The sequence below is a fragment of the Toxorhynchites rutilus genome, chromosome 2 (assembly GCF_029784135.1).
Source record: "Toxorhynchites rutilus septentrionalis strain SRP chromosome 2, ASM2978413v1, whole genome shotgun sequence".
In the NCBI taxonomy this organism is placed as follows: Eukaryota; Metazoa; Arthropoda; class Insecta; order Diptera; family Culicidae; genus Toxorhynchites; species Toxorhynchites rutilus.
In genome coordinates this window covers 15,860,237-15,932,325 of record NC_073745.1, presented here as the reverse complement: position 1 = coordinate 15,932,325, position 72,089 = coordinate 15,860,237, and the positions used below count along the sequence as shown (strand labels likewise).

The following is a 72,089-nucleotide window of genomic DNA, read 5'->3' as shown; positions in this document are numbered from 1 at the left end:
AAACAGTTGAATAACTGTGAAATGTTAAGCGTCTATCTAATCTAAACGCCCTAACTGCCTCGTTTTGATTGGTCCGATTTACGGTTTCCCTAACACAGACTTCATAACCACGCAGCCTTGAGGTAATCGGCATTGCAAATACATGAAAGTAGGGGGATTTTTGTTCTCACCGAGATGTGTTCCCTAACACAGACTTCAAAACCAAGCAGCATTGGAGAAATCGGCATTGCAAATACCTGAAAGTAGGGGGAGTTTTTGTTCCCACCGAAATGTGTTCCCTAACAGAGATTTCAAAAGCAAGGTGCCTGGGAAATCGGCACTGCAAACACAAGTTGGAGATATTTTTGTTCCGACTGAGATGTGTTTCCCTTGCACAGACTTCAAATCCATGGAGCGTGGGAAAATTGGAATTGCTAATTCATGTAAGTTGGGGGCATTTTTGTTCCGACTGAAAGTTGATTCCCTAACACAGACTTCAAAATCAAGGTGTCTGGGGAAATCGGCTTTGCAAATAAACGCAAATTGCGAATACTTTTGTACTCGCTTGCCTTTGTGCAGACTGGAATATAGTATATGAATATGATATATTTGCACCCGCATGTTTTTTTTGCTTTCCGGAAAGTGTTTCCCTAACACGGATTACACAACGTTTTGGCTCAGCTATTCAAGATTGCATTGAAGGATATGCCTGCGTGTCTTCTGCTATCTGAATTTCTACGCATATCATTGGAAGATTAGGCAAAATGTTGATAACCATTTGCTGCGAGAACGCCTATTGATTAAACAATATGCGCTCGAAGTACATGTCAAAATAGAAAATGAGTGCCTGAAGTTCATCAAATCAAGTAAATTCAGTATTCGAGAAGTACGTACACACGAGAGATACAAACTTCAGAGGGAAATGTAAAATACAATAATCGTTTGATAACTCTTCCGTTGACATATTTTATAAGTCCTAGGCATCATACAAACCGTAAAAGGGGAGTAATTTGATGTACTCGTAATGAAGAACATAATCTGTCACAATGTATGAATTGACCTTACACGACATTTGTTCAATATTTTTACTCACAATGCAAATATATTGAATTAAATTCAATTCGGGAATTATTTTATTCAATCAAAAATTTATTCAATACAAATAAATGATTACTAAACTAACTAACTAACTAAACTAAGATAGTCCCACGTCAAGCTTGCGTTTATGTCTAAGATATAACCCACCCATTTTTTAATGTAGAGCACGTTTGAGGCATCAGAGTCCGAAACAGAAAAAAAGTTCTATAACTCTTTCATTGTTAAATTTCAAACATATGCGTAGAAGGATTTTTTCATCAAATATGATCGTCTATCACATCCTGAGCGATTTTGAATAAATTATTTTTTTTCATGTGAGAAAGGTGTTTTCTGACTATAACACGTTGAGCCCCAAATTATTATTGTGCGCATTCTGTTCAGCTCGCAACAAGAGCGTTTGCACAATATCAGTGTCGGTCCCAGCTCCCAAAGGCACTTATTCTAAAAATAGAAAATAGAAATTCGACTACAAAGTAGTAAAATTTGTAAAACATTCGAAAACAAATCGTATTTATTTTTATTATCTTATTTTATAACTGTCAGTTCCAGTCAGTCAGCGCTTTCTTACCAAAAAGCTCGACGTTGGCCCCTAGGGACCGATGCGGGGCTCAACGTGTTAAAGGAATGAATCAAAAATTAAATTATCTTATATTCAAAAAAAGGAAAATATATTCATAAGAAACGAATAAAAACATTTACTCGATTATATACAGGATTCGATTGTATACAGTGAAAAGAAATCCGAGACTGTATATAATCGAGTCCGCGCTGTATTATTATCTGAGACGAGAGCTGTCAATAGAGGGGTTGATTCCGGGCCAATCATCTGTCAAGCTCGGACCAGCTGTTAATCGTTGAATTTCATAAATAAACATTTCCTAATGATTCTACAGAGTAAAAATAGTACTTAATTACAGATTACATTTTTTTATCCAATACATATATATTTTTATTAAGGCTCATATGGCGTCAGCCTGACGTGGCCGGGAGTTCAAAATTTCGACAATGTTTGTCTTACAACTATGTTAGTAATATGTAACCGATTACTCGCGGTTGGCTCGAGGTTAGTATTACAAGTGTTTTCATAATTGGGATGTTGAAGTTGAAGCTCTGTACGTGTGCCCGATACGGGGTACTTCCTATTGGGATGCAGCTGATCATTAATCAGCAACGCCCCCCTAGTCTGTACCCCATATCTAGCGTGGTGCGTCTTTCTCGACTCGAGGAATCCAGGATAGAATGGCGGCAGAATCATCAGCTCGTGTAGAGTTGCCATGAGCGGTACAATCCTCAGTTCTTGGTGAATGATCAGTGGGCTCACTTTACTTAATGTACTCTTTTCAGTGACAAAGAATTACAAAAAATGGGTTGGTGGATGTTATGACGAAGGACTAAACCCAAAATAAATTTGTAGCCCATTTTTTGACATCCTCATACATCACTTTAAATGAGCTTAAAAATAACAAAATGTATTATCCTTCTAAACTGGTACAGTATTTACTTAAGGGGGTAGTACACTATGAACATCATAAAAAGTATGTGTTTTTCGCGATTTTTTTCAACGAGAAAATAAATTACTATGATTAATCTGATATCACATTTTCATTAGGTATATATTACTTGACAAACAAAAAATAAATTGGTGTCAATTGGACTGTCTCCTGAATAGCTGCAACCGGTTTGTTGAACCCTTGCAGCCAAAACCTTGTAAACCGGTGGGAGTTTTACAAGTTTTTCTAGTGGACCGATTTCAACCAATGATTTTTTTACGTCATCTTGGATATATTTCCTGTCTTCGTACGTACGATTTTTTGGAAACACTGATTTTTGACGAAATGGCGACATTTTTTGTAAAAAAAAATGTGTTTTTGCCTCAAAAATCGAGACAAAAACATTCACTAAAATTTTATTTTTCAAAATATCAAAAAACCCTTCGTACGATGACAGGAAATTTAGTGGAGAATCTGGGAAAAACTATTTCAACAAAATCGGATGGACCGTTACGGAGGTAGCACTCCCACCAGTTTGCAAAACTTAGTTTCGACAAAAACGCGTTTCAATTTTGGATCCGTGCTCCTTACGCAGGGACTTAGATCTACTAATTTGCTTTTCACTTTTTGAACGGTGCATCGGACAAACCTGGGACAAAAACTACAGTAAAGTAGACATCCCAAAGAACATTTTAGGCCAGATTTTTTTTTAATTTTTTTCAAGTTTCCATAGTGTACACATCGTAGTTGAAACTATTAATATTTATTATGACCTAGTCCAACATATATCAAAACATATCCATGAAAATGACGGTTCGTGATTGAATTATAATTGCGATGCGTCAATCTCAAACCAATAGTTGTTACTAACTCGATTGACCTGCCGATGCTCCGTTCGCATAAATCAACGCGAATTAAATTGCACACTCAGTCGGTTCGGCAGTGTCACTAACATTGAGTAGATAATTGCATAAAATAAAAGCGCATGGCCTCACGTGGTGTCGATGCAACCGAGCGATAAAAACGTCTACCACAGTAAAAACGACACTTGGGTGACTTGGGACATGTGGATTGTTCTATTCCTGCAACCACACAACACAATCGTTCCGCGACAACGACAGAGACGATCGTGCGCAGAGATGTGCAATATAAATGACTCTTCTCAGATGCAGTTGTGTGAGCCGTCGCGACAAGTTGTCGTGGGCGGCATTTCCGTACACATCACTACCGCCGTCGCCAACTAGAAGAGGTTTTATATTATTTTGACTCGGTTCAATTTCTATGCAATGTAATTTCATGTAAAGACATCATGTTACATCATGTAACACCGTTTATTGCTTGATTGGATGATTGGTTGGCAGATGAAACAGTTTTGTGTCTTTGATTTTATAATTACTCATTGAAATGAACCACTATACTGCAAGCGACAAAATGGACAAAATCAGCTTTTTGATTGCTACGCATTCTTCACAAAGTAATAAGTATGCTGAAAAATATTTTTTCTTGTTCGAAAATATTCGAGCAATTTTCGTAGTTTCGTAGTTACATACAGCTTTCACACATCGTTCGAAAATAAACTATTACCAGTAGTTTGTGCCAATTCTATGTAGAGCCCAAACATGCTTTTCATGATAGAGTCCTATTACTTAGCGTTTTCTAATAGATGAATATAAGAAACCATTGGAACGCAACTATATGAGTTGTTATATTCTGTTCACAGCAACGAGATGATACGTAGAGAAGAAATCTTGCTTTTTTGTATTGTAATTACTTAAATTTCTGCATATGAAACTTCAATGCGATAATAAGAATAATCAGATTAGTAACGAAATCAAAATAATATTGATATAATAATATTTAAGAATATATAATTTTTTTCGTACCTAAACTTCCATAGACTCGCAACAAGCCCAGAGCACCTCTTCCAGACGTTCCATGAAATTTATTCCAAATTCACTTGTTCGACAACATGATACTGGTTGTTTAAATAAGAGATGAAACGGATATCCGGTAACTACCCGGTTATTAAATTAATATTAAATCATAACATTTATTCATAAACACTCTGACTTTTATTATAAATTTTGAACTGACTGATTACGCTTTGCTTCGTTCGCCAGGCCAGACTACTGCAAGGAGCTGAATGATAAACTCTAGCAAACCTTGTCAATTGGGGGTACTGCTTAGAGTTTAATAACCACCAAACGGAAGGAACGTGATTGGGATCGATTCGAAATGTTTTCGCATAACAGTCAATTTTGTTAACAATGGGATTTTTTCCAGAACGCGGCGCCCACTATCATTTTCGTTTGCCACTTCGTTGAAACAGTCCCAAAAGGTGCCGTGAGCTACTCGTGTAAGGTTCAATTCTCATTTGATTCGTTTAATTTGATTGGTGGTGAAGTAAGTGTATCCGCTCTCAGATCATCATACTTGAAGACAGTTCCAATAGTGTAATCTTGAATGCAAATAATTGATTAATGTTCTTTACTTATTTGAATCCGTAGTACTTACTCTTTTTCGACTAGTATTAAAATGATTTCGATGTATCCACTAAAATGTCATCATTGTAATTTTTTCTGTTATCCGGCCAAACTACTATCCGTTTCATCACCAGTTTAAATCCGTTCTCGAGGTAAACGTGTTGAACGGACATCAAGTCCGTTTTTATTTTTATTAATAGATAGATGAACAAATATAAGCGTCTTCCGAATGGAATTAATACGTTTTAATTCACAAAATCTCCTAGACCCTGTTTTTACCGATAATATTTATTAACTGGACAGATGAAATAGGAAATGTGCATGGTTATGCATTTAAGCAAAACAATAGAAGTGGGTTTTATCTGTTATATAACCCAAAGGTAAACGTAGGACTACCGCTAGCTAGGTAATCATTTCTTTGAAGTTGCATCCAAATCAATTCTCAATGAATGAATGAATAAATGAATGAATGATTTGAAAGATTGCTGAAAGTTTTTCTTCTCAGTGTGTGAGTGGATATGAGTATAAGTATGGAATTATTTCTACAGGGATACACATAAAATTAAACTCTTTTGAACTTGTTGATGGTCCTGGAAAGAACCGATGGCTCTGCTATTTTTTCTTGTTCTCGTGAGAACAATACACGAGATTTGATGACTCGATGACCACTAAGCAAAAGGTTGTGTATGTTCGAGTGTGTGAGGCAGCTGTCTTCTATGTCGAGCTCTTATCCACCGAAGCGGTAGTCTTTTTCGATGCTGACATTTTCTTGATTGCCTTCTTAGCGGTAGCACTTTTCTCTTCGGTGTACTCGTTTTCGTCCAGAATTTCTAACCAACATTATCGATGAAATAAAAGATATGACTTTTTTATCTTTATAGATAAAGGTGAACATAGTTCGACAATGTTGTAGTCCTAGTTATTTGATAAATCTTTGTAGAACAAAGTTTTTTCCTATCTCTTGGAATAACCGATATAGCTCCTTTTTTCAGAGTTGCGTTAGGGTCACCATGAAAAAAACTGTTTCTTTGCTCTAACTTTTATATTTCAAATTCTACATACAAATTGTTTTCGAATGACTTTAAGAGCTTACTTATACAAACATTTTGCGATGCATAACTTGTCAATATCTCAATTCTACTCAAAGTTATTTATTTCCAAAAAAATACGTTCTCTTCAATCGCTTGTCATTCTTTTTTGGGGCAAAAATAAAAAAAAATGTTGACGGCATTTGAAAGAAAATACTTCACTCTACATAATGTGGGCTTTCCAAAACTATTTTATTTTTCGTATTTGAGTAAACTAAAATTGAAATCATCAAATCAAAATTGAAAACTGAGTGAAACCTATTAAACCTATCAATAACTTTGAGTAGAATTGAGATATTGACAAGTTCTGCATCGCAAAATATTTGTATTAGTAAGCTCTTAAAATGTTCTGAAGACAGTTTGCATTTAAAATTTTAAATATAAAAGTTAGAGCAAAAAAAAAATGTTTTTTTCATGGTGACCCTAACGCAACTCTGAAAAAAGGAGCTATATCGGTTATTTCAAGAGATAGATAAAAACCTTATTCTAAAAAGTTTTCTTAAATATCTGGGGCTATAACATTGTCGAACTATGTTTACCTCTATCTATAAAGATAAGAAAGTTATATTTTTTATTTCATCGAAAATTTTGGTCACCCTATTTTTGACAACATTAAACTGAGCACATTGTCATATGCAACAAATTTGTCGAAGGCAGCTTTTGTCTAGAGAATAACTGTCGAGCTCTAAATGCTAATTTCCACTTCAATGCACCTCCTGGACCATTGTGCAATGGTACCATCTGAACGCAATCTGTATCGAATAATCATCGATACTCCGATTTACTTCGCTGAAGCCACCGTTCAGTCCGGCGGCTGAAAAGAAATCGGAGAGAAGAGCATAGTGCTTAGACGAGTGAGCGAGACTATTCTCCAGTCACTTCGTAATCATAACTAAATGGATTTCCTTCCTTCCTGGTTTGTATTAGAGAGGCTTCAAACATTGCAGTTCATCCGCATCTAAGGTTGAAAGTTATGGATTACTCCATAACAGCCCAGCTTAGCTCACCTCTATAAGTTATCTCAGGATCGGCTTCCGAGCTGCGGGGGACTCCCTGTACCGCGGACGACACTGTCGCAACCAAGAGAGCCAAAAGGGCTGGCTCGAAATGAAAAGATATGTAAAAGAACTGTTAATTGTTTTACAATCTACAAATTTTTTGACACGATTTTTCGTTGCGGCGCCGTTCGTTGACCGTTGGGGCCCTTCGATGACCACGTGGCTGTTGAGGGATATAGAGAGGAGGGACGTTGCACGTACCTTTCGTGAATCGAATTCCGATTCGGTAAGATTTCGGTTGTATGACATAAGTCGTTATCGCTGCAGTACTGAACTTGCGCGCGGGCGGGCATAGTGGCAAAGACGAGAAGGGAGATCTAACACGATCATTTGAGAGCGAATGAACAAGCCATTTCAAAACGTATTAAAGGCATGATCATGAATCACAAGCACGAGAAATGGGTTCCGTACGAGTTCAACGACCCCCAAGCGAAATAACTGACAAGGTCAAGTGGTTGGCGGCTATCGAGCGAACCATTGCCGCCGCTGCCGCCACTAATTTAACGTTGCGTTTTGAAGCCACCGCCATCATATTTTAGATCGGCGTAAGCATCTGTTTGCTATTTTTAAAGCTATCAGATAACATGCTTGTACGGGGGATATATTGTGAGTGCGATTGAATTGCCGATCAAGACGGACGACACTGACCTACTGCAAGTTACGGTTCACGCTAACGCGGCCTTCGTTAACATTACTGTTTTAAACAAGATTTCATACCACGTATTTCTTATCTGCGAATTTATTGTGTTGGTTTTGTGGTGTCCACTTTTATATTTCTGTGACTCAGTTTGATGATTTTCTCGGTACTTTTTTTATTAGAGTCGTTTAGCTGTGCTTCCCAACAGATGACGCTTCGACTTTCACGTTATTACACTCTTCTAATAATTTATAATTTATTCAACCAGCAGATTAACACAAAATGGATTTCCTGAAGCGATGCTTCATAAAACGGCCATCGCCGGAAGACTTGGCCGACGGGTTGGAGACAGCATCGGAATACACCGCCCGCTGGAACTCGATTCGAATCATTTACTACACGATGTTTCTGATGTCCCTTGGGTTCAGCATCATTCTGACCGGGGTTTGGCCTTATTTAGACAAGGTATGCCGAGTGTGAGTGTATTTTTCTATTGAAGCAACTTTGTAATATACTGTCCTATTTCTAGCTAGACCCTCACGCCGGGAAGGAGTTCATGGGCTGGATTGTCGGGGCCAATCCGGTGGGGCAGATGATCTTCAGTCCCTTGGTTGGCTGGTGGAGTAATAGACTGGGTTCCATTAGACTGCCGTTGCTGTGTTCGCTGGCACTGTTCTCGATTGCCAGTGGGATTTATTCCACTCTGGATGTGTTCAGTTCGCACCACAAGTATTGGATGTTGTACTCGCGCTTTCTGATCGGCGTGAGCTCTTCTAGTATTGCCGTTTGCCGGTCATATTTATCGGCTGCAACCAAGGTCAAGGAACGCACGGGGGCCGTTTCAATGGTCTCCTTAGCGCAGACCCTAGGGTTCATCGTGGGACCGGCTTTGCAAGGCATAGTCACTCCTCTGGGGGATCAGGGTTTCCCGTTGTTCAAGAACAAGTTGCATCTCAACATGTACACCGCTACTGGCTGGATAAACGTTATGATGGGAATTTTGAATTTTTGCTTATTTCTGCCGTTCATCTTCAAAGAGAAGCGAATCGCTGCTAGGGAAGCAATGATCAAGCAAGGAGTTGAATCGGAAAAGGAAACCTGGAAGACAACGAAGCCTGATTACGTATCTGCCTGGTCGCTGATTTTTGCGTTCTTCATTTTGGTGTTCAATTTCGTATTTTTGGAAACGTAATTTATCGAATTATTTCAATGAATTTTCATATGATCTAAGCTTTATGGTTTTAGGTTAGCAACTCCACTCACAATGGACATGTTCGCGTGGACCAAGGCCGAAGCCCTGTATTATATGGCTTGGGTAATGGCAGTGGGAGCAATTGTGGCTAGCGCCACATTCGTCATGATTGGACCGCTTTGCAAGAAATTCCCGGAGCACAGCGTTCTACTGTGGGGAGGTTTCTTCCTGATGGTTCTTGGACGGGCGGTGTACATACCGATGGACGACAAACCTCCAAAGTTAGCGATCCCGGATAACACAACAGCTTTGTTCGACACCTCCGGAGACACATACGTGTATGGATCGAATTTCACAGAAGTTATCTCGAACATGTCTCGAGAGGATTTGGAAACCGAAACTCAAATCAATACGCTGATGGAACCCGAACTGTTGGGGTGCCCACCATCGCAGGAGTGGTGCAAAACTACGAGAGGAATGACTATATCACAGTTTCTTCTCGGTTATGCCTTCACGGCCATCGGATATCCTATCGGGGTGACACTGATAACGACTATCTTTTCAAAGATCCTCGGACCAAGGCCACAGGGCACTTGGATGGGAATAATGACTGGGTCCGGCTGCCTTTCGCGAGCCATGGGACCGGTGTTTTTGTCAACGATTTACACCAAGCTGGGTCTGTATTGGACGTTTGGCTCTACGGCTCTGATGATGGCGGGCACGATGTTGTGGCTTTGGTTGGTTCGGTATGGGTGATATGGTAGGATTTAGTCCGAATTGAAAAATTACGATCGTTCATGTTTACAGGCATCGTTTAATCCCATCGGAATATGAAAACCCACTTGACGGTAGGGAATTGCAACCAATGGACAAGAAGAAAGATCATGGAATAGCAGATCCGGCAGAGGTGGAAAAGCTCAACAGCGAAGTAGCACAAATTAATGAGAAAGTTTCCGGTAGCTGACAGTATTTCAGGACAATTGCGTTGATAGTGTGAAATTTAAGACATTATTTAAGTAGAAGCGTTTTTCTTGTGTTTTTGTGTTTGAAACTCAAAAGCACTGAACCTAGCAATTTTTACAGTTGAACAATAAAATGTTACAAACTTGTTTATAAATGGTTTTAAGCAAGTTGGTGATCCCGATTCGGATCAAGTACCGTGAAGCTCCCTTATAGCAGCCAGTGCATAATTCCGCTCACTTGACATAAAATACTGTTTTTCTCACTAGCTATCTTATTTCTTCTGGTAAATTATATTTGTGTACACTCGCAAAACTATAACTCTTCAAAAAATTGGTAATCAAGTACTATTAGTTATGCTTAACTATATAAATTTAAGCCAACATCGTTCGTCGACCTGTCATTTGCTAAATTTGTTGTTTTCCCTAGCAAAGTGGCTAACAACATTGTGCACAGTTGTTATCAATACAAAGTGTAAACGACTGAAAATCTCCGGGAAGTAATAAAAACTGAGTGATACAGGTACATCTTTCCATTGCAAATTCGATCGGTTACTCCCAAAATAAACATGGCTGGAACAAGGACGGCAATATTTCTATTTGTTTTTCATTCCACCCAACATGAATAAAACAAACGCCGGACAGAAACGCAACGTTGATGCTATACCCGTACAAATCCAGGATGCCAAAAGAGATCTGGCAGAGATTGACCGAAAGCTGGACCGCAGCAAGAACAGAATCGGGTTGAAGATCCCGGATTGTTCCTGTTTCTCAAGGATGTTTTTATCCTTGACTTGATTTTCAGACCACTCAAAAGCTGTGGATAGAATGACGAACCTACAATTGACATTGATCAACGATTTACGGAGAAGTGGATTGTATCCGTTAGATTCTAATGCTGTTAATTACTCAGATCTTATTGGAAAACCCAGTAAAACATTTTCAACACAAGCCGTGTTGCCAATAAATAAATATTACTGATGTAATTCATTCGATTATTGATTTCGACTCATCTAACTTGTTTGCAACATACATCTCATATTTAAAACGATTTTTTACTTTAACAAATTGATTATTGGAATTAGGAACACCAATTAATGGAATTAGGGAAATTACGTTTTTGCCGGTTGGGATTAGGACCAAAAGATGCAAAATATTTTCCATCATTATGAGCAGTGATGGTAAAAAATCCCCATCCCCATCAGCAGGCGACACTCTTTCACTCGTCAATCTCCCACAGAGAGTATATTTTGAACGGTGAGCTACCAAGATCTCAAGAGAGCAGTATGAGCAGTAATTCGCTGATGCCTGTACTCTCCAGCGCAATGCTTCTACTATGCAAGCTTTATCGTGAGTGATTGCTAGCAACGATTAATCGCAGAGTACAGTAAACATTCACTAACTGGGCGAAAAGAGAAGACCACTTATCGACATTCGCGTTTTAACTGGTCCGGCATGTTAGACGTCAAATAAAATCGAGGGAAACTTCAATGAATTGTTTGATTCGCTTAGTTCCTGTAATTGGATAAATAAAAGGATTCCAATGGAAGTTTCGCATTGAGTGCGACAACAGGTATGACATATGATTTGAGAAAATTGTTTTTCTGTAGTTTAATCAATGTTTTTGTCGTGCGAAAATAATGTCAACTTTCATAACATTTAAAATTACATTCGAATGCCCCTCACAGCAAATCTTCCATTTGAATATGGCGTCGATTGTTTACGAAATTGTGCTTTTTAACTGGTCCAAGGACCAGTTAACGTTCGCCCAGTTAAATAGCAGACCAGTTAAACCAGGACCAGTTAGCGAACGATTACTGTATAAAGCCTGCGATGAGCACTTGTTCCGACAATGTACATCTCACGAACAACTGTGATCATAGGATGTTAGCCCTATGATTTTGAATTCTCCTTTTGCCTTGCCTCTGCTTTGACCGGAGTGAGTGTCGTGCAATAAACTTTGTTTGTTTCAGTTTTGTATTGCTCGTCTCTCGCCCCGCATTCAGTTTATCGGTGCAATTGAATATTTAAAAAAAATCATTCAAAAATGAATAAATCAAACGTTTCCGAAACAATCCGTCAAATTTTCATCGCACATCGAAACGGAGAGTTTCGATGTAACGCAGGTGAAGGCTGCGGTTACCACCCGAAATCTCTCATGATTTCGAACTGTGTGAGGCACGTGAGGGACCAGCATCCACTGAGGTATAATATCCTCAATTTGGGATAGAGGGTATCAGATGAAGAAATTGAGGCCATTTCAAAAAAGAAAAAGGCTAAGGTTGGGGCTGATGATTCGGCTTTAGTGCGAGTTTATCGCCAGAAGTTAGTTGGTGGGCTCATAAAGTTATGCACCGTGCATAATTGCCCTTTTTCCACCGTGGAGTGGGAAGGTTTACGTGACATTATTAATCCAATATTTCAAGTGCTGAAAATAACGGTCAATCGTCATAACATAGTGTCAATGATCAACAACACCAGTGACACTATAGTAAATATCATCAAGGCAGAAGTGAAAGGTCAACTGCTTTCTCTATAATTTGACTGTACATCAAAAATGAACAAAGCTGTCCTTGGAGTTAGCGTTCAATTTTATAAGCAGTTGAATCTGGTTAGTCGATCTCTAGGTAAGAAAACATTTGTTGAAAGTAGAAAATAACCTTATAAAATATATCAACTTTGAATAACTTAACATTGCTTGATAAAAGCCTGTCATTATTCATTCGAGTGTTAGGAGTATTGTTCCCGACAAACTATGAAAAGTATATTTGCATACAAATAGGGTTCCATACTTTTTTCTTTTTTTTTTAAACACTGACATTGATTGACATTGGAGCATTGACGACAACCATAAAATTAGTGATTTAGAATGATAATATGCAATAGAATAAGAGCAATTTTACGCCAAATCAGCCACTATATTCATGACTATTTAGTGAAAATAAATTTTAAAATACACTGTTGAATTTTTTTTTGAAAAGTGAATTTAATAAAAAAAAGTCACTGGAGGGTTGTATCCAAGACACGACCGCATAGTTGACGTAGGATTCCGCTAGGCTATCTGCTGCATGCTGATTTTGGATAAATTGTAAAACTCTTCGATAATGATTTGGGTCCGTTTTGTCTGGTTGTTAGGTACTGTTTGTTCACTCCACCAGTGTCCATAACCGAGTGATAATGATAAAAGGATGGTGATTAGTCATTAGATAGTGCGTATCACGTACCAAAGCCGCCCTCTGTATTCCTGGACGAGATGGCTCCTGTGTGATGTATGGATGAAATAAAGAAAAAAAAGCTCATCAATCATCATCGAACACAAGTTTTCTCACCAGAAAAAAGTGTTACTTTAGTATAGAGAAACTATATATGAAATGGAAAAGGTAATTTCATTTATAATTTTTTTCTGAGTGTTTATTCAACCCATTTCCTTTTTGCTTTAAACCCAACGGAACACTATGCTACATTCCTCAAGGCGAATTTCAATTGAGCTAACAGCACCCAATACGATATATAGAGCATATGTGAAATCACTTTTTCGAATACTCCTTCATTTTTCCAATTTTGCTCGTCGCATGAACTTTCCTTGGGAAAAAAAATCGTTCCATATTTCAAGTCATTTTAACACAATAGCTACCATTCATAATTTTACGCTTACAGTTCTGTTTCAAAATACATGATCGGTCATTGATATAAAATTTCACGAAGCAACCAACATAAAAGTTCCAAATTTTAATTTTATTTATATTCCATCTAGCATAAGTTCTATTCAGCTCATTGAAACATCATTCTTCAATCTACCCATCGGAAGATTCTTATTGGAACGAAAATAACAAAAAAAAAAACACTCGTTCATCGCTCCCAATTTATCCGCCAGCACGTATACAATCAGCAATGCCCACGATAGTTACAATGAGCACTATCAATTTGTGCGCGTCGTTAGTTAAACTATCGACCACGAGGGTATTTACATGCTGATTTCCCCCAGACACCTTGGATTTGAAATCTCTGTTAGGGAATACATGTCGGTGAGAATAAAAGCTCCCCCTACTTTCATGTATCTGCGATGCCGATTTCCCCCAGGCAGCTTGGTTTTGATGTCTCTGTTAGGGACCCGCCGCATGTGTCGTCAATTTCGACCTATCAGAAGTGGGTATTTCCGTTAGGATAGGGGTTGAGATTTTTCAATTGTTCGATAGTTAGTGTCATGACATATATTGTTTTAGTCAATGTAAAAAATTGTTATGGAGTGCCGAAATTGAATGACGCAAAAATCTCATCAATCCATCATAAAATGACTGAGCAATAAGCATTTGAAATTGGACAATTTTCACGGTGCGCTCGATTTTCGATTTTCAATTTGTACCCCAATATGTTCCCGAAAGACGTAATCCTACGTCAAAACTTGTGTTTCTCAAATGAAATTTTCAATACTTTGCGATTTTTTTAATACAAAATGTCTACATTGAATTTTTCTAACTAGAACTAACCATTTTCAAGATATAACGAGATTTATATATTTTTTATATTTATAAATAATGTTTGTGAAATTTGCATACTATGTCGGATCCTAGCTCGTAGTGGCCAGCAGCAGTATGCACTTTTTAATATTTAACGAACATTATTTTCATTATATTGAATTCATTCCTGTATATAATCGAGTCAAAAAATAAAAAAAGGGTGGGTTATATCTATTATATAACCGAAAGGTTGACGTGGGACTATCTTAGTTTAGCAATCACTTATTTGTATTGATTGAATTTTTGATTGAATGAAACAATTTCCAAATTCAATTGACTTCAATAGATTTGCTTTGTGAGTAAAAAGATGGGTGGGTAATGTCGGGGACATAACCGGAGTGACGTAGGACTATACAAAGGGGACAGCTTTTATTAAATATATATTTTGAATATATTTTTTTATTTTCTTCTCCTACGTGAATACCTACCTATCTACCTGAAAAATGGATTAGTTTACTGTTTACTCTTTATGAGTATGTTGATGGTTCTGAAAAGAACCTTTGCTGTTGTGTTTTTGTTATCACTCGATATTCCCATCTTGTTCGGTTAAACCTTCCTGTTTAGCTATTGCGTTTGCCACTCGCCACAGCTTTCACAGTTGGAAAATTTCTTCCCATCCAGCTTGTGACATGTTGTTCAGTAAATTACATTTGATACGACGTGCCGGAGAAACACTTTGCCACTCACTGAAACTAATTGTTGCCTTGATGAGCGCCGAACCGAAGCTGCTCTGTTCTTGATGCGGGTTTTCTGATTGTCGTGAGCAGCTTTGCAAGCCAACTCGAGCACTCCGACGGCCGAAACTCTATAATCCCTGTTAGGTATACTGGTGCTCCGGCATCAATCCGTTCGGCCTAGTTACCCTTGCGGAGCAATCAGTGAATGCGACCAACAGGGAACTGGAGACCTGCACGGTTCGAGTGAGACTTTGCCTTTCCCTTAACTTGTCCTCCTTTATTACGTCCACGATGCCGATGCCGTACAACCACACGGGTTTACGGTTTGAGAGAAAATAAGATATTTTTTGGGGTCCGCGTGTTTTATACTCTAGCGGTACACACTCACAGGATAGAGACAAATCGGCAGACTCAGCCAGAGGGGCGAGTCCAACGAGACGAACGAATGAGCGTTAAAAGGGAGCGATGGCAAAAAAATACATTCATTACGATTTGTTTGCTCGTTGGATTCACATGCAGGCTAAAAAGGGTCCTTTTCAGGATCACAAAATTATTTTCAATCTAAAGAGTTTATTGTTTTGTTATCACTCGATATCCCCATCTTGTTCGGCTAAACCTTCCTGTTTAGCGATTTGTTGCCACTCGCCACAGCCTTTACAGTTGGAAAATTTCTTACCATCCAGCTTTGTGAAATGTTGTACAGTAAATTACATTCAATGCGACGTGCCGAAGCGCCACTCAGTGTCGCATTGGAGGCGATTTTAATCGGTAATTGAACATTTGCGATGACAGTGGTACAGTGTCGACTTTCAATGTGGGGTCATAATTTGGATCTCTATGTTTGCAAAAATGTCCAACTAAATAAGTCGCATTACATGTCCGTCCAATTAGCTAAATGTCGAAATAATTGTAAATTACTGTACTTTCAATATGGAAACAATTTAAGAATTGGTGAAAATTGAATAATCAGGAAAGTCCCCAACTATCAATAAGCTCAGAACAACTGCCAAATTCACATATTCATCAGATCCTGGCAAACAAATTATGAAAAAATCAATTTGTGTTTTATTATTATTTTGGATAATGTTTTAGAAAGCATTGAACTGTATTTCCTAAACTCTTTTTTGGAAGGTATTAAACCTTCCCTGCGCCTTGTTTTATGGAATGCGCCTTGTTTTATGGAATGGTTCCAATTTAGAAAACTTTGTACTCGTGGTTTTGAAAAAAAAAAAACATTTCGAACGCCCTCGATGCCGCCTTGTTCTGGATTTGCCACCAAAGCAGTTTGTATAAAGAACAAACTTTTTTCTTCTGCTACCTGATGCCGTTTTGCGATTGCGTTTGCCACTCGCCACTCGCTGCAACTGCCTGTTGTCTTGATGTCCACCGAACCGAATGTGTTCTGTTCCGAATGCGGGGTTTCTTATCGTCGCGAGCAGCTTTGCCAGCTAACTCGATCACTTCGGCGGCCGAAACTATATAACGCCGGCTAGGTGGACTGGTGCACTGGTACTAACGCGCTCGGCCTAGCTACCCTCGCGGGGAACTCCAGATCAACACGGTTCGAGAGGGATTTTGCCTTTCCCTTCACTTTTCCTCCTTTACCATGTCCAGACATGGCTGCTTGGGTTGGTTTGTTGATGTGTTGTGATGCGAACCGATGTGGTGTACGGTTTGAATGAGAATGATCGTTACGGCAGCGGAGCGGGGATTTTTAAGCTGACTGGCTGGCTCGAGAATTACGCATGTGTGAGACTGCGACCAATGTTTCGTTCATTTTTTTCTTTTTCCTTTCCAATCGTGCTTCATTCTATTTCGCTGCTGCTCTGGTTGCCCGTTTGTGTCGGTACGATTTGAGGAGCACAAAATGGACCAATCAAAAATGGGCACATAGTGCATTTGGACAATGCTTGATATTTCACAATTATTCAATTATTTATCTCAAGAAAAATGAAATGTTACTCGTTATGATAGATGCGTAGATATATTTCCTATGAATTGATGCAAAAACCTTTGCGATCTATTGAGAAATGCTCGAGTTATAAGCGTTCCAAATCTTGCATTTTTTCCTACTTGTTCAGTGCCTAGATTTCCATTTCACCATTTTTTTGACGTAGGATTACGTCTTTCGGGAACATATTGAGGTACAAATTGAAAATCGAAAATCAAGCACATCGGGAAAATTGTCCAATTTCAAACGCTTATTGCTCAGTCATTTCATGATGGATTGATGAAATTATTGTGTCAATCGATTTCGGTACTCCATAACAATTTTTTATATTGAAGAAAATAATATATGTCATGTAACTAACTATCGAAGAATTGAAAAATCTCAACCCTTATCCTAACGGAAATACCCACTTCTGATTGGTCAGAATTGACTACACATGCGGCGGGTCCCTAACAGAGACATCAAAACCAAGCTGCCTGGGGGAAATCGGCATTGCAAAACCATGAAAGTAGGGGGTGCTTTTGTTCCTACCGAAATTTATTCACTAACAGCCAAGGTGCTCAGTGGAAATCGGCTTTGCAAATATATGCAAGTTGGGGGCATTTTTATATTGCAAGTAAGGTGAGTGATACGATTAATTCTAGCAAATAAAATTTAAATTTGGAACATTAATGTTGTTTGCTTCGTAAAATTTCATATCAATGGCCGATCGTGTATTGTGAAAAATTTAGCACAAGTGTAAGTGTAAAATTGTATATGGTAGCAGTTGTGTTGAAAATGACTTGATATATGGAAGGATTTATTTCATATTTCATAAATAAAAACAAAGGTGTGTTCCTCTCGAGAACGGGTCGTTTGATTTAAGCTGTCTGTTTTGTTGTATTTATTTTCACCCAAGGAAAGTTTATACGGCGAGAAAAATTTGAAAAGTGAAAAAATATTAGAAAAAGTGATTTCCCATATGCTCTACATATAGTATTAGGTGCTGTTAGTCCAATTAAAATTCGCATTGGGTTGAATAAACATTCAGAAAGTGAAAGTTATAAAAGAAAATTACCTTTCCCATTTCAAATATGTTTTCTCTATATTGAAGTAACATGTTTTTACTGATGAGAAAAATTGATAATTGTGTTCGGTATTGGTAACTATTTTATATTGCATTAGTTAGTTTTTTTCTTTATTTCATCCATACATAACATAGGAGGCATCTCGTCTAGGATCACAGAGGGCGGTTTTCATCATATCTCGTTCCACTTCGGTATCTTTTATCTGATACGCACCATCCAACGACTGTTTACCATCTTTCTGTCATCACTATTCGGTAAACACTGGTGGAGTGAACAAACAATATCCAACAATCAAACAAAATTGCCCTTTTCAGGGCCACCAAATCATTATCAAAGAGTTTAACGATGTAATTCTTCAAACATATCCAAAATCAACATATAGCCTAACGGAATCCTACGTCAACTATGCGGTCGTGTCTCGAACACAACCCTCCTGTGACTTTTTTTTTCCATTTTTTTATCTTCCGGTTAGACGTAGTCCTACGTCAAAAGATTGTATAATGCCATGTATGGTCAATTCATACATTGTGATATATTATGTTCTTCGGTACAAGTAAATTTAATGACAGTCCTTTTACGTTTGCTATGATTCCTAGGACAAAATATGTGAACGGAAGAATTATCAAACGATTATTTTGCATCTCTCAAGTGTACGTACCTCTAGAACAGCGAATTTGCTTGATTTGATAAACTTCAGTCACTCAGTTTCGATTTTGACATGTGCGTCGAACGCATATTGTTTAATCAATAGGCGTTATCGCAACAAATGGTTATCAACATTCTGCCTAATCATCAATCATCTACGCATACAGCGTAGAAATTCAGTGAGCAGAAGATATGAAGGCAGATCCTTTAATGCAATCTTGAATAATCGAGCCGAAGCGTTGTGTTCGTATCCGCTTTTGTAATCCGTGTTAGGAAAACACTTTTCGGAGTGCAATAAAAAACATGCAGAAGAATCCACGGCTTGCATGAATCAACAACTTCAATTTCTTTTTTTATACTATAGAGGATTTAAACTTGAAAGTTCATTCGCCTCTAGTGTCTGCACGATTTTCCCATGTTCCTAAGGTAACACGATCTCCTGTTAAGGAAACATTTTCTAGTTTGCACAAAGGCAAGCGAGTACAAAAGTACTAGTAGTTTGCAAAGCAGATTTCCCCAGACTTCTTGGTTCTGAAGTCTGTGTTAGGGAAACACATTTCAGTCGGAACAAAAATGCCCCCGACTTGCATGAATTTGCAATGCCAATTTCTCCATGGTCCATGGATTTGAAATATGAGTTAGGAAACAAATTTCAGTCGGAACACAAATACGCACAACATTCATGTATCTGCAATGTCGATTTCTCCAACGCTACTTGGTTTTGAAGTCTGTGTTAGGGAACACATTTCGGTGAAAACAAAAGTCCCCATACTTTTATGTGTTTGCAATGCCGATATCCCCAAGGCTGCTTGGTTATGATGGCTGTGTTAGGGAAACCGTAAATCAGGCCAATCAAAACGAGGCAGTTAGGGCGTTTAGATAACGCTTAACATTTTACAGTTATTCGATAACGCTTTCCGATCCAATAAGAAATGTTCGAGTTATAAGCATTCGGAATCTTTCATTTTTTCCTGCATGCTCTGTGTTTAGGTTTTCATTTTACCTCCCATATACTCGGGTTAGACGTAGTCCCACGTCAAAATATTCGTTTTTCATGCATATATGTTTTGTTTTTGAATATAAAAGATGAATTTAATTTTTGATTCATCCCCTTAAAATAAGAAAACATCTTTCACACGAAAAAAATAATATCCGGTAACTATCAGTTATCCGGCCTATCCGACCAATATTTGTTATCCGACCGGATTTTACCTAGCCAACACATCCCCCACTGGAATATTGGATTGTTCCCTCTGGCCCAAGGGAGTTTTCTAAATTCGATCTGACGATAAAATTTGCCTCACACGACCAAAAAACGTACTCGATGTCGTTGTTGATGTTGCAAACGCATTAGAGGCCAGTGCAAATGGAACATTAAATCGTTTAATCCTAATGAAATCATTATCACATTTACAAATAAATGTCTGCCGAAGCGCATATTGTTTTTCTTCTTTCTGGTCAAAGCAAATGCACTCGGGGTAGAATATAGAATGTCTGGGAGAAAGAGCGAGAGTGCTCAAATCGTAAAACATGAAGATACTCATTCTCGTGGAGCAAATCCCTGCTGCAAGGTGCACACAAAACGAACGAGGAGAGTAACTCAATTATCTGATCTAGATTCAGTCTAGCAACGCATTGGTGAACTCAGAGTTACCTAGACAACATTATTTTGTTACGATGGGAGACGATTCAAAGTTAGTCGCAGTTTGTACAGATTGCGATCTGTGCAGTTCGAGATCAATCGTTAATCACATCATGCTCCCTTGTTTTCCATCCTTGATTATGAGTGGTTTAAATACAGCAACGCTCTCATCCGTATGTTTATCAGGATTTAATCAATTCACAAACACTGAACACTTACATTTCTTACATTTCCGGGACTATATTTTATTCTGCATTTCTTTCTACAGTTCACCTCAATGCCTACTACTATTTTCAAATGAATAGCACACACAATATTGATGAATTATGGCAGATGGATGTCAATCAAATATAAACATGAGAGAATTCCTAAAAATGGTTCGGCAATCGATCGACAATTAATCTATTTGTAGCTTATGCTATGTAGAGCCTCATTTTACAATCTACTTGCTGATAAAGATGGTTGTTATCAATCAAACGTTCAATAATTCGTGATCCTAAACTTATTTTTCAATGTTGTCCCAGCCATCGGGACCTGCGGTTGTGTTTCACGAGAATATCTTCTTCTGTACGAAAACATGTGATAGTGTGTAGTGGAATACTTTTTTTACGATGGGAATACTCAAGGATTGGTTGCGAATAAAGCAGCCGGAACAGAATCGTTCCCTGGGGCTAGAAACTGAATCCGAGTACTACCTACGGTGGACCTCAATCCGTGTCATCTACTATACGGGTTTTGTTGTATATCTTGCGTTTGGAATCGTCGCCACTGGAATATGGCCATATCTGAAGAGTGTAAGAGAATACGTCAAAAGTAGAATCGACATCGAAACTTAATCATAATTGATTACAGCTTGACCCCGATGTTGGTAAAGTTTTTCTGACGTACGTGTTTTCCATGCCGGCGATTATTCAATTGGTATGCAGTCCATTGTTCGGTTGGTGGAACGATAAACTAACATCGATCAGGATACCGATGGTATTGTTTCTTCTGGCGTTCATCATCGGTCATATACTGTATGCCGTCGTAAGAGCGATACCAGATCATAGAAAGCATGTCCTACTGTTCTCACGAGCTCTTGTGGGATTGTCCTTGGTGTCCTGCACCATTTATCGAGCCTACATGTCAGCGGCCACAACCGTTGCGGAAAGAACTAAAACCTTGTCATATCTTGCTCTGGCTCATACCAGTGGTCTTCTCTTTGGTTCAGTGTTCCAGGCAATATTCTCTATTCTCGGAGAAGATGGCTATCGCTTCCTGGGCGTATTTCATGTAAATATGTACACCGCTGCCGGATGGTTTTGTGTTCTACTTGGGATTGTCAATTTGATCTTGATGCACCCATCCATCTTTCAAGATCAGAATGTTGCTCTGAAGGAAGCGATCAAAAATAATGAAGTGGCAACGACCGAGAAAGTTCTGAAGTCAACCGAGCTGATAGGCCTACCGATCAGTATGATGTTGATGGCGTTCGCTCTGTTGATGTTCCTGTATACTGCTTGGCAGACGTAAGTAGTGCACTATTTTTCAAACAAATTGCAACCAGTAAGAGAAGTTATTTGTGGTATCTTATGTTTGCTCATAATTGATCTTCAGTGTATGTAATCCTGGTTTTGTGCACATAAGCCGTACATACTAATTTCCTGATAATAACATTGATTAGCTGCCGGGTATTCAAATGAAGCTATAATCAACATGTGATAGGCTTACATGTTATCATGTTATCATTACCTAAGATACTCTATGAGCATCAATGTAGTTCGAACGGGATTTGTAGTGTGCTTGTGAATTCAAAAGCCATAAAGTGTGTTACGATTGAAGTTTCGCATTTCTTTTAACCCTCCTGTACTCGCGTGCAAAATCATAACACGTATACTCGCACACGGTGTCACAGACCGAAAACTGGACTTCTCTGTAATGTTGCCATTGTGTATTTTTCAGGCTTTATTGGCATTTATTTGAAGAAGAGGGTATGATTGAATGAAAAAAAATGTTTTCTTCGCCTTTATTATGTTTTATTATTATGTTTTTTATGTTATGTTATTATGTCATCTAATTCAGCCTCCTCAAAACAGAGTATTTTTTGATACTCCAACACAAATATCGAAATTCGAATTTTTCACTGTTATTAATTAAAAGTAAGCAACTGAATATAATTCATGGAAGTATAAAGATCTATAAAATAACATAAAAACGTATTAACCGATTGTGGTTTTATTGAAGTAAGAATCAGAACATAGCATAACTGCATGCTCGAAACAAACATTTTTTTTTACATTTCATGCAGTTGTTGCGTGTTTTTCGGGTCTTTTATCGAAGAGAAGAATGTATAACGACCTTCTAGATAATTACCAGAGGATAAAGGTTCTGGAATATAAAGTTTGCATATTTCTAATATTCTTTGTCTCTGTATTCTTGGTAAACTAAGAATTAATACCTTTTTTTTAGATGGGGCACAAAAAGATGATATAAAAGGATTTGTTGTAACTTCCTTTTCTTTTTTCTTTTTTTTCATTGTTCATTATAAAAAAATTTCACCGAAACTGTAATTGTTAAAAATTACCATAAGCCACCGATTAGTTTATAGTTTACTGTTTAAAATTCTTCCACAAGTGAAATTCTTTCACAAGTATGTATATGTTTGACATTTATATTTAGCGAATAACTATACGAAAGTCAAACATTTATATTTTGCTTTAGAACGTATGAATCTAACGACGAATAGTTAATATATGGATCCGTTCAATCCAGTTACAAAAGAGACTGAAATCAAATAAGAATAGTCCGGTAATGATCTTATGCATTATATTCTATAAATATTCCACGCCACTAAAATTAATTTATACATTTCATTCAACAACATTCTAGAATATGAAAAAAGGCACTTGTCCAAAAAAGTTACTCCTATACTCGCGTCGGTGGGTCAGACCGAAAGTGTTAAAAAAGTGGCACACGTCCCCTTTGTACCAACACATGCGATACGCTAAACGATGACGAACGACGAATAACGAAGCTAGAGAGAATCGCAAAGTCGTAGCGTTGACATTTTCTGAGAAATGAACGAATTATTGATTTCTCGGTCTGACAGACCAATGCGCGAGTATAGGAGTGTTAATCATACATCCAAAAAACCTAAACACCCCTCTTTCGTAGATGTGTGCATATATTCGCGTTGACGGCGGAATGGTGTCGACATCTGGATACGACATTAGTTTGTATGAGGCCAACTATTCTCTATCTGATTAGTCGGCCCTAAAGTAGTTTTAAATTGCTAAAACTTGTATTTTTTTTTCTTGCTGTTATTTACCTACTAGAAGTACGTTGTTCTGACTTTAATTTAAACTATTTTCTATGAATTTTCAGATATTATCACCAAAACTTACCATTATAATATAAAATTATATTGACGTAGGACTACGTCTTTCATTTCTATAATGGGGTGTAATGTTAAAGTCTCGAAAACGAAAGCGTTACGCCGGAGAACGAGATTTTGAGCGTTAATAGCTCCTAAACAACTGAACGGAATTGTGTGATAAACACTTCATTCGAAAGATAAAATGTCTTCGTTTTCTATGCTTGTTATTTTTTGAATCAAAAACTTGTTTCAATAGCCTGGAAACTGCTTTCAAAGCAGGCATCACACCAATCGGTATAAAAGCTTTTTGTCGCTCGGAAATCTACTCAGAAAAATTCACTTGTTGCAAATACACAAATACTCGCAAGTTGAATTCTTAGAAAATAAACGAAAACAAACAAAATAGATTAAATTCTGACAGAATGAAGATGAAAAGCGAGACTGCTGTATCACTTCTAAATAATTGAACTATGATCCCCAAATGCCTAAAAAAAAGTTAAATAAAATTGAATTTAAGTTAAAAAAAAAAGAAATCTACTCAGTTATGATTGTGCAACGATTGAGGTATCATCAATGGATTGAATGGATATTTCCCTAACACGGCTTCAAAGCCATGGAGCCAGGGGAAATTGTCATTGCAAAATTTATACAAGCAGCAGGTACTCGCTTGTACCTTGTAGGTGCTCCCGTGGTCGAGTGGTTAGCGTCACACATTATCATGCCGGGGGTTCGGGTTCGATTCCCGTTCTGGTCGGGAGAATTTTTCGTCAAAGAAATTCTCTCCGACTTGCACTGTGGTCACGCGTATTCTACAGCCTGCCACTCAGAATACATTCAAGGCGTGTTATTCGGCATAGAAATATCAACTAAGTACTAATAAAAATGACGCAATTAATACTACGTTGAGACGGCGAAGTTCCTCTAGGAACGTTAGAGCCATTTAAGAAGAAGAAGAAGAAGGTACTCGCTTGTGTTTCTGCAAATCGGGATGTTTTCCTAACACAGACTTCAAAACCATGGAACCTGAAGAAACTGGTATTGCAAATACCGGAATATGTTTTCCCAACACCGATTCCGAAACCAATAAGTTGGGAGATCGGCATAGCAGATCTCGGCAGTATTTTTATACCTCCATGCATTTCTACACTCCGGAATTCGTTTTGCTAACACGGCCAATAAAAGCGGATACAAATGCAACGCTTTGGCTCGGTTATTCAAGACTGCGTATTCCTTCAACTCGCCGGCTCACTGAACTTCTACGCATACCGTTTGATGATTAGGCAAAACGTTGATAACTTTTTGCTGCGATAACCACTACCATAATGCATGAATTGACCTAAATTGGGATTTGTTTCCAATTTAATTCGTATTTTTTTTCATTCATTCACTAATTTAATCAATAACTTAATCAATACATACAAAAGATAGCTCTGCGCAGCAGTGATGTCCCAATGAGGAACATCCGAGGTGTGATTATTGCTAATTGAAAAAAACACAAATGATTACTAAGCCAACGGCAGTCCTACGTCAACCTTGCGGTTCTATCTTAGGTATAACCCATCCATCGTTTTTGGACACAATTTTTATATGATATGTTTTCACTACTTGCTAGCAAAAGTGATTTTCATTTACAAAGAGTACTAACTTGATTTGGGGAAAATAATTTTCATTCATAATTTTTATTTTAAAAGTGTGTTCATTTCTGCTGCACACAAATATTGTCATGCCTTATCTCCCATTCCGTAATACGAAGCTCAATGCCGTTAACGAGGATAATGATGTCAGAGATGCCAGGTTTGAAGACATGTCCTCTTTTTGAAGACATTTATTACATTACTGTGAAGACATTTGATTTTGTGAAGACATTATGAAATATGTGGAGACATTTCAGTATGAAAGGGTACGTGGGTCTTTGATCAATTATCATTTTTAAACTCATAAAATTTTCGCAGTTGTGCAATATATTGTAAATATCATCGAGTAAACACCCTATTCATCTGATATTGTTGTTGCAAGTTGAAGTTGCTACTTCGTGGAAAAAGATATCAGTCGATCGAGGAGATCAAAGAGAATGCGATGAGGGAACTGAAGGTCATCCCTTCGTCGGCTAGATCATATTTTGAAGGAGATAAAATAAATTTGCTTGAAATTCAACTCTATTTTGTTTTATTTAAAAATTTCCGATACTTTCTGATCATAGGGTATAACATCATAACAACCAAGCCTCTCCGCTCTGCTTTAATTGTATGGAAGTTTTTTTGACGTAGGACTACGTCTTTCATTTCTATACCGGGGTGTAAAATCAAAGTTTCGAAAACGAAAGCGTTACGCCGGAGACCGAGATTTTGAGCGTTAATACCTCCTAAACAACTGAACGAAATGGTATGATAAACACTTCATTCGAAAAATAAAATGTTTTCGCGTTGTTACTTTTTTATCCGAAAACTTGTTTAATTAGTCTTAAAATTGCTTTCAAAACAGGCTATTGAAATCACCAATCGGTATATAAGCGAGCGCCGCTCGTAAACCCACTCAGTTATAATTGAACAGCGATTGGAACATGTTGTCGCTGTTGTGATGAAGCTAACTTCGTTTATCATGAAAGCGCTGATGAACGGTGTCACCAAGAGCCTGTTTGTGCACCTTAGGCCAGAAGGGAATCCATCAGGAGGAGAGTGATGCCACGGTTCCGCTTGAAACATCGGAGCAGCCGCCACACACACATACACGCGCGGAACCCTCGTTGCTATCATCGTTGCTGAAAAATAATCTACCAGTTCCCCTGGGAATTGAAAAATACATTCATGCGAAAGAGTTTATTTTAATGTTTTCTATCCATACAACACTGCAACTAAATACATTTGGTTTTGTGATTTTTTAATCAAGTGTAATTAGCTGGAAAGCTTCTGAAGATTATTCTTCCCCATCAGAAAATGTTTCGTATCGCGAAAATTATATAATTTTCAATCGATTATTGCTCAGTCGCCGAAATTTTCATACTCAGAGTGTTCATTCCCCTCGAGTTTGCCTTCCAAGTTGCCATCGTAAACCACAACTTCTCTCGATTCAATCACACACGAAAGGAATACTTAAGCGATATTCTGGTGGTGAAACCAATTCATTTTTCGTTAGGACATCGACAAGACAACATCGTTACTGAACGAGCTGAACGGCGAGGGATCGAGGGATTACCTGGCCTGACCTGAAATGCAATCAGTTTGTTTTGACTGTGAAGGAGCGCAGAAAAGCCGATCGATCAGAAGGAGAAGAGAAGGTGTCCAAGAGAGTATCAGCATCGAAAAACGGTTCCCCGGGAAGACATCGAAGTAGCCGCCACACACACACACACATACACTCGCGCAACTTTTTCGTTTGCTGGTTATCGAGAAGAAACCTGAAAAGAAGTGATCGTTGCTGAAAAATAATCTGCCAGTTCCCCTAGGAATTGAAAATTACATTCAAGCGAGTTTATTTTAATGTTTTCTATCCATATAATACTGCGACCACATACATTTGGTTTTGTGATTTGTCAATCAATTGCAGTTAGCAGGAAAGCTTCTGAAGATTATTCTTCAGAACAAGGTTTTTTGTACCAATATTGGATGCATAAAACCTTGAGCCTCCAACGTAACGCTCTCGTTTTCGAAGTCCCCCAAATATTCATTTATTCATTCATTCAGAATGGATTTAGATTCAACTTCAAACAAATGATCTCTAAATCAACGATAGTCCTACGTCACCCTTGCGGTTATACCATAGATATAACCCACTTCCTGTTTTTTGTTTCTCGAACCAATGGAAACGTACATTTTTCTGAGTTAGCTGTCGAAGTGGTTTGTCAATTGTGAATAGGTTCAGGATAGAATTAGAAGACGTAGTTCTACGTCAAAAAATAGTTTGAACACCGAGCTAAAAATGTATAATGATCCATAGCAATAAAGAGTCTCAATTTCTCTGCAAACTCAATACCAGTTGCGTTTTCCCGCAATCAGAAAGAGAAACCAGTTTCCGTGTTATCAATCCAACGCACCAATGCAGCCAAAACTATCATCAAAGAGTTATTTCATAATGTTTGATGCATTCTATAGTAATATACGAAATGATAAAAATCAATTTGACTCTAATAATTTATTTTCCGGGGGAGAACTTGTGTAAATTCAGTGCCGATCGATCATCCAATGTTCGCGCATTGTTTCCGAGTTAAAATCGACGTCGAAGGGAAGCTCACATTAGGTGGTAATTTCTTGGAAGAAGATATTTTTTCGGTTGAAAATTGAAGGCGAACATTAGTTTCGATGCGTACAGTCGTTTCTGTCTGGATTTTCTTTTGTCGTTCTGCAAAATGTTCTGTATAGCATATGTTGTGGATTATTACTTTGAGAATGATATTTTAGGGAGCGTTGTGGATATAATTTTTCCAAGAGATACTGAAAAACAACTTCAGTGTTTCAGTCCAAAGTATTTATAATAAAATCCTCATTCATAAGGAGAGCATAAAGGAGATCTATATCGATCTCGGTCTGGGTCGTGTATGTGGAAAAGTATGCGAAAAGCTTATTTGCAATGTGTCTCTTGTTTCGCTCGCTCATATTGAACTTATATTGCTATACAATACATATTATAGAAATGATCACCAGTATTTGAGAGTCATGACATTTTCTGTTATTTTTAGGCTCATTCAATGTAATAATTCGGGATGACAAAACATGTGATAAAAATTAATTCTGGGTGTACGGACAAGCTTACTGTGGATGACCGTTTCAAGCGGAAGAAGCTGTCGAAAGTTGCTTCGGAGTACCTGATTTGGAAGGTTGTTTCAGTCCGATTTGACTGCATGCCACTACTCTTAAACCGTACAGGAGTTGTATGCGGCTTATTCTGTGGATTTTGTGCCTAAATACATGGATCCACCAAATTGTCCAGAACTCCCTTTGACCGAACCTTTTAGGCCATGATGAAGCAGGCGAAGGACGAAAAGAAAACGGAAGTTAAAAAAAAACTGAGAAATATGTACCAGAAATGACTGTACAGGTTTTGATGGTGTGTTTCAATTGCAAATGATTATATCTCTATAGCTATAGCTGATATCGTGCTCCCGTGGCCGAGTGGTTAGCGTCAAAACCTAACATGCCGGGGGTTCGGGTTCGATTCCCGTTCTGGTCGGGGAAATTTTTCTTCAAAGAAATTTCCTCTGACTTGCACTGTGGTCACGCGTATTCTAGAGCTTGCCACTCAGAATACATTCAAGGCGTGTTATTTGGCATAGAAATCTCAACTAAGTACTAATGAAAATGACTAAAGTAATACTACGTTGAGACGGCGGAGCTCCTCTAGGAACGTTAGTGCCATATAAGAAGAAGAAGAAGGCTATAGCTGATTTACCAATGAATCTAAAGGGCCACAACAATAATCGACTCATCCTTTACAGAGCATCAAACATGCTGTCTTTCACTCACTATCGAAAATTATGGAAGAAATTTATGTCAGAAAAACATTTGAAGACGTATCTTCTTGCACTATTTTAGAACGTTCTGTTTATTTTACAATGGGCTTTGCAATACCCATTAATAAGGTATGAGACGGATTTCACGCCAACTCAACTGGTCATTGGCAGCACCATTTCAGATTGCAGTGAAACGTTTTGGGTGTAAAGATATTGGTCATTTAAGCAACTTTGCATACTTGAAATATTCCAAAACTAATTAGACTACTTTTTAAAAAGGGCCAAAGTTTTTTTTAAATTTTTTTTTTCAAAAATTTTTATCTTGAAAACTATAAGACTTACAATATTTTGGTCAAAAAAGAAATTATAGGAAATCGTTCAAATTTTTATAAAAAAATATTTAAAAATTTATTGTTTTTAATTTGCACTAAAATTTTTTTTTCCAAAAACTAAAATTCAATTTTCTCAAAAACTTTTTTTTTTTAAATTCTCAAAAAAAATTGTGTGAATAGCCCGTACAATTATCAACAAGTCGTCCATACATCCGAAGATGGGCACTTTTACAGGAAAAAAGTTTTTCTCACAACTACTTTTCCATGTTTTTTTTGAAAAAAAAACAACGAATCCTAATTTTGTTTAAAGTCAAGATAGCAATATAGTTTAATCGACAAAGTTTTAGATCTTGTTAAAATATAAACTTTTGTCGAAGACGTCAACTTTCTATCTTTTATAGTTTTTAGAATACAAGTCAGTTTTGGTTGCATATGTTTGCGAGAAAAATGAATTTTAATTTTCAATTTTTTTTTCAATGAAATTTTTTTCCAAAAAATTTCATTGAAAAAAAATATTTTGAAAATTAAAATTAATTTTTCTCGCAAACATATGCTTTTAAAATTCTGAAAAAAATAGATATAAATAGCCCTTAAAATTTCCAACAAGTTTTCCATAAATCGGATGATGGGCACATTTACATGGAAAAAGTTTTTCGAACAAAACTTTTTAATTTTTTTTTCGAAAAAATGCTACTAATGTTCTATTTGTTACATTTTTATGTATAAATTATCGCATTTTGAATGCTCTGCAAACTTTTCTCTATTTAGAAACATGTCAAGAACTTGTCAAACGTGAGAATTTACACACAAAAATGTTTCGAGCAAAACATTATTTTTTTCAGGAGTCTTCATACAAAACTGACTGAAACTAAACTATATTGCTATCTTGACTTTAAACAAAATTAGGATTTGTTGTTTTTTTTTTTCAAAAAAAACATGGAGAAGTTGTCGTGAGAAAAACTTTTTTCCTGTAAAAGTGCCCATCTTCGGATGTATGTACGACTTGTTGATAATTGTACGGGATATTCACACAATTTTTTTGAGAATTTTTAAAAAATACGTTTTTGAGAAAATTGAATTTTAGATTTTGAAAAAAAAAATGTTGGTGTAAAGTAAAAACAATAAATTTTTAAATATTTTTTATGAAAATTTGAACAATTTCCTACAATTTCTTCTTTGATCAAAATATTGTAAGTCTAATAGTTTTGGAGATAAAAATTTTTGAAAAAAAAATTAAAAAAAACTTTGGCCCTTTTCAAAAAGTGGTCCAATTATTTTTGGAATATTTCAAGTATGCAAAGTTGCTTAAATGACCAATATCTTCACACCCAAAACGTTTCACTGCAATCTGATATGGTGCTGCCAACTCCTAAGACGATCTGGCGTGAAATCCGTCATGAATGCCACACGCTATCGGACATACATTGTACAAACTATAACATCAACAACAAATTGATGTCGATGAGCAGTGGCACAATTCCAACAAACTCTAAAATACGTTCTCAGTAGACTGATTACTCAACTGAATGGAATTTATAATTGAACTGAATATTCATGGAATCGAAACTCGTGACGAGCACATGTAAAGCTATTTTAGGTTTGTGATTTTTCAGCTAATGAATAATCCAATTGTATCTGTCGCAATCATTTCAGTACTCATCATAGATTATATTATACCATAAAACCACTTGATTTATACTGCCAGCAGGTTGATAATTGAAATTGAAGCGCTCCGAAGCGAGATGTAATCACATTTCCTTCGATCCCGGAACATCATATCCGCACGTGATTGCCGCAGGGTGGGCATGTTCATTTTCTAACAATTTTCAACGTAAGCTTGCGTTGTGCGACCGTTATGATAAGTAATTAACTATTAGCATAAATAAACACTGTGACGGACAAACCTGATTATGAGTAGTGCAATAAATTACCGACAGTCAATTTGAAGTTAATTTGTTTGCGTTCCCACCCAATCGACGGCATGAGATACGAGCCTCTTCTAAACCTGTTGCTGCGTAGCCGCTCAGAGCGCTCGGAGTAAACGTCACTGGTTGGAGTGAACCACGCTGGATAGTGAACGTGAAATTCACTGCATATGTTGAATTTTTATCTCCCTATGTATGTAGTATACAACCTTGGGATCTTCAGGTTGGGTCTTTTGCCTAGACTAATTGTGGATAATTGTAGAAAAAATACAATAAAACGAAAAATGTAGAAATAGACCCGTCTAGGGAGAAAAGTATTATCTAAGCTATCATTCATTCACTGTAGACATCGCTGTGTTCATATGTTCAACAACCAGAACAGGCCACGGTCAATCTTAGAGAAAACCGTTCTCGGTTTTCATACGTGGTGAGTACACGAGACTACATCGTTAATAACGAAGCACACATTGCGCATACCATTGTCAATGATGGTTAAATTTATATTACTAATGAGTTTTGCTCCAACATATTAACAGCTACTTTAATGACTTTGAAGATTAAAGACTAAGCAAGAGTACGAACCACGAACTGATGTAGTACTATGGCTGATATTTAAGCAGCAATTGTAGTATTTACTGATTTTATACAGTTTCCGAGAATATTTGGAGTATCCAATATTCACTTATCTAGTGGAACTTCAATATTGGATACTTTTCCTGGGCCGGTTGTATTGTACAATTGTCGATTGAATACGAACTGTTCTCACAAAAAGAAGAGAAATAGAAAAATCCAATTAAATAGTTTCGAGTGTATTGGTGCGATTTCACACATTTATTGCTTGGCTTATTCCGAATTCTTCTGTATGTTTTCTCGATGATGTTCGATACGTTCATATGAGACGTAAAGTTTTCCTCTTGCGTTCAAGTTTTAGAAGAGTGAAGTGCACAGCACACTAATTGTGTTAACTTTTTTGTACAATTGTGGACAATAGATAAACTTCCATAAATCTCCCTTAAATCCAAGAATAATAGACATCAGAATACTATTCTGACATGAGAAGAAATCAATAAACAATAAAATATTTAAAACATTTAAGCTCGTGACATTTCAGCAAACAATAAATCGTATAATTTTGCACGTGCCAAGTCTTACAAGAAATCCGAATAAATCATAATCGCATATAATATCAATCAAAGTATGTGTCGTGTATATTTGAAATCGCATAAAATGTAAAAGCTCGATTTTATATACCATTATCAAATTAAGTCGCAATTAGGTATAATAAACATCAATTTTATTATGTACATTGTCGTAAAATATATTTAATCCGCACCATATGTGTATATTACGCTGATGCATTTTGTGTGTCGTATAAGCGTATAATTTGAATCGATTCAGTACTGTAGTAAATCGTGTTGCATGCTGAAAAAACAAGAAACAGTAAATCATATTAGATCCTAATAAAGAACATATTACATCAAATTGGAATGTCAATGAAATGCTGATGCACTCGAAAGTTTTAACTGCTGTTGAATTGAATTTCAGATAGCCGCGCGAGATAGCTGGTGGATGATAATCCAGACGACCGGAGTTCGAACCCACATCGGAGCAGTTTTCACCAAACATCAATCTGTGCCATTTTAAACATTCATATTCCACTCCCAACACAAGTCAATCAAACAATTATTATTTCTACAAACATAAATACTCATATATAAAAATGGCGATTCGTGAGGCTATAATAAACATTTCAGGAAAATATTTTGCGCCATTTGTTTTTTTTCTATGTCTGTAATAAATCATATATGAGTATGGCAAAAGTCGTATTTGGTGCTTTGACAATTCATGAATATATCCATATTAGATCGCAATTCAATTTCAACATAATCGCTATTATAGTCGGTCAAAGTTGCATATTCATCCAAACAAATTCGGTAAGCATTTGCCATGTATGTATATGGCCTCCACTTTTGTATGCATATGCCAGTAAGGCGCATTATATGCCAACCAAATTTTAGGGCATATGATGTTATATATACGCTTGTTATGCGATTTAATGTTTGCTCTTGATATGTAAAATTCCTGATATGATATAATATGGCCTCAATCACGATCTAATATGATTTACTGTTGAACGATTTTCCCATCATGTACTACAATTTTTCGCAGTACTACATTGATTCAATTTATATGTTCACGTGACTCACAAACTGCATCAGCCTGATATGCATATATGAGGTCTGTTTAAAAAGTATCCCAACTTTCTAATTTACGCGGGTTACGTATATTCGATTCTGGTTTTTTTTGTGGCATTATGTTGGTACTCATGTTAATTTTTGACAACTGCTTTTCTTACACGTGTTTTGGTTCATCTTCGATTTTTGCTACAATTGATGATTGTTTTAATTACGACCTAATATGTAGCGATAAAAAAAACGGGGTTTGCACATTTTATACGATTTTAGATGTGCACAATGTATCATTTGATAGACATGATATATGATTTTCTTCCTTGATTCGATCTTACTTTATATGTGACATAGAATATGCCAAGTTATGCGATTTAATGATTGCTGGGACTTTTCGGTCTGGATTAATTTCAGTAAAACATTGGAAAAGCGGATGTCAATGAAGTGCGTATTTACTCGCGAGTATACTCACGATGCGAACATTTCCCCCTTTTTCTGACGGAAGTAGCTTATGACCCGTTTTTCAAACGCTTCAGAATTAGTTGTAGTAAGGTACACCGAGGCAAGTTGAAACACGGGGTATGTTAAAACGGAAGCCATAACTTTTACTAGGAATGATGGATTGACGTGATATATTTTTCAGTAAACGATACCTTTTAACCAACTTTGTGAATGTCATAACCATAACATTGGAAAGCCTTAACGCAATCCACGCTTTTGTCTATTTTTCGCCGTTCGTGAAATCAAAACAAACTGTTTTGCGCGCTGACTCAAACAAATTTCATTAATTCTATTGTTAATAAGGTAGAAAACCGGTTACTCGCGGTCGACTCGAGTTTAGAAGGGAGACATATTTTTATCAGGAAAAGGATGGGATATAAGGAGATTGTAACAAAGTTGTTTGTTGATCACACTCAGTTCTTAAACCTATTATGTATTTACATTCCAACTTATTCTATTGTTAGTAAGAAGAAAACCGATTGCTCGCGATGGAAAAAAGGAGGGGATTAGGATAACGACAATCACACACGAAGATCGACGATTCCTGTATATGTATGAAAATTAAAAAATTATAAGAGGTTGTGTCCAAGACACGACTACATTGTTGACGTAGAACTACGTTGTTATTTTATTCAAGTCGCTTGTTAATAACTTCGTATATTACTTTAGAATGCTGTGAATTTTTAAAAATAACTGTTTAGTAGAATGGTATGGTCGCTTTGAAATGGGCTATTATTGTAGAATCAGTTGACGATAATTGATCGATGATTCATTCTTGCTCTCGCAGAACAATACATAAGCTGATCGCATGTCATACCCTAGAGCAAATATTCCTCTTCCGCTACCTTCCTCTTTGTTTATATTTATTATCGCGGCTGCATAATTTGCACCACCAAACAATCATCCATCTTAGCATCAAAATATTAGGTGATTGTTGCATCGCGACGAGTCCAATGCACACGGGAGCAGGTACAAACGGAGATTCAGTGTAGCGAAGATGCTATTTGTATATACGGGTTCTGAAGCACGTACACAAAACCATTTATCGAACGCTTGAAGTAACTAAATATACACACACTTATCTCCGTTTTGCGCTCTTCTCAACAGAAGCCCTTTCTATTAATATTTCCGGTCTCGATTAGCTTGGCTTTCATTCTTGGTGGATATAGTTTTGTTACTGTCATGCGGAACCAAATCACACACAAAATTCCTAAACAATTATTTTCTTTGTGAGCCGATGATAGCCTAATTTGAAGATTTCCCACATTATTGTGTTGTTCGGAGCCTCAATGCAATGGTGTCAATTTGATGTAATAATTGGAATGCCAGCGACATCAGCGAGTAAGTAATTTGGCCGCGTCCACAGCTCAATTCGAAACGAAGACATGTGATGACGCAAAACAAGGAAGAACAAGCGATGTTCATTGCTTCGTATCTAGAACGATACTGAAAGTTTGTCTGTTTTTTTCATCAATTTTTTTTATTTCTTAATTTGGTTTTACATTATAATATAATACTACATTTCAAGTGATCAACCTCGGGTTCTACATCTTTAAGTTGAAAGTTTGATCCAATAATTATGTTCTAGGTAAATATTCCCCAACGTTCTTCTTTTTTTTTCTTTGTTCACGGAGACTTTAAATCATTCCCCTTCGTTGATCGATTTCATATCAGACGAATTTCCGATTCGTCTGATATGTAAATCGCCAAAATCCGTTGGCGACAACAATAGTTATTAACGTTAACTTTATTTCACACAAATGTGAAAATGAGTGTTTTCTGATTGGGGCCCCTCATGAAAGACGTAGACGTAGTAGACGTCAAAAAATAAGAAACATTTTGATTTATGAATCCACATACATGAGACAAGTCAAAATTGTAAATTTTTCAATTAGGGATTGTTTAAATATTACGTAATTTTATATTATTTTCTACTTCCGCTTTCTTATAATAACACGTAACGATTTTATACAGTATTTCAAACAAATATTAGCGAATTTCCGAATCGATTAGTATGTAAATCACCAGAATTTGTTCGCAGCGAAAATAGTTATCAACGTTAACTTTATCTTATAAAAACGTGACCTGGTTTCTGATATGGCTCCCTTACTGCAAGATGCTGTCCTACGTCAAAAATGAAATACAATCGAACAACGATAGTAACTTTCTAAAAAAATAAATAATTTGAATGTCCGTTTCCTATATTTGATAGTCAATTCCAACATTTTCACTCCACTCCGCTGTCGGTTCTCCCACACTAAAAGATGATAAATGAGCTACAAGAGAAGAGTAAACAATTGATTTACAACATATCTCCGAAAATATTTCGTAATACTTCGTTCACGGGTCTACGTTCATTTCAAAGTCAAACTCTTCGCTTATCTCGTTTGCAGCCGGACTCCGAATGATTTCATATTGATTTTTTTCGGCGATAGCACAAACAATGGTCCAGATTCACCCGTCAGCATGATACTCAGGTGAACAGTGTTGGCGCCACAATCACGATATCTGAATGAGTGTTGAAACATGGATCAAACCACATTTGACAATTTTTGTAATAAACGTATGAAAAAAACACCTGACGGACAGTTGAACATAGCATTTTATGACCAAATTGCATTATCACCAATCCGAATGTGTTCATCGTCATTGAATGAATAGGGGGTTTTCTGTGTTAAGGCTGGGATTGGCTTGTTTCCTATCATCAATTCGTATTTCGATATCAAAGCGCGAACCTCGCGCACGTTTTCTACCGGGCGGGTAGCTTAGGATTTGCAGTTGAGAGTTCTCAAGAAATAGTTAATAAGTGTTTCTTGACAGTGACAATATAGAGGATATTGTTTAATGGAATTGTGCTTCACTAATGTATACTAGTAGGTCGTTTGTGATTTAGCAAAGCAACACCGTTGGACATTCTGATCGAATGTTTGTGTTGAGTTGTTAGTTAGGATAGACCTTAGATTATGTGATAATGGTGAAATGGCTCGCTTTGAAGCAATCGGAGAAGGATCGTCTGTTGGGATTGGAAACGGAAGTCGAGTATCGACAACGATGGATATCGATTCGTGTGCTGTATTTTACGAGCTATTTGATGTTCTTGGCGTTCGGAATCGTTGCAACCGGCATTTGGCCGTATCTTAAAAATGTAACGTCTTTTTCTTATCAATCACGTTGAAGTAATAAGCTATATTTGCACACGTTGCAGCTGGATCCATCGGCGGCTAAAGTGTTTTTGGCGTACGCGTTTGCAGTTCCCCCGCTGGGTCAGTTGATTGTTAGCCCATTGTTCGGGTGGTGGTCCAACAAGTTACCCTCTATTCGGCTGCCATTGGTATTGCTTGTTACTGTATTTACCATAGCAAACGTGATATATGCAATTATCGAGGAATTTCCAGACAATCGAAAATATGTGCTCCTGGTATGTAGAGCACTTATCGGAGTGGGAACATCATCTGTGGCTATTTGCAGGGCGTACGTTTCATCTGCAACGCGTCTTTCGGAGAGAACCAAAACCATTTCATATATGGCCTTAGCGCAAAGCATGGGCCTTATGGTGGGACCAATCTTTCAATCGGCTTTTTCTCTGATTGGGGAGCAAGGATTCCGATTCGCTGGTTTGTTCCGAGTTAACATGTACACGGTAGCGGGCTGGTCATGTGCATTCTTGGGAGTAATCAACCTAATCCTGCTGACACCTCGAGTTTTCAAAGACAGACCAATTGCACTGCGAGAAGCAATGATAAATCAGGGTGCTGCCAACGCTAAGGAAACTTGGAAATCAGTGGAGTTGCAGTATCTTCCCATCGCGATGGTTCTCGTGTCATTCTCGCTGCTCATGTTCTCTCATGTGGCGTTTCAAACGTAAGTGTGATATAATAATTTTAAACGTTGTAAACAATCGAGTAAGTGGAACAGTGGTCTGCTAAAATTAGGCGTGACAACTGGCATTAAATTTTTGCTCTATTTTTTCTGTTACTTCAATGAAGATTACAAAGCCGGATTAACTTTGATTGAGCGGATGAACATATAGGATTTTTTTTACATGGAATATTAAATTAAAATGAAACTTTTTCGAGAGAAAATTTTTGCTATTTTCCATTCTAATGTTATTTCCGGGCACCTCGACAGGCTCGGCAAGTGTAATTTAAGAACATTTTTGCGGCAATTGAGGTACTTCATCAGTGATAACGCGTTGTCTTTCGAAACGTCAAATGGCGTAGACCATAGACACTGCTCCAAATAAAAAGTCCAACGGTCTTAAATCACCTCATAGTTCATTACGCGAAATTATTCGTTCACCATGCGTTTCATTGAATAAATCAATTGGTAGGTGTTAAGTCAGAGTGGACCAAGTCGCAAGATTGAAAATTTTGAGTTATTAATTGCATTAGGTTAAGCCTTTCGTAAGCTGCATACCATATTAATCAGATGTGGAGAATCCCGCGTGCAGCTGGAATAACGTATCGAAATTGTTTCGAATACTATGATGAAAAATATGAATTATATTTCTGCCAGACACGCAAAACTTCGCTCTCTTTGCAGCCGGAGCGAACCAAGTCCATGCTAGCTATTAACATAATATCATCACATAACATATTAGTATTTTGTAACGGCTCTTGACTAATTTGACTAATGGTATATAAATATTGAGTCACTTTTGCTGTTTATGACAAAATAATATCTTAATAAATGATAATAAATTGATTTATGAATGCATTAGACTTGGTTCGTTGTGGATGAACGGAATTTCGAAAAATGCAGATCAGCGCTTCTACACTGCATTGCAGCCCGTAGGCTGTCTTACTTACCAGATCCCGACGACATTTGAATCCAGGAGCTGCCTTCTTGGAGAAAATGACTACTATCGTCCGATGCCATATTGTGGGTTTTTGGTTCGCTTTGGTTGAATGCAATTTGGTTTTTTCACAGTCTGCTACACAGAATTTTTGTTTCGGAGCTGTTGTCAATTATCCGAATGACGTGGTCATTTTACAGTCGATAGATTATTATTTTCTGCATCCAATGGTGTAAGTAACTCAATTTTGAAAAAAATGGCGCTTGGTTCTTTTTGGCCGAACCCCGACCAATTGTGGTACAAAAATCGATTATCAATGCTCTATAGCGGTTGCCATTAATCGTTACTTTCTGGTTTGCATAATTTTGGATGAAAAATGGACCAATATGGGAATATGCAGGTGTTGTTCATGTGTCAGTCTATCCATCACGAAATTACAAATCAAACTAAACACAATACAAGTGACAGCTGTCAAAATGGCGCACATATCAAAAAGAGTTGCCAACTCAATGTTTAATGCACCCATATAAACAACCATAACATTATTTCAAAAAAGTACCTGAAACACCAAATGTTTATCATTCATGCAGATCTATTGTATCATCTTCAAAGTAGTACTTTCCAAAATAATTGAACAGTTCTCGAATAACATTTTCCCGAATCGTTATGGGTTCTTGCCGCGATTTTCTTCTATTGATTGAAAATGCATTATTATATGAATGATCAAACTTTATTTGTTTTCTAAGTTCAAAGACAACACCATTATCATGCTTCCGTTTTTCCAAAGCGAAGTGTCAGGCTTTACTTTTCACAACTTCTTTTAGATTTTGTACCGCTTTTATATCTATGCTGTTTGATACTGAACACCAATTTCCTCTGAACTGTTTTTTATTGCAAACTGTTTTCTGAGTTTTCGTCTGAGGCTCTGCTTAACAATTTTCCAATATTTTGCAACTTCGGCGTGCTTGAAGGGTTTTTTTTTATCCACGTACTAGATCCGGCAAACTTCGTCCCGCCCAACATTAGTTTTCTGTTATCAATACCTTCAAACATTCACGTTTTCTTACTAAGCGCAAGTTCATGAGTCCAATCGCAGAAATGTGCATTGATTGATCTTCTAATCGACCCCGTTGAATTAAACTTTTATTAAAAAATTCCTAGTACTTCTACCAAAACTCTTCATTATAATATAAGATTATTTTCAGACACGATTCTCGTTCAAGATTTTTCAACCAATTGCAAATAACATTTCTCCGTAACATGGAATAAATGTTTGATACAGAAAATATGATTGAATAAAGACAGACCTCTCCCCTCTTCTCCCCTTAGAGAGGGGGGCGGAGTGTCTATTCACCATAGAAACGTTTCGTGCCCCCTAAAATATTCACATGCCAAATTTGGCTCCATTTGCTTGATTAGTTTTCGAGTTATGCAGAAATGTGTTTTTCATTTGTATGACAGCCCACCCTAAGACAGGGAGAGGAGTGTCGAACCACCTTAGAAATATTTCTTCCCTATAAAACCTCCACATGCCAAATTTAGTTCCGTTTGCTTCATTAGTTCTTGAATTATGCCGAAATGTATGCTGCATTTGTATGGCAGCCTCCCTCCCTCCTCAGAGATACGGGAGGAGTGTCTATTCGTCATAGAAACGTTTTGTGTTCCCCAAAACCTTCGCATGCCAAATTTGGTATTTTCTTGATTAGTTTTCGAGTTATGCAGAAATTTGTCTTTCATTTGTATGGCAGCTCCCTCTTAGAGAGGGGGTGGAGTGTCTAACCGCCGTGAAAACATTTATTGCGTCCTAAAACCTCCATATACCTGATTTGGTTTCGTTTGATTGATTAATTCTCGAGTAATGCAGAAATTTGTGTTTCATTCGTATGGTAGCCCCCCCCCCCTCCTAAGACATGGAGAAGAAGTATCTAACCACCATAGAATCATTTATCGCACCCTGAAACCTCCATATGCCAAATTTCGTTTCATTTGCTTGATTAATTTTCGAGTAATGCAGAAATTTGTGTTTCATTGGGGCCTTCCCCGGCCCCAAAAAACCCTACATACCTATTTTCAAGTCGATCGGTTAAGTAGTTTCCGAGTCCATAAGAATCAGACAGACAGACAGACAGAAATCCATTTTTATATACATATAGATATATTGGATTATTGATCATGTCCATCCCGGGTTTCTGTGTTATATAATCCACATCCGGAATAGAAGCTTTCCTTTCAGCTTACCGATGTCCTCGATTTTCTTTATGTTGGTCGGATGTTTTCCATCTGGTTATGCAGGATTGGCAGGGATACTCAATTAACCTGGTTTCTAATTCAATAGCCGAAAAGTACGGTGTCTAACAGGGTCAATTACAGTTCTCAGCTAGGGGTTTCCGGGATATGATTTGCCTCCCAGATCGTTGGAGTAAGGTTGGAACATTTTACCCATAAGTATTTTCTTTGAATGGTTTAGCTAATCCATCCGAGAAATTTCTTTCCGATGATGTTTAATATCGATAATGTTTTGCAAGTATCAGTCCTGTTTGCTTGTATTTTCAACCAATCAAACCTATCTGCAGGTGCAATTCGCTTCTACTTTCATAGCTGGAACATCCTTTCCCTTCCTATTTTTGTATACCGTTCCATTGACTCCTGCCCTTTTTGTGACTTCCGCTATCCACCGAACACCACGCTTACATTTCGTGGTCATGTCAGGGGTCCAATCCGAATCAGAAGGCATTCCGATTAAATTGAGTAGTGTAGGCTTCTTGCGACCCGGACAATGAATGAAATTGTATATCCATCGCAGCGTTGCCCGTGGTGATAAATAGAAACATGGACTTATGGGACAAAAGAATATTTGCACCCCCGAATTAAGGGGATTCGTAGAACTAACTTTTTCTGAAATTTTGATAGTCGATGCACCCTCAAGGTCACGATACTGCTAAAAGTCAATTTTGATAAAAGTGGCGTTTAGGGGTTTCTCAAACTAACGAATCAATTGATGTTATTATATATATCCATTCAACTTGTTTTGAAGTTCGTTTGAATAAATATGAATAAAGAATATATTGCGCAACGGCAGACTCAATAATTGGCTCGATAGCAGATGACCTCATTCGTGAGGAAAACCAAACTATACGTAGCAGTAACCAACGAAATTGCAGGAAAAAACTACGGGTTTTCGCAAGCGAGCAATACTCACCTTTTTTCTTCCGTTCTACGTAAGGATAGTCCAATTTGATATCTATCATTAGGTGACTTGGTTTTTTTTATGCGGATTTTTCAATCAACGCGTTTTTACGCGGATTTTCGAATTAACGCGGTTTTTTATGCGGATTTTCCAATTTTTTTTACGAGGTACGTATCCCTCGCTTAAAAAAAACCTGGGTGTATTGCTAATTATTCGACAGCTGCTCGGATGAATTTTCAAACCTTTCGTGTTATACCACCCATCATTTTCTGCACAGTACTGCTGGTAACCGTATTTGCTTGGGGTGTTTGCTGATATGATACGACCATAAGCCTTCTCGCATATAAATTCGCCGAACTGTACTGGGGCTAGTGAACTTTTTTGCCACATCCCACAAGGAGAGCCCAGGATTGTTGTCGACTGCTCGAACCACCTTTGCTCGTTGATTCCTGTCATATGTTCTACCTCTACTCTTCCGGTAACGGCATTATTATCGTGCAGTCTAGTATCGATTTGTGATTTTCTCCTAGTTCCTGTAACATAACTTCAATGTGAAAACCTTTAGCACCGTAGTCAGGATTTTCTCGGCCTGTCCACGATTCAATATTGATTATTATAAAAAAGCAAAAAAAAAAAAGCAAACGAACAATTAAGTACCGAACTATAAGCATCAGCTCGCAGCAGTATGGGAAAATTGTCATTTCAAAATGTACTGAGATCGCATTATTATGACCGATCTGTCGATCCAGCACATTCGACCAATACACTGCGTTTCACAACTATAGAACAACTATAGATATATGCGTTTCACAATATATAGAACTATATCTAAGTATCCAAAGATATGTAAGAAGTCGGTTGAATTGAAGTATATAGTGTAGGATATAATAACTATCTTCATTAAAAAAAGTGGCATTTTGAACTTAATTGCTGTGTTCAAGCGCGAAACAATCAAAAAACTAAAATTCCAGTGTTTCATGACTATAAAACCAGATGGAAAAACTCTCACTTCTTTACAAAATTAACGTCAATTTCACATGAATTACAATAAGCTTCTAATTCGTAGGTCATCTTTAGTTCACAATCAGTTCAAATAACCCATTCGGAGTGGTTTTGACCAAGTTGCGCCATGTTGTGGTGTGTATCTCGTTCTACGCAGAGGATACTACTCGTTTAAGCTCTTCAAATCACTCATACTGCTTGTAAACTGCATCTACTGTTCGTTCGATTACTCCTTATAAGCTCCTGACCGAGTTTTGATTTGATAAACAAGCTGACCAGTCCAGAATTTGAAGTCCCTATTCATTGAACCATGCCATGAACTTCCGGATTTTATGAATTGATGCCAAATTACCCAATTATCACGATGTTTTTGATGCAAAAACAGAAGTAAATAATTCTGAAGTACTTCATTGCACTTCTGTCTGTGCATTCGTGATGATGAACAGCCATCTGAACTCGATCTTTTTGAAAATATTTTCCTCAAACCATCAAACTGCCGCTCGCAAAGTTACGAGTTGAAAAATTACACAACATGTTCCGTAAGTCCTTCCAGTGGAAGAAATTCTATTCAAGTTGGATTTCTTTTTATCAGAGAAGTTCTCCTGAAATAGTGAAACATATGGCATTAGCTTTCACATTAGTTTTTGTACTCGCAGCTTTAGAGATAGGATTTTCAAGGTTTGGAGAGAATTTTTTCTGAAAGGCCTTGTTTAGGTAGCTTACCATCAACACGAATGAACAGTCAGAAGTGCAATGAAGTACTTCAGAATCATTTACTGCTGTTTTTACATCAAAAACAAACAATTGGGACATTTGGCATCAATTCATGAAATCCGGAAAGTCATGACATGGTTTGATGAATAGGGGCTTCAGATTCTGAACTGGTCAGTTTGTTTACCAGATCAAAACCCTATCAAGAACTTACTAGGAATTATCCTACGAATAGTAGATGCAGCTTACTGATTGGGAACTAAAGATGACCTACGAATTAGAAACTTTTTAATTCATGTGAAATTGTCGTTAATTTTGTAAAGAAGTGACAGTTTTTTATCTGGTTCTATAGTTATGAAACACTGGAATTTTAGTTTTTTGAATTTTTCGCGCCTGTACACAACATTATTTTTTTAATAGCCAGACTTTTAAAAGAAGGTAGTTGTCATATACTACACTATATACTTCAATTCAACCGACTTCTTACATATCTCTGGAAACTCAGAAAAAATGAGTGGTTCTTTAGTTCAGCAATTCCAAATGAAATCGTCCTAAAAATGCAGATTTTAAAAACTTGTATTTTTGATTCCTATGAAAGTGTGTATTCCGTTTGGGTTGGAAGAAATATGAGTTTTTCACATCAATTGGAAATTTTTTGACTCAAGCGTAACTTTTGAAAAGGGCGTATCGATTTTAGTAAGAGAAATCTTTGATAATTTATATCTCAAAAACTATGAGTCGGACCGAAATAGTGTCTTAGAAAGAGTTATAGAGTATTGATGGTTGAATGTGAAAAAAATGTACACTGAGAATTAAAAAATAGTACTCTTTTTTTATTTACAAAATAAAAATTCAATTTGCAATATCCAAAATACATATTTTTTAATTTTTTTTCCATACAAAGTCATGCAGAAAATTTAAAAAATGAGCCCAAGATGGTAAAACTATTTTTGACGAACTTTGTGTAACATCGAATTTTAAGGAATTTTCGAAACTTCGAATTTTTGTATGTTAACAATCATTTTTAGCCCCAAATTATGAATCCTGATGTGATTTAGAACAAAAAGTGTTATTATCAATCTCCTTCTAAATGTAGCCATTCTCGAAATATTTAAAAAAATATTTCTAATTTATTGTCTTTTTTATAGTGAATAATCGTCGTGTTATACCGTGAATGTTTTTCGTGTTATACCGTCATGTTCATGAAATTCTATGAATTTGCTTATAATTTCCAACAACTTTTCCAAATACATCATCATGGTTCATTTTTTGACTCAAGCGTAACTTTTGAAAAGGGCGTATCGATTTGAGTAAGAGGAATCTTTGATAATTTATATCTCAAAAAATATGAGTCGTACCGAAATAGTGTGATAGAAAGAGTTATAGAGTATTGTTGACTTAATTTGAAAAAAATACACACTGAGAAGAAAAATTAGTACTCTTTTTTTATGTACAAAATAAAATTTTATTTTTCGATATCAAAAAATATGTATTTTTTTAATATTTTCTTAAAAAAAATTTCGTATAAAATAGAAGTCGTGTAGAAAATTTAAAAAATGGACTCAAGATGGTAAAACTATTTTTGACGAACTTTGTGGAACATCGAATTTTTAGAAATTTTCGAAACTACGAGTTTTTGTATGTTAGCAGTGATTTTGAATCACAAATTATGAATCCTGATGTTGTTTAAAACAAAAAAGGTTATTATCAATCTCCTTCTAAATGTAGCCACTCTCGAGATATTTAAAAAAATATTTGTAATTTATTGTCTATTTAATAGTAAATAGGCCCTTTAATTATGTTTGTCGTGTTATACCATCATGTTCATGAGATTTTATGAATTCGCTTCTAATTTCTAACAACTTTTCCAAATACATCGTTATGGTAAAGACATATGTTTAGGAGTTACGTTACGAGACATTCGAAGACATGTGGGTTAATACAATACGTAGCGATACTAACAAATCTTTCTTATCTTAATACAAACTTCAATCAATCAAAAAAATTGTTGAAAGTTATAAGAAAATTCATAAAATTTCATGAACATGACGGTATAACACGACAAACATATTAAAAGGGATTATTTACTATAAAAAAGACAATAAATTAGGAACATTTTTAAAAATATTTCGAGAATGACTACATTTAGAAGGAGATTGATAATAACCATTTTTGTTTTAAATCACATCAGGATTCATAATTTGTGGCTAAAAATGATTGTTAACATACAAAAATTCGAAGTTTCGAAAATTCCTAAAAACTCGATGTTCCACAAAGTTCGTCAAAAATAGTTTTACCATCTTGGGCCAATTTTTTTAATTCTCTGCATGACTTCTATTTTGTATTAAAAAAAATATAAAAAATATGTATTTTGGATATTGCAAATTGAATTTTTATTTTGTAAATAAAAAAAGAGTACTATTTTTTTCTCAGTGTACATTTTTTTCAATACTCTACAACTCTTTCTAAGACACTATTTCGGTACGACTCATAGTTTTTGAGATATAAATTATCAAAGATTTCTCTTACTAAAATCGATACGCCCTTTTCAAAAGTTACGCTTGAGTCAAAAAATTCCCAATAGCTGTGGAAAACTCATATTTCCTCTAACCCAAACGGAATACACACTTTCATTCGAATCAAAAATACTCATGTTTTGTCATTTGTCGATTTCATTTGGAATCACTCAGTTGTGAAACGCAGTGTATAATGGTTCACGATAGCAGCTTGACACCACCATCGACGTCGTGTTTTCACTGAAATAGAACCTGCGAGTACCGATTGTCCTCTTGCCGCGGAATTCCAGCATCCGTTGGGATCGAACAAGTTCCCAAGAGTTGGTCCAGTCGTTTTCTCTGGAACAGGAATTTTTCGTACTACGAGTCTACTGAATACGAATTCCAAATACAGACACTGAATTCTAATGTCAACTTGACATTTGACTTGGCACATGGCACATTATTGCAGACTGCGTCAAACATCTCAGTGCGAGCGTAACAATCCCGAGTACACTACTGGAAGCAATAAAAGTATTGAGCCTGCCTCTGGGCTCTGATTAAGAAGACAAAACTTAGCTAAATAAACAAGGATGACTATGCATGTAAAATATCCCAGCAGTTTTTTTTATGAAAAGATTCGTTCATTGTTATGATTGATTGGTGTCTTAATCACAGACAAACAGACATAACAGTCATGATATGATGCCTATGAAGGAAAACAGGTGCTCACACTTGCTGAGTTACCTGTCTGGTTTTTGTGCATTTAAAGATAATGACCCGAAATATAAAGATAAGAACCCTGAAGTATTATGTACGCTATCTTCCGCCTAACATAAGTGCTATGTTACTATCTATTAATTGAAACGATAACAGGACTGTTCTATAATACGCTTCTATATCACTATGATTGAAATCAATGTATAATATACGGATTACGTTACATGACATGTAAACAAAACAGAAAAAAATATAATACATTCTATCAAAACAACTAATCAATTCAACATTGCAGGCTTCTTTCACCGATCGCTCTGGATCAATTCAACTGGACAAACGAGGAATCACTGTTTTACTTAGGTATCCTGATGACGGCCGGGGCGCTGATATCCTGTGTGCTCTTTCTCCTGCTCGATTTCCTCTGCAAGCGTTTCTCCGAGTCCAATGTGCTGGTTTATGGTGCCATGTTGGCACTCTTCTTCAGCCAGATTTTGATGATTCCGGTGGGCAACGAACCGATCACAGCTACGAGCGATGGTTTGAACGCCACCAACGGCAACTCCAGCTGTCCATCGATCCAGGATTGGTGCCGATGGATACCACCGGTCGGTAAAATACAGTTTACCATCGCTTACACCCTACTCTGCACCGCGTTCTCCATCGGTACAACGCTGAGCCAATCGGTGTTTTCGAAGCTGCTTGGCCCGCGGCCCCAGGGCACTTGGATGGCACTTTTAACATGTGCCGGCAGTGCTGCGCGTATTCTGGGCCCTGGATCAGTTACTGTTTATGTGCTCTACGGCACATACTGGACGTTCGGGGTGTGTACTGTTCTGGCGGGTACGATCTTCATCTGGATGTGGGTTTATCGAGATCGATTGCAGTCGACCAAGTTGGTACAGCCAAAAGTGGAGGAGGAGCTTAAGGTACTTAATCCTACGAGGTTAACTCAATAGCAATTTTTTCTCCTGTAAACGTATCTGTGATTGGTACTTATTCGATAGGCAATAAATTTCTTCTTCACGCAAGCTGTTCTTTGTCTTTATCATTGTCATTCATGTTCATGGCTTCCTCGACCGTGTTCGGGAGCTGGCTATTGAGTGTTTCTGGGAATTGGAGTATCGTAAGGCCTGACACAATACCAATTGTTCCGAAGATGATCATCGGAAGGGGAGCCCATATCTTCGCCAGGAGGGGTGTTTGGGGTGCGATCATCGATCCAATGCGGCCGAACATTGAGCATACAGAGAGTAAACTCTGACGGAGGTTTGTGGGGAAAATTTCCACCGTGTAAATGTACAGCGTACCGAATGACATGGTGATGGTCATTTTGCTGACGAGGAACAACATTAAACTGAGCCAATGATTTCCTGAAATGGGAGAGATTAGTAATGTTTTATAGATCGGGCATTGGCTTTATTTACCGGTTGGGATGAACTCCGAAAGGTAGCAGAATAATCCACAAAGCAGCATCGTTGTGCACAGAGTAATCCTCCGACCTACTCTGTCCAGGATTAATTGCATAATCAAAAAACCCGGCAACTCGACCAGCGAGACTAGAATAAAATTGAGGTATTTGTCACCGGCGAGGCTGACAGAGTTCAAACTGAGCCCATAGTAAACCAGAACATTTGTTAACCAGCAGAATGAACAGTTCGCGATTCGTAGTAAAAGTCCAGGGTTACTGAACGCATCCGTCAACAGGCTGAAGAAACTTCTGTCGGGAGATAAGTCCTCTGATTTCGATTCGTTGTCACTCGCTGGGCAAAGGCTTTCAATCGATGTCGGCGATAAGTGCTTCCCATTCATGCTGGCTGCTTTTTTAAGAATACTCAGCGCTTTCTCTCGTTGACCCTTGGAGATAAGCCAGCGAACGCTTTCCGAGGTCATCCAGAGAAGTGGCAGTGAGATTATTCCGGGAATGTAAAGTATCTTCAGTAGGGTTCGCCAATTGCGGAAGAACATTGCCAGAATACCGAGGGCAGCTTCGCCGAAGGAAAATGCGCAGGATATCACATTATTGCCGGTTACACGCATTCTAGGCCCGACAAGTTCCAGCGCCAGAATAAAGGCTGTGGTGTACATAGTAGATCCAATCGCTGGGTCCAAAAATTCCATAATGATGAACATCTCGTATCCGGTGGAATAAGCGCGGATCAACCCAAAAACAGCGCTGCCTGCAACGCTTAACAGAAGCACCATGCGGCGACCAAATCGATCGGAAAGGAACCCAGCGATTGGGAGCGCCACAAACTGTCCGATGTTGTTGATGGTTCCCACCAGTGTGATCTTCCAATCATTGTGGGGGCAAGTGATGTTGAAATAATTTACAATTGTCACTTCGTCATTCTCGAAAATGAAGCTGTCGCATCCCACCGTTACGCTTCTATTGAAATCAGCAGCGTCACATTGAAGATTATTAAGGCTCGCGTTGCTTATCGGTAGAAACCGTTCACATTGCGCTGGAACTCCATTGTGCAGGGGAATTGCGTTGCTCATCCACTCCGGCTGATAGTTTACAACGGTCTCATTATCACATCCCGGCACATGGCATCTATGTACGAAAAAGAACCACGACAACCATTAGTTTTTCAAGGTGTTCATCATGTTCTACGTACCTGTAGTTTACATTCCCCGCGGTGAATACGTAACTCAGCGTGAAGAAGGCATTGAAAATAATCGGTATGATCATCAACACATACTGTCGCACTTGGAACCGCCCAAACTGGCCGATTTCAGTCAGCACCTCGTCAAGATCAATGTCATCCTCGGTTTTCGGCATTTTGAAAACCAACCCACGATAACGATTCGCATGCACTAAAATATAGTGCTCCCGCAACAGAAAACACGAAATTCACGCCAACGATTTCGCCTCAGGCGTCGGGCAATAGGAATGAATGAATCTATTTCAGGATCAAACGTAAATGGAACGCATGCGCTTTGCTCTCTCGGCGACTGCAAATCAAGTTTCGATGCTGTCCAGCCGGGGGATTCACTGAATGCCATTGACCAATGGCGTGTCTAATCAAATTTCAATTGGCCGCCAATTGAAATCAATCACTACACCGAGTCGGCACCCGGTGGAAGGCCAACCTGGCCGTCCTCTCACCACTAGCAGGGGGTCAAGCAGTGGGTCCGAGGTGGAAATTGAGCACTTCACTTTCGTTTAGAGGTGGCAAATGAAAACATGAGTGAGAACAACTGCGGTCTGTACACGCCAGCATCTGTAAATACACTGAATTCAGCCGGCGCTGTGAGAGATGATCGAGAACAAATATTAACTCGCTATCAGCCGATACAATGGGCATCGGGGCTGATCACTCCCCCCTCATGATGAAGTGTTTGTAAACGTATTGTTATGTTTGAGTGAAGCAGCAAAGCAGATATAGAGTGTATGTATAATTGTGTTAATTGAAAAAAATCGAGAGATAATAAAAACTGTGTTCTTTAATCGTTAGAACTGCCTTCGGCGTGCTTCGTCGGAAAAAGTGCGCCAACGAGTTGATAGCGGTATTTTAAAAAAACGTGGCACTTCCATAGAAAATTTGATGCAAGTTTGGGTGCAAGAAAAGTTGTTTCAAACTAACCGATGATGTTTCCATTTTAGTACGAGCCGATCAAATGAATTCCGCTAGGAGGCGCATTTGGGAGGAAAGTACTCCTTAGTTTTACAGAAACTGTGTCCTGATTTGTGATTTACAGTTCCGAATTAAATGTTATTAGAATATGCGACTGTCAATAGTTGTAATATATTTTAGGGGATTATTAAGAGTATATGTTTTTGTAGAGAGATAAATATTAACCCATCAATTGTGTGTGTCCAGTATATCCGCCAGAAAGAAAAGTTGGGGTAGGAGTGTTGAGATTGTTGCTAAGAATACAAAATAAGTAATAAACCTTTGAATCCGCTTGGATAGTCCTTTGATTTATTGGATTCTCAAAAGATGTCTATGTAGCATCTTCATATGCTACGATACTATCGCAAAACCAAATCCAATAATACTTGTTTGGAAAATTATTCTTTATTTCAGTTTAAGAACCAATTCATGAGTAACGAAGTGCCAATGAAAAAGGTCATTTCAAATTAAGAATGGGACTTCCTTAAAAATGTTGATTACCCATTCCTATTGTCGAAAAGGCGCCAAAGTTTGAGTCTCCCGAAAACCGTCAAATCACCCAAGGGGGGAGTGTGCATGAAACGTCGAGATCTACTGTCGTGTAAATCCCGAAATTCGATTTTTGATTATATCCCTTGGGTGATTTTACGGTATAAAAATGAAACTCAAACTTTGACGGCTGTGAGACGCAGTAAATAAAGTCCGATCGAGCCGAAATTTTGTACAGGGAATTTTTTCGTGGGAATCAACATTTCGCAGGAAGTCCTTTTCTAAAATTCGAAGGTCACTTTTTTCCCATACTTTCATTGGCACTTTAATGTGGATAATATGAAACACAACAAACATTAAAAATAAACATTTTTCTCTAAAATATTTTTACGCAATTCTCACAGCAGGAATTGTCTTTCCATTGGTAATCCGTTTTCTTCATCCCAAGTGATAATTTTTTCGATTCCACATAAGTCTGTTCCATTTGAATCCTAATTTTCGGACTCTTTATCTTCATCAACCTCATGTAGTTTCAAAACTGATGAAGCATTCGCATCCTCGGCAGTCGAACACGAATTTTCATCACCGTCGAAATATGTGTTTGGATGCTGTTGGGGCTGCAGTGGACTGTAATTGCGCCGGTCGTTAGAGTGCTCGCGTTCCCAGCGGGAACCGAGCCGGGTGGGAGCAGGAACCGCTGTGTTCCTTCCCAGGAGGGCAGCTGGGCCGGACTCCTTGGGTTGGCTTCGCCTCATGAAGCCAACGACGCAGTTGGACTGGACTAGCTGGGCTAGCAGCAACCACTTTCACTCGAAGAGCCTTGAGAAAGGCTTTCCCAAAACTCTATTAGAAAACTTTTACTCTTTCGGTGCGGCAGAGGTGGAAGATTGGATGTTCCGGTGGTCGGACGCAAACACTGGAGACTATCACGTTTTACACTAATTTATTCATTTTAATGTTTTCTCTTTGTATTTTCAAATTTATAATTCACTTTGATCTTCACACTCTGATGCGACTGATGCGCTCCGCTGCGGGCGCGTTACTTTTATTCGGTAGCACTGAAATGAATTCGGCTCACGCAAAACTGAATGCCGTGCCGCGACAAACGTGCATTTTTATGCCGTCGAGCACAGCGTGCTTTAGCGATGGCTGGCTCATAGTTGCAATGTGGGAGGGATACTCGTGATGTGCAAGTTCTACATGCTGCTAGATGCTGTCACTTCAGTTCGGTTGGTGTGGAACTGAACAGATGCAAATCAATGTTAACTGTGCCATCGTCGATCAGGGCCTCAAACTCCACATCCTCGTCGTGTACGGTATTGTTCTGGTCAATCAATTGCGTTTTTACAACCGACAACGGGATATCAGCATTTTCCATGACTTGACAATGGAATCAGCCGGTACCTCGTTCCAGGTCTCGGCTACCCAAAGCATAGCATCCCTAATGTTGATTCGCTTAACCATGTCATCGAACTTTCTTTGGATGCTCTTGAATGCCAAGCTTTTGCTTGTAGTTGGACTTGACCATTTGAATAATATTTTGGTCCATGAGCTGTAACAAGGCGATGTTTTTTTTATCGATATTCAAAACATTATCCCTCCCTCCAAGGCCACTTATCAATTTCTGGCTACGACACTGTTCACACTATCAGTAAATAGATATAAATTATTCAAAAAACGAAACCTTCCTTTTCATTTTATTTTTCTTCTTAAGGCAGTATTCTAGTCTAGAAATTCTAAAAAAATCAATTTTTTTTCATTTATATTTCTGTAGTTTAGACGTTCAAGAATATACCCTAGAAAGGACTTATCGAAATTCCTATTATCTACCGAGTTAGAGTCATTTTAATGATGCGGTATCTAACATGTTACGGCCATAACAATGAACTTCAAACGCGTTTTACTCGAAACTAGTTTTCTCAAACTGGCGTACACAATATCTCCAGTTCTATAGAACCGATTAATGTCGAAATTATATGGATACAATAGATACAATGCAGGCGTCTCTCTATCGCAAAAAAATACATTTTTTAAATTTTACTATTTTTGAGAAATCGGGAAACACAAGAAAATCCGTTTTAAACCGTATTTTGTTTTTCAAACGGCCGCTATTTTGTCAAAAAGAGTGTTTCTGACTTGTCCGAGGTTCATGCGATAGCGGCATCTTTACTGATTCAGAATCTGTTCGATTTTATAGTTTCAGATAACCAGAAGAGCTGGAATCGTGTACGCCATTGCACAATTTTTTTTTGAACCCCCTCACTTCATCAGCTCTTAACTATTCAAGTTATGAATATTTAAATTTTTGTTTTATTGTTAAAAGATAGATGAACAATTAATGATATAATTGATAGTAAAAATATTCTTTGTTTTATTTTCACGGAGCTCGGAAAAACGCCCGAAATTCGTGTTTCCTAACTAGAATACCTCCTTTCAACGGAATTTGAATGCAAAGAATATGACTCAAATTACGGATTATATGTATTTTATAGGGAGTAGAAAGTGCCCCCAAATATTAAATAAGAGATTTTGGCGGTTTTTTGAACTCCTATGTGGTTTAACGTGGGATCTATAGTAAAAAACGTACTTTTTCGTTTATTTCACGCCATCCTGAAAAGCTTCGAGATAAAAATTTGAAAAAAATATTGAATGTGCATCTCACTACGGTGTATCAGGAAAAATTATCAAAAAAATAATTTCATCAAAAATTGAAGTACTAAAAAATATTGAAATTAAAAAAAAAGTGGGATTTAGAGATTCAGTACTACTCTAATTAATATTTAAATGCGTTCCTACGGCTTTTCCAGACATGTGTAATTTTTTTCAGATTTTTTTCAGTGTTGCGCGGCACAAAATAAAAAAAATTTTATGCTTCCAAAGGGTCTGACTGGGTAAGGGAGTGAAAAGTCCCCCAAACCAAATCATCAGCTGTATATACTAAATAAAACATTTTGGCAGTAGTACCATATATTTGGGTCCTTATATGGTACACCATAGGATCTATGGTGAAAAATTCACCTTTTCATGTTTTTCACGTTTTTCACATCTAGGTATATGTGATTTTTTTCAGAATTTTTAGAGTGTTACTCCGTGGTCACTCTGTTTCGGCCATGGATCATGAAACCAACTTTTCAGAAGACACAATGTTTCGGAAAGGTATTCCTGAGAATTTCTGTACGTTGGAACATGTGTTTTGATTTTTGGTTTCAATCTTTGTAGTAATAATCGTCACTTGCTCATATCGAAAAATAGCTACACTACGCGATAGAAAATACATTTTTATACGCTAAAATACAGTCAAAACAGTCGTGTAGATCCTGAATTAAATGTTCCGTTAGCTAAAACTAAAAACAATTGAGTGTTAACGGATGTTGAATAAAAAATTAGAATTTTTTCAATACCTTTCAGTAACTCAAATAAAGAGCGTAAAATTTCCTTTCTCCAAGAAAATTGCTCTTTGGGCTCACTAGAAACAGTAGGCGTGTTTGGTTTTGCTAGTTTGAATTTAGTCAAAGCAAAGATGGCGTCGAAACAGCACGTGCTCCGCGAACGCATTGTACGGTTCTACGAAACGCATTTCCAGCAAGGAAAAAAGTTCACGGTGGCACATTTTAAGGAAGAAAATGTACCTGTCAGTACGGTATATCGTATCCTGGGTTCCCTGATCGTAGAGCGGAAGGTCGGAAGTGGTCGTCCGGTGACGATAATGACGAAGCAGAGGAAGACATCGTTAAAGAAGCTGTTTGACAACAAGGACGCAACCAGCCTGCGTGACGCCGGTCGGAAATATGGCTGCTCCCTCAATACGTGGGAGGCATCGTGGCATCGGACCCATAAGATGGAAGGAATCGTCTGCAGGGAGAAGACGAGGTCGCCGGAGTACACGGAGGAGCAGATTGAGACGGTTAAATCACAGTGTCGGTGGATGACCAAAAAATACTGCGGGACGTCTTTCGCTCTGGACGACGAAAGCTATTTTCCGCTGTCCAAAACGCATATTCCAGGAAATGATAATTATTACTCCAGCGACAAGGCCTCCACACGGGGGTCTTCGTAGCCACTTGGTTACGCGTTCGCTTACCAAGCGATCGATCGTGAGTTCAAACTCAGGGCCCTCAATTGACCATCTTTGTGTTGTTATAGAATAACTACGTCCACGCAACCATCATCAGCGATGGAAATCGATCCACGGTGGAACAAAGATCGATACATCCATACAACTGCTCTGCTCTGCAAGAAACATCGGGCTGCTGTTCTATAAATAACTCAACAATGATCAATATCAACTGTCTCCGCTGTCCGGTCTGTTGAACAATGGATGAAAAGAAAGACTACCCTTACGCCTAAATGGCTACTACTGTGCAATTTACCATAATGTAATGGAACAGAAAACTTAACGCCTAAATGGCTACTACTAACTACTGTGTAATTCACAATTCATAGAAACATAAACATATGTACATGTACACGATTAAACCCGGCTCTGTTACAGCTAAATGCTAATGAGCCTAATAAATAAATGGGATAAAAAAGGCCTCCACACCGCCTGAAGTGAAATACAAGTTCAAGCACATGTTTGAAAAAAAGGTTATGTTGTACATCGCCATTTCCGACCGGGGCATTTCAAAGCCTTGGTTTAAGCCGAGCGGTCTGACAATCAACCAACAAATCTATCGAGAAGAGTGCCTCGATAAAATCCTGCTGCCGTTCCTGAACGAGCATCACGCGGATGGGAAGAACGTCTTCTGGCTGGACAAGGCGTCTTCCCATTACGCCAAGAAGACGCTGGCGTATCTTGAGGAGAAAAAGATACCGTTCGTGCCGAAAGATCGAAAGAATACATATCAATATAAATGGATTGTACCCCATTCCCCATTCCCTAATTCCTGAATGTCAGAGATTAATTCTTGAATGGCCAGAGATTCAAAGTAGCATTAGTATAAAACTCTCTGTTCAAATAGATGAAAACATATTGTTTGATGAGAGAACAATGATTGACGGAATTATAATTAATGAGATAAAAAGGTGGAACAAAGAATCCGTGCCAGTTGTAAATCGTTGGGTGCTAATATTTTCAGATACGGAAAACAAATATTGTGGGGTGTAAGGAATTCCTGAAGCTTATTGATCATATTTCGTGTCTGCCTGGTAGTACCACTTCAGTTGTATTGATTTTTCCTATCTTGAACAATATGGAAATGTCCGAAGATCATTGTTCAAGAGAACTTTGATTTGGAATATGACAAATGTTATGTTAAAATTCCTAAAAATCATAATCTCCTTTCGCTAAGTCTCTAGATCATCTAAATGTTCCTTAGTTTTAGAGAACACAGCAAGTACATCTAACAGTGTCTGATTATTTAAAGTACCGTATCGTTAATTAAAAAGGAATAGATAAATGTGAGCAAAATCATCGATGAGACGGTTGTCCAGTTTCTAATAGCGGACATAGAAAAGCAATTGGCTAAACTTACGGAAATCTAAATAATTTTACATTTTTTTACTCTAGTCTTAAGAAATGTTATGTAGATATCAGAAAAGAATAATACATATTATATTTGACAAAAATTTGTTTTAAGAGGGTAGTACACTATGAACATCATAAAAAGTATGTGATTTTCGAGATTTTTTTAACGAGAAAATAAATTATTATGATTAATCTGACATCACAGTTTTATTTGGTATATATTACTTTAGAAACAAAAAAATAGTGTCGATTGGACTGTCCCCTGAATAGCCGCAACCGGTTTGTTGAACCCTTGCATGCAAAGCTTTGTAAACTGGTGGGAGTCCTACAAGTTTTTTTAGCGGACCGATTTCAACCAATGATTTTCTCACATAATCTAGGATATATTTCCTGTCATCGTACGCAGGATTTGTTTTCGAAATATTGATTTTTGACGAAATGGCGACATTTTTTGTAAAAAATTGCATTTTTGCCTCATAAATCGAGACAAAATTTTGTATTTTTCAAAATATCCTAAAAATCGTACGTGCGATGACAGGAAATTTAGTGGAGAATCTGGGAAAAATTATTTCATCAAAATCTGATGGACCGTTCCGGAGGTACATGCCAAATAATTTAAAAATGCATGAAACGTCAAGATCTGGTGCCATCTCGAACAAAGCAAATTTTGTTAGTATATGCCAAAAATGCGGATGAGTTTGGGTATATTTGAAAAAATACTAAAGACTTAGATAACTGATTAGGTCACAAAAGTTGTATTAATAGGAAAAAACACATAAAAAGTGAGGTTTATAAAATTTACTAACATAAACTCCCTTATCTAAATTATTTTTTTAAAATAATGAAAAAGAATATTTAAACAATTTAATTCAAAATTATGGTTTGCTGCACAAAGCGCGTGAAGTCCTCTTTAAAAAAATGTCCCCGAAAGACGAAATCCTACGTTAAGAGGTGCTAAGTCAAAAATAATAACATACATTCTGACATTTTGTTTATTGACCCAAAAAATTGCCTGTGTAAAATTTCAGCTCAATCGAACATGATTTAGGGGTGCCTCAAAGCATACAAAGTTTTGATTTTTTGGCCACTCAGGCTAAGTCCTAAAAAGTCGATTTTCGACCAAAATTTTTTTTGCCAGATAACTTCAGATCTCGACGTTTTATGCATTTTTAAGTCATTTGGCATCGTAAAAAAAACATGTCAAATCATGAAAACCCCTGAAACCTGTCCTGAATCATGAGCTGGCATTTTGCACAGGTAATTTTTTTAGGTCAATGAACAAAATGTACATCGGTCGGTTCTTTAAATTCGATAAATATTTTTTTCCATACCTTCATTGCCTCTCTGGCTCCCAAAAGGTCGATTTTCGGTTAAAACTTTTTTTTCGAAATAACGCCAGCTCTCGACGTTTCATGCATTTTTAAATCATTTGGCATCGAAAACAAAATTTCGATTTTCCAAATTTTCCTTATTCCCCTCTTGGAAGATTTTCGAGGATTAAAAAATCAAAATTTTGAAGCTTTGAGGCACCCCTAAATCATGTCCGATTGAGATTTTCTGCACAGGTAATTTTTTTGGGCCAATAAACAAAATGTACATGGCCAGTTTTTGAAATTTGACATGACCATTTTCGCTGCCACCCCAAGGATCCCCCCCCCCGTATTTTTTTTATTACGGGTGTAAACTGATACGTAAACAACACACTACATTCGAATCACGAAATGGATTTCTATACAAGTAGTAACAAAATGGAGTAATAGTATTTTTTAATTTTTTTTATTAAATTATATTTCAAATAAAACAATGATTACAATAGGAAACAACAAAAATTTAATCATAAATAAAATCAAATTCACTTTTCTTTTTTAAGTTTCATATTGAAGTACAGTGAAAGCTCTCTATAGCGACATCGCAAGGGACCGTCGTTATAGAGAAATGTCGCTATAAAAACTGTCGCTATAGAGAATCCGGATGTCGTTATAAAGAGAGAAACGCTCAAGTCCATGCGAAACAAATCAATTATATTATTAACGAAGGAATTAACAGAAAAAATTGAAACAAAACATTAAACAAGACACAAAATTCAGCTTATTTGTCCCCCAACAAAGTTTTCTTTAAATCAAAAAATTTTGAAAAGCTGTCCTTTGGTAATTTTTTGCTAGTTAATAAACCAGCATAAATCGTTTGGAAAGCATCTTCTAGCTGGTTTTGAGAGGGTGTGCTTATAGTTTCATTGTCAACTACATCGTCAGGTACTGAATGAATTTCATCATCATCGTTATCAATAGATGATTGCTCTTGCACTGTTTTTATGATGTCTTCGTCAGACAAAATTGCTCCTTCGCTTTACGATATGGTACAGCTTAAAATTATGTGCAGCAGAGTTTTGAATACATATATGAAAATGTACCGTCAGCAGAATCGCGTCTGAATATATGTTCAAGTTGAGTGATGTTTCAAATTTAAATTTCTCTGTTTTTGTAAAGTATCCGAATATTAATATTAGTTGCGCACGAACATTTAATCGTTCACAAAACATAATATAGACTATTTTCGTTCATAGTCATATACTAAGTTCAATCAAGTTCATTATTATTGCACTGTTGGCGTGACCTTGAGAATTGTCGCAATAGAGAATGATATGTATGAGCGGTAATGTGTCGCTACAGGGAATGGTCGTTATAGAGAAATGTCGCTATAAAGAAAAGAATTTCTATGCGATTTTGAAGGGACCTTTGGAAATGTCGTTATAGAGAGATTTGTCGCTATAAAAGTTGTCGCTATAGAGAGCTTTGACTGTATATTTTCCAGAAAAAAATTGAAGATGCATAACATGTCTAATTTACAATATCTGGGGGTATAGCTCAGTGGTAGAGCATTCGACTGCAGATCGAGAGGTCCCCGGTTCAAACCCGGGTGCCCCCTCTTTTTGTATATCTCTCCTATATTCAGTTCCGCTTTTTTCACTTGCAGACCAACCGAATTTCGCTCTTGTTTGTAGACATCATCAAAGCTATAACAAGAGTACACATATGAAACTAGATTATTTCTATTAAAATACACGTTGATTGTTCCTGAATTGGTTAAAATATTTTGATTTAACATGATGAACATTGGAAGTTGCAAATTTACCCCATCTGTCAGACAAATCATGGATGTCTTGCCAAAAGAAATCTTGTGTGTTGGTTGAGTAAAATAGGTCATAGAGTTATTTTCGCACATTTTGATAAGAATTGAAGCGTCGCTCAGCGAGTGGGTATCTAATTGATGATAACAAATGATATCCGAAAAGGGCCCAGTCTGCTGAACACGCCGCATGTTGCAGTTGATCCCAGTTGATTGTCATGAAGAAAATCACTCTTTGTTGCCTTTTCTGATTTTCCGGTCGTTTTTGAAGCAGAGCACGATTCGATTCGATCAACTGTTTTCGCTAACGTTCACTTTCAACGGTTTCACAAGAGGTCAAGGATTTGACCACTGTCATACAGTGGAATTGCAGAAGCATCATCCCTAAACTAGACCAATTTAAATTTTTAGTTCACAGTTCTAACTGTGATGTATTTTCTCTCTGTGAAACATGGCTTTGTTCAGTTCTACCTTGAAAAATCATCCGCTTTCAAAAAATTCAGGAAAACTGGTTTAGTGGAATGGTTTCTAAAGTACCAAGCTCTAGAAGCCAAACTAAAAGGTTTGATTAAAGCAAAAAAACGTGGATATTGGCGGAAGTTCGTCAATGGTTTGTCAAGGGAGACCGCTATGAGCACTCTTTGGAATACGGCTAGGAAAATGCGTGGCTGGAACCATACAAACGAAAGTGAGGAATACTCTGACCGTTGGATTTTCAAATTTGCAAGGAAGGTTTGTCCCGATTCTGTTCCTGCACAAAACGTCGTACGCGATATTCCGCTCCAATGCGATTATGAGAATTTTTCGATGGTAGAATTCTCAATTGCCCTCCTCTCATGTAACAATTCAGCTCCGGGGTCGGACAAGATTAAATTCAACTTGTTGAAGAATCTTCCCGACTTGGCAAAACAGCGTTTGCTGAACTTGTTCAACAAGTTTCTGGAGCTGAATATTGTCCCGCATGACTGTAGACAAGTGAGAGTGATAGCCATACGGAAACCCAACAAGCCGGTCTGCGATCACAACTCGTATAGGCCGATTGCAATGTTATCCTGTATTCGTAAATTGTTAGAGAAAATGATTCTACTTCGTTTGGACAAGTGGGTCGAAACGAACAATTTGCTGTCAAATACGCAGTTTGGCTTCCGCCGAGGTAAAGGGACAAATGATTGTCTCGCGCAGCTATCTTCTGAAATCCAAATCGCATTTGCTCGCAAAGAACAAATGGCTTCCGTTTTCCTCGATATCAAAGGGGCATTTGATTCAGTTTCCATGGAAATTCTCTCAGAGAAACTTCATAATCGTGGACTTTCACCAATTCTGAATAATTTCCTGTACAATTTACTGTCAGAAAAGCACATGTTTTTCAATCATGGCAGCTTGAAATCTTCTCGATACAGTTTTATGGGCCTACCACAAGGCTCCTGCCTAAGCCCCCTCTTGTACAGTTTTTACGTCAATGATATAGATGATTGTCTAACTAGAGACTGCACGCTGAGACAACTTGCAGACGATGGAGTTATTTCCATCACGGGTACTAATCCCGCCGTTCTGCAAAATTCCTTGCAAGATACCCTGAACAACCTGTTCACGTGGGCTCTCAAGCTGGGTATCGAATTCTCTACGGAGAAAACCGAAATGGTCGTTTTTTCTAGGAAGCACGAACCCGCCCAATTCCAGCTTCACCTATCCGGCAAATCGATCCAACACTCTATGTTTCTCAAATACCTGGGTGTATATTTTGATTCTAAGTGTACCTGGGGGAGACACATTGCGTATTTGAAACAGAAATGCCAGCAAAGAATCAATTTTCTCCAAACAATAACCGGAACATGGTGGGGTGCCCATCCAGGAGACCTCATTCAGTTGTACAAAACAACGATATTGTCAGTGTTAGAATATGGCAGTTTTTGCTTCCGATCAGCTGCCAGGATTCATATTCTCAAGCTGGAGAGAATACAATATCGTTGCTTGCGTATAGCAATGGGGTGTTTGCATTCGACACATACGATGAGTCTCGAAGTCTTGGCAGGAGTACCCCCGCTTACTCTTCGGTTCACAGAATTATCCTACAGATTTCTCATCCGTTGCAAGATCATGAATCCATTGGTGTTTGATAACTTCGAAAATCTACTCCAACTGACTCCTCAGTCAAGTTTTATGTCTTTGTACCATGATTTCCTTACCCATGAAGTGCACCCTTCACCGGGCATCTCCAACCAAGTTCGCTTCCCATACTTTTGCAATTCCTCTGTCAATTTTGATCTGTCCATGCGACAAAAGATTCATGGAATCCCAGATCATCTACGCTCCGATTATATTCCGGAGATATTTTCGGCAGAATATGGGAAAGTTAGATCTGATAAAATGTTCTTTACTGATGGTTCATTCATAAACGGGTCCACTGGCTTCGGCATCTTCAATGAAAATTCCAGTGCCTCTTTCAAACTCAAAGATCCTTGTTCCGTGTATGTCGCTGAACTGGGTGCGATATACTACGCTTTAGGGATCATTGAAACATTGCCCATCGACCATTATTTAATTTTTTCAGACAGTCTCAGCTCAATAGAGGCAATCCGCTCAATGAAAGTTGATAAACGCTCATCTTATTTCCTAAAAAGAATAAGACATCTATTGAGTGTCTATCTAAGATTACCTTAGCATGGGTTCCCTCTCATTGCTCGATTCCGGGGAATGAGAAAGCGGACTCGCTAGCTAAGGTGGGCGCTTCAGAAGGCACACTTTTTGAAAGGCAAATTGCCTATAATGAATTTTTTCAGATTCCTCGTCAGGACACACTCGTTAGTTGGCAGCGCATGTGGAGTGAAGATGAGTTCGGTCGTTGGTTACACACGATTATCCCTAAGGTCTCGACGAGTTCTTGGTTTAAGGGATTGAATGTAGGTCGTGATTTCATTTGCGTGATATCTCGGCTCATGTCCAATCACTACAACCTAAACGCGCATCTCTATCGCATTGGGCTCGCAGCAAACAATCTTTGTGATTGTGGCTACCACGACATCAAGCATATTGTCTGGTCGTGTGCTCTCTAGAGCACTGAGAGCAAAAGGCAGACAATCGGATATCCCCGTCCGGGATATCTTAGGTAGCCGTGATCCTGATCTTTTGCTTCATCTATACCTGTTCTTCAGAAACGCCGATGTCAACGTTTAATGATGTTTCCTTCGTTGTGTCCCCGTTTCATATCCCTCCTATCCGATCTATAAACTTTTACTTAGTCGCGGCAATCCATACACACACTCTTTACAGATACACGGGCCAAAGGTTGTGCAGTCCACTGATGATTCAACAAGAGCCAAATGTTATACCGCTCCAGACAACTCTACACGAGCTGATGATTGCGCCGGCAAGTGACCATTCTATCCTGGATTCCTCGAGTCGAGAAGACGCACCACGCTAGATATGGGGTACATACTAGGCGGGCGTTGCTGATTAATGGTCAGCTGCATCCCAAAAGGAAGTATCCCGTGTCGGGCCCACGTACAGATCATTGGAGACAGCAACATCCCAATTACGAGAACACTTGTAATACTAACCTCGAGCCGACCGCGAGTAATCGGTTACATATTACTAATATAGATAATAAGAAAAACTGTTAAAATATTGAACTCCGGCCCCGTCAGGCTAACGCCATATGAGCCTTGATAAAAATATACATTTTGGAAAAAAAAACCGTTTCACCGGCTTTAGGCGCCTTCAAACACTTTCGGTGGCTTTCCACGTGCTTCATTCCTCACATCAAAATTGTCACTTTGGAGTTTTTCGAACTATAACATAACGATTTAGCGAGAGCATGCTTGCTATATTTTTCTCTAATATTCTACGTGAATTGGAAGCGGATTTTTTGTTGTTGTACCCAATAATTAATTATGTAGTTCGCAGGCACAAATTCCACAATTTTTTACCCACAAAAAATTTGGGTGCATGAAACTTGTGATATTTTGTATTATATATTGTTTGCAGATGTTCAAAATATGAAAATGACAATCGATATGACATCTAACTTTTATCGAATTTCAAAAGGTTACCCCATACAAAATATTCACCACCTCGGAAAAACACCCTATGCAAAATATCAGCCTAATTGGACTTAATAGAGAGTGGCGCAAAGCGGTCAAAGTTTGAGTTTTTTGAAAATCGAAAAATCACCCAAGGGGCTTGAGCTTGGGTAGACTGTACAATTCGTAGTTGCTCTCCGTGATTGACCTGAACCAACCAAATTGCACAAAGAACACACAGAATGACGCTTGGGACTAGAAAATCATTCTCGTTGTGCAATTTTCGGTGATTCGAGCTTTAAATGGTCAATAACAACGCCGGCCACGTCCTTACAGTCACTAGGAGAAGGGAAGGAAAGTTAGTATGATATTCGCCGCCCGAAGGCCAGAAGGTCGACTCTATAGCGTGATTCCCTAGCGTTTATCATGGAAGGGAAAGTTGTTAGTGGGAATGGTTAAGAAAAATCAGGATTCATCGCGGTAAGTGATGTGATTATGTAAATGCGATCAATTGACCTCTCGACAAAACAAAAATCCGAAAATCTCATGTGTTACAACACGCGACAGAGATTATCTTCAGGTATCGTGAGGAGGAAACCCTATAAAGATGATTGAATTGGCTTCGTTTTCATATATTATTTATCGTGTGTACTTTGTATCGTAATCCATTCGTGACGGCGGATAGATATCTTTCGGAAACCTGAAAATGTACCCACGAGAACTCCCCTAAAGCTATTCGCTATACTCTTAAGCTATACCCTTCATTGAATTTAAATCGCGACGGTGGAGTGTTACATTTAGAAAACCTGAGTAACCAAGAGAAGTTTGAGTTTAAAAACTCAAAAGTTTAAGATTACGAGCAAAACATATAGGTTGATACATGACAATTGCATGACGTCAAAAAAACGCAACGTAATATATACACTCTTGCTGAAATCAACAAATCTATGATAGATCTCCAATTCATTAAAAATTAAACTAAACTGTTTATTTGATTTAAAATACAATTGGTTTAATACATTTATTTTACATGGTCAAACGAACTACTTCTACTGGCTAACAAGAACGAAACAGAATTGGACCACGTTCACTACATTCAAATTTCTACTGTCGTCTATTTTTAAATTAAACAAAAAATACGAAGCTATAAAGCGATAGGGTTACGCTAAAAATACGGAGCTATAAAGCAATAATAGTTCCCTAGTATTTATGGCTCACGGCGACTCTGAACCCGTCAACTGACATTTCGTATCTTCATGAAGCGTACAGAGTCGATTATATACTTGTTGCACCAGCACCATTATTCCATAACTACATCAATATATCTTTGGAAACTCATGGAAACAACAACAATGACAATACTTACAAGTATCAAATATCATGCCACATGTTATTTAGTATTGGCTCAGTGGAATCGTACTTTCAGTACCTTCAATAATTTTTTGGCGCACAACCTTAACGTCTGCTTCTCCATAGCGTCAATTCAATGAATTGGCGTAATGTCAAAGGCACCAACGAAGCCTTTATGATGACTGAAAACAAACAATGTTAACTGCTTGGAAAAAGACTGAATATTTGCAGAGATGCATTACAAATACCCTAGCGCAAACATTTCCCTCTCGCAATCTCCCATCCTTGTTTATATTTATCATTATGGCTGCATAATTTGCACCTCCGAACAATCGTCAATCATAGCATCAGAAAATAAGGTGATTGTTGCATCGTGACAGTGCGAAAAATCACCCAAAGCAAGAGTGAATAACAATCGGGATTAAAAAAAAAAAGTTGATGTCAAATGTCTTAAAATTGCATGAAACGTGATCTACGATCTCGAAAATCGACACTCTAGGACTTACTTTTTTTCGGATTCCAAGGCAAAATGTATGGTTCTGGGTGTCATTAACAATATTTATCTCGATTTTTCATTTTTCATTTAAATTTTCAGTTTTTTGTGAATTTTTTTTTGGCGCTTGGTTTTTTTGAAAACCCCGAACCCTTGGGTGATTTTTCGATTTTCAAAAACTCAAACTTTGACCGCTTTACGCCACTTTCCCTTAAGTTCTATTGAGCTGATATTTTGCATGGGGTGTTTTTTCAGGGTAGTGAACATTTTTATGGGGTAATTTTTGAAATTTCATTGGTACCCTAATATACAGCCAGTCCATGCCATAATAGTTCTTAGACTCTCGTGAAAAATGGTACCGTAAACCGGGGGCAAATTGATCACCAATTTCAGAAAAATGTGAATATTTCCGATTTTTTGTTAGATTTATACCCAATTATTTTTAAAACCAGTACTGGTGCAAAGGCCACAAAACGTTATGGTAAGTTTTGTTCAAAAAAATCCTTAAGCGTTAATTTGGAAAATTTTTAGCGGAAAATTTTGAAATGTAGCTTCGGGGTGAAATTGATCAATCTATATTTTTCAGGATTTTCTAGTATCATATGCACAAAAATGTATAGAAAATCAATTATTTCTTTACCTACGGTCATTTTGATGATAATTCAAGGGTTTGAGGTTACAAAAACCTGATTTAATCCACCTTAAGGTGTCGCTACACCTTTCCATAACTCGAATTGAACACTGATCTGCAGGTCATCCGGAGACAATTCGAGTTATCCTAATGTGGCCAAAAACCATTAAAATGGTCACCAATGATCTAGTTTTGACAAACCAAGACGTTCGATGCTTTTTTGTAAAATAGGTTTTTCTCACTTGTTTGAATAGTAACAACAAGTATTTGATTACTTATTCAACTCATCAAGTATCGGCTAGAAGTGAATTAATATGTTTAGCGTCTATAAATATTGTTTCGATGTGTTGAAAATATGTTTTTTACCATAGTTAAAAATAGAAACGAAAAACCTATTCGGAAATATGTTAATTTGTGATTCGTGATTCGTTGAGAACTATTGACCAAAAGAACCTTCAGATGATCATTGAACATGTCAGATAAAAAAAGTTTACGTTGGATCAATTTCACCCCGGTGATCAATTTGCTTCCGGATGACGGTAGTTTTGTTCCTTATCGCAAAATATAAGACCCTTTTTTATTTTTTTTATTAGGGTGCCCATTTCCATTTTTGGGTGGTCCGAAAAATCAACTTTATCCCATTTCTCTAAAAAAAACATTCTTTAAAAAAATAGAAGTAAAGTAGAACCTCGATTATCCGTGAGTGGTTGATCCGCGGTGCGGATTATCCGCGAAAGTGAGTTCCCTTGTAAATCTATAAACCTTCCCGAAATTTATCAGTGAGTGGTAGAGTTTTCCTTTTTTGTTTTGGTCATGGCTTTCACATTATCTGACCACTGATTTACAAGACCTTACAGATTGATAGTTCAATAATTTCTGTATTGATGAAACATAGTTTTCATGCTAAAATATATATATTTTCGTGTTTGTACCTCATTTTTAGTCTTAGATTGCATTATCCGCGATTTTCGTTATACACGATGGCCTAGCCTGACTATTTCGCGGATAATGGGGGTTCTACTGCACTGATCTGATTTAGATGATCGACGTATCAATTTAAAGCCAATTAGCTAGTATTTGCTTTTTTATAGTTCAAAAGTCATGAACTTTTTAAAATTGCCATTTTTGGAAAAAATGGTAAAAAATGATGGACCACTTTAAAATAGAAATGGGCACTCTATTAAAGAAATAAATATAATATAATAAAACTAGCAATTTTCATCTGATAATAGCTATATCGGCTTGGCATGGAAAGGCTATATATGTATATTTATTAATTTGTGTATTCCAGTTTCACATTGAAACATTTTGTATAACGCATTCCCCTCTGCATAGTCAAAAACAACTTATACCATTATTGATTTTGTTCACGACGGATACCGCTTCGTGTTGTATTTGTTCTGGTGCCGAGATGTTTTGCTTCAGAACAAAATTTATGGTTTGTACAATTTTTCACCATCATTGACAGAAGAGCCAACTCTCAAAGGCTCTTCACACTCCCATTCCCCCAGTGTCTGAAGCGTTTACAAGCGACGACCGCTCTTAACACTAATCTTGATCCGATATCTATCACAGCAGGCAACATTCATAAATTACCAGCGGCTTGCTTCCACCTGTCCTGCCCGGTCCCAAACGGCCACAACAGCTGTTTACTACTTGCCACCATCGCATCGCTGCCAGCGCCGTAACTCTCGACGAAGATATAAGCTGTTAGCGTGAGAGTGGTTTCGCTAGGCCCGTGTGTGCATATGCAAATAAGTGATAATCGCAATTATAATTTAATTACACAATTACTAGCTTATAAATTCTGCGAAAAGCCATTAATCGTCGCTGGCTGGAAAAGCCAAGCGTTGCTATCAGGAGTGTGGTGAAAATGGCGATTTGAGGCTTTAATTTATGGACCAATAGGTACCTATATGCAGTGTACACCTTGGCAACAATAGAGCCTTTGCAGAGCAGAGAGGCAAGTTGTTGTGCATCGAAGGCACTGACCCGGGCGCATGAGGATGCGACTCCATACATACGCATCCACCGTCGTCTATAAATTGTGGTGTCATTTAAATTAAAGCAACAAATTATCCTTGCCCGGGGCGTTCGGACTCCTTCGTTTTATGAACTGGTCGGGCGGAATCGACGCTACTGCCAGGGAGTGAGATCCATATCTTGAGTCGAGCGCATCATGAAGTGCAAATTATGATTATTCGCCTAATAGCTAAATATGTGCTCCGTACTGCTGGCGTTACATATGGTCGTATACCTTTCGGTTGACCGGAGGATAGCACCGAGTTAACCGGCCTCGACGGGAAGCAGTGCCCGAAGGACGATTGTGATGTGCGTTATTTGTTTTAAGCGAACTCCACTTCACGCAGTAACAGTTTTGCCATAAGGCGAAATGGTAAGTGTGGTGGTATTTTACTGATCATAAAATATATTTTAGTTCCAAGAATTATTGCTTCAATGGGAGTCGGTCCGAACAACGATACTGAAATTGCATCGAAGGCTGTGTTTCCTATTCTATCCGACTTGTTTATGAGCCCGCGAGGTTAGACTCATTTCACGCCGTCTTAGTATTGAAATTATTCCTTATGGGTGAAACTTGTGTTTGAAGCGACAAAAGTGCTTCTCGTTTCATTTTGAAAATGATTTCATTTTATGAAAAACTATAAAAAAATTGAAAATGACATAAAAACCAACGAAAGAAAAACTGGCCGACAATGGTCAAAAGGCCATATTAAAATTTATGAATTTCTCCCCAAAAAAAAAGCGTTTTATGGTTGATTTTCTGTGCCACACTTATTTTACGGCCTTTTTAAACACCGAAAGTGTGCATTGGGTAGAGTAGATAGAAGATCTTCACGCTCTCGTTTATCGGCCAGTTACTGTTGTCTCATCGTGGGGAAGAACAAATAATGACATCCTCACACACACCCACCCATCCGGCGGTCGGTAGAAAAACAGAAAATTGACCTTTTGTTAATCAGCTACAAAGGTAATAAAACTGTAGAAGTTGAAATATAATTCACAGCTAGTTAGGAGCGCCCATAGTCAAGCAAAGAGTGGGTTGATTTCCAAACTTTGCGTGGTCACCTGAAATGGGAGGGCGGGTGTTGGTCGTTAAAATGTTATTTGTTTTGCACCTGTCTCAGATTACGTTCATTCATGAGGACTGGCACGAGAGAAAGTGAACTAATTCGGTGAGTTAATCATAACCGGCGAGCGGTGTTTTTATGTGATTTTGACAGCGGTTTCAGGTGAGAAAATTTCACAAATATTAATGTTTCTTAGCGAATTATTCGCCATATAATTACAAACTTGAAAGTGAGCTCACGCTGCATAGACGGTAGGCCGTTTTACGTTTTACGTATTTTACGTTTGTATTTCGGTCTGCATCTATATAAGATGCTACTGATACAAGAATAAGATGCTACTGATACAAGAACAAGAACAAGAAGCCGAAAGACCATTGATTGCGTTGAGAGATAGTATATTGGGCTTCGGAAGCTATCTCGATTTTTAACGAAAAACGTTCTCTCGCCATGAACATGACCGTGATTTCTGGCTGAGCGCCTTTATCAACCAACAACATTGCCGTTGCTGGTGAGAGTCGATCTTGGACAACATGGTCACGATTGAAACCCACTTTATTACTCAATGTAACTTCTCTGAACTGCAACATGAAATTTGGAAAAACGATTTTTTTTATGCACGATATCCCACGAGAAGTTACATATAAGATCATCAGGAAAACCCGTTTTAATCAGACGGGAAAATCATCCCGAGTCAAATGAAGATCTGTTGAAATCATTGCTATTAAACTCCAATCCATCAATATCCCTGAAGCGAGAATCGTCAACTTTTGAACATCAGAAGGATGACGAAGAATTATCTTGATATTTCTTGACTTACCGTGGAGCAGAAAGCTTTGAGAATGGAATTTTGAAAGATGTGGATATATCTAGTTACGATGCCATTGAAAACGAGAAGGAAGAACAGATGTAGGATGCAGAAGAAAAGCTTCTGTAGGTTGGAGTTAAACTGCAGTTTTGTGTATAAATTAAAAACGATGAAAATGCCATAATTTTTTGTTTTGTTTGTGAAAGAAACCCGAGTGAATCATATGAGGTAGAATCGATACATTATTTAATTTTTTTATTTCCATAATCCGTTGGAAATGAGTCACTTTTGCCATTGATACAATGAATGTGTACTTAATTCCAGCAATGTGTAGACACTTTCAAAACAACTACCTCAACAGAATTTATATCAGCAGTTACTCTAATATTGATTTCTGCGTATCCGAAATGATCAGAATTTTTCATTTTAGATAGACAAAGATTTTGTCGCACTTATCTGTTCATTCAAATGACACTAGACATCTACACTGACTGACACAGACACCGTGCGCCGTAGTTAATCACCACTTTATCAGTTTCAGCCAAAAACCATTACCCACTAGAAACTGCAAAATGGTTCGTGAGAAAATAAATTTATAAAGGAATAAAGGAATAAAGGAATAAAGGAATAAAGGAATAAAGGAATAAAGGAATAAAGGAATAAAGGAATAAAGGAATAAAGGAATAAAGGAATAAAGGAATAAAGGAATAAAGGAATAAAGGAATAAAGGAATAAAGGAATAAAGGAATAAAGGAATAAAGGAATAAAGGAATAAAGGAATAAAGGAATAAAGGAATAAAGGAATAAAGGAATAAAGGAATAAAGGAATAAAGGAATAAAGGAATAAAGGAATAAAGGAATAAAGGAATAAAGGAATAAAGGAATAAAGGAATAAAGGAATAAAGGAATAAAGGAATAAAGGAATAAAGGAATAAAGGAATAAAGGAATAAAGGAATAAAGGAATAAAGGAATAAAGGAATAAAGGAATAAAGGAATAAAGGAATAAAGGAATAAAGGAATAAAGGAATAAAGGAATAAAGGAATAAAGGAATAAAGGAATAAAGGAATAAAGGAATAAAGGAATAAAGGAATAAAGGAATAAAGGAATAAAGGAATAAAGGAATAAAGGAATAAAGGAATAAAGGAATAAAGGAATAAAGGAATAAAGGAATAAAGGAATAAAGGAATAAAGGAATAAAGGAATAAAGGAATAAAGGAATAAAGGAATAAAGGAATAAAGGAATAAAGGAATAAAGGAATAAAGGAATAAAGGAATAAAGGAATAAAGGAATAAAGGAATAAAGGAATAAAGGAATAAAGGAATAAAGGAATAAAGGAATAAAGGAATAAAGGAATAAAGGAATAAAGGAATAAATGAATAAATGAATAAAGGAATAAAGGAATAAAAGAATAAAACAAAGATAAGGGAAAAGAGAGATCGGTTTAAAACTATATTTCGCATGAGTATGGCATAACATGCTCTGTCAAAGTATATATTGATGAGATACCAGAGTAACAGAGCATGTTGGCCAAGCCGGAGACGTCACCTTGCGGATGTTATATAAAGTCATTGAACTGACAACAAAAACGCACTCAAATGTCTTATAATATGGCAAACCATCTGAAATACAAATGCATAAAAAGTATACAGCGCCAGACTCGATTATATACAGTTTAGAATGTCTTTTCACTGTATTTAAACGAGTCCTGCATATAGTCTATATATTTTTCGCTTTTTGAATATGAAAGAAAATTTTAGTTTTTTATTCATCTCCTTAAAGTCAGAAAACACCTTTCTCACATAAAAAAAATATTTATAATCTCTCAGGAGGTGATAGACGATCATATTCGATGAAAAAATCTT

General features: G+C 37.5%; 3 protein-coding genes and 1 non-coding gene across 11 annotated transcripts in view; 3 read left to right on the top strand and 1 right to left on the bottom strand.

Moving 5' to 3' along the window:
* Positions 1-10,142, top strand: part of LOC129764701 (major facilitator superfamily domain-containing protein 8) — a 13,834-nt gene extending 3,692 nt beyond the window's left edge. For 3 of the 7 annotated variants that reach the window (XM_055764068.1, XM_055764067.1, XM_055764069.1), the window contains exons 2-5: positions 8,105-8,298; positions 8,367-9,021; positions 9,079-9,771; positions 9,833-10,142. In XM_055764068.1, the coding sequence (XP_055620043.1) occupies positions 8,133-8,298; positions 8,367-9,021; positions 9,079-9,771; positions 9,833-9,989 (1,671 nt within the window). In that variant the 5' untranslated portion in view covers positions 8,105-8,132 and the 3' untranslated portion in view covers positions 9,990-10,142. Of the gene's footprint in view, positions 1-8,101; positions 8,299-8,362; positions 9,022-9,078; positions 9,772-9,832 lie in introns of all 7 variants that reach the window. The other 4 variants (XM_055764065.1, XM_055764063.1, XM_055764066.1 and 1 more) reach the window with 3 other exon arrangements.
* Positions 10,143-20,905: 10,763 nt separating this feature from the next.
* Positions 20,906-48,166, top strand: LOC129764705 (major facilitator superfamily domain-containing protein 8-like). 2 transcript variants are annotated; one of them, XM_055764074.1, is made up of 5 exons: positions 20,906-21,277; positions 21,336-21,991; positions 36,622-37,373; positions 37,434-38,089; positions 47,434-48,166. In XM_055764074.1, exons 3-5 carry the CDS (start codon positions 37,200-37,202, stop codon positions 48,092-48,094), a joined length of 1,491 nt encoding a protein of 496 aa, XP_055620049.1. In that variant the 5' UTR covers positions 20,906-21,277; positions 21,336-21,991; positions 36,622-37,199; the 3' UTR covers positions 48,095-48,166. The 2 variants fall into 2 exon arrangements, with proteins under 2 accessions (XP_055620049.1, XP_055620047.1); XM_055764072.1 differs by lacking the exons at positions 36,622-37,373; positions 37,434-38,089 and having other exon boundaries at positions 20,928-21,277.
* On the bottom strand, positions 47,296-50,384 carry LOC129764704 (organic cation transporter protein). Its single transcript, XM_055764071.1, has 3 exons — positions 49,757-50,384; positions 48,563-49,692; positions 47,296-48,508 (listed from the first exon to the last, which is right to left on the bottom strand). Exons 1-3 carry the CDS (start codon positions 49,918-49,920, stop codon positions 48,159-48,161), a joined length of 1,644 nt encoding a protein of 547 aa, XP_055620046.1. The 5' UTR covers positions 49,921-50,384; the 3' UTR covers positions 47,296-48,158.
* Positions 50,385-59,564: 9,180 nt separating this feature from the next.
* On the top strand, positions 59,565-59,636 carry Trnac-gca (transfer RNA cysteine (anticodon GCA)). Its single transcript has one exon. It is a non-coding gene; the product is annotated as a tRNA-Cys (tRNA).
* Positions 59,637-72,089: the final 12,453 nt, after the last annotated feature.

Bases quoted from the DNA above. Each gene is read 5' to 3' on its own strand.
- LOC129764704 (XM_055764071.1), bottom strand. From the start codon at position 49,920: ATGCCGAAAACCGAGGATGACATTGATCTTGACGAGGTGCTGACTGAA. The intron at 49,693-49,756 runs GTACGTAGAACA...TTTCGTACATAG, and splicing joins GCGGGGAATGTAAACTACAG to ATGCCATGTGCCGGGATGTG. The intron at 48,509-48,562 runs GTAAATAAAGCC...CTCCCATTTCAG, and splicing joins TTCGGAGTTCATCCCAACCG to GAAATCATTGGCTCAGTTTA.
- LOC129764705 (XM_055764072.1), top strand. From the start codon at position 21,095: ATGGGAATACTCAAGGATTGGTTGCGAATAAAGCAGCCGGAACAGAAT. The intron at 21,278-21,335 runs GTAAGAGAATAC...AATTGATTACAG, and splicing joins TATGGCCATATCTGAAGAGT to CTTGACCCCGATGTTGGTAA. The intron at 21,992-47,433 runs GTAAGTAGTGCA...TCAACATTGCAG, and splicing joins CTGTATACTGCTTGGCAGAC to GCTTCTTTCACCGATCGCTC.